This window comes from Kogia breviceps, chromosome 6, assembly GCF_026419965.1.
Source record: "Kogia breviceps isolate mKogBre1 chromosome 6, mKogBre1 haplotype 1, whole genome shotgun sequence".
In the NCBI taxonomy this organism is placed as follows: Eukaryota; Metazoa; Chordata; class Mammalia; order Artiodactyla; family Physeteridae; genus Kogia; species Kogia breviceps.
The window spans coordinates 108481545-108553633 of NC_081315.1; the positions used below are offsets into that span (position 1 = coordinate 108481545).

At 35.0% G+C, this 72089-nt stretch overlaps 1 long non-coding RNA gene across 1 annotated transcript; it reads right to left on the bottom strand.

The window, feature by feature from the left end:
* Positions 1 to 14258: 14258 nt before the first annotated feature.
* On the bottom strand, positions 14259 to 52755 carry LOC136794442 (uncharacterized). The gene is made up of 2 exons (XR_010841204.1): positions 52524 to 52755; positions 14259 to 14843 (listed from the first exon to the last, which is right to left on the bottom strand). It is a non-coding gene; the product is annotated as an uncharacterized lncRNA (long non-coding RNA).
* Positions 52756 to 72089: the final 19334 nt, after the last annotated feature.

Genomic DNA, 72089 nt, shown 5'->3' on the forward strand with positions numbered 1-72089 from the left:
TTACATGACTACCCACTAATAAAAACCCTGGTGATGAGTCTGTAATGAGCTTCCCTGGTAGACAGCATTTCACATGTGTGATCAGAACTCATTGTTTGAGAAATTGTGTGTCTGGTATGAGACCACCATGAGGAGACCCTTAGAAGCTTGCCCCTGGTTTTCTCTGGACTGTTCCATGTGCCTTCTCCCTTTGTTAACTTAGCTTTGTATCCTTTTGCTATAATAAATTATAGTCATGAGTATAATTATACACAGATTCCTGTGACTTACCCTAGCAAATCACTGAATCTGGAGGTGTTCTGGGAGACTCCTGACACAATTGTTGACCACATTAACCACTACAGATTCTGTCTGACCCTCATGGTCCCTGGAAATTATCATAATTCAGATATTTTACTTGTAATTGTTTTTATATTTTATATTTTTGTTTTTTGCCCAATTGAGGTAAAACTCTAGTATGATCCCATAAGACAATATGAATAAAATTAATACAAATAAAATAGTAGGTAAAATGTATTGACCTTATTTATTTAATTTATTGTGATAATTTATATATTTATTTTTGGGGGGGAGGGACACTATGATTAGTACTTGGAATGCATTTTCTCACTTAATCCTTACAACTTTTCCATGGGACATGTAACTCTAAAGTCATAAGTTTATAGATTGAGAAATTGAGGGACAGGGAGATAAAATACCATATCAAAATTCCACAGCTGAAAAGTGATGGAGGTGGGATTTTAACCAAGAGTTTTGAAACGTCAGAGTTTTGACACTCAACACTACATGGGCATCATTTTTCCTGTCTTTACCCTATGATCAGACCTCTTGCTTGCCTCAAATCAAAACTCATGTTTCTTGCAGGTCTCTGTTTTAGGGTGATTTTTTTCACAAAATAACTCCTAAGTCTGTCAAGTATATAAAGAACATATGATGTGTGTACCTAGCAGCAGTCCTCCAACAATCTGAGGAATATCTTGATCATACAGACAAACGAGTCTAGATTGTATCAGGGACAAATAAATCTCTAAAAAGCATTTAAAACTTTGCAATATAGTTCATTAATTTCTCAACCTGCTGCTGCTTGAGAGCAAGGGCTAGACCTCAAATAAGGTTGAATTCTTAACATGCACAGTTTGTGGCCCATACTAGGAATTTAATTGTTTTATTTATTTTTTTTTCAATGTGGGTGATGGATAAGAATATGATTACTGAGCTACAGAACTTCTTTGGAGATTTGGTCAGATGGAATGTTCTCCAGAAAGTTCAACAATGGAGGCATATTTTGGACTAGAGTTTTGAGCAAACAAGAAGTGTATTCACATTGTATTCATAGCCAAAAATGTTATAAATTCATAAAGTAAACAGGACTTAAAACCAGAGTAAGAAAAAAACTTTCATTTTCAACAGTAAGAAAAGTGGCTGAGTGCATCCATGCTGCTAATCCATTAAGAAGAACTAGGTTCCTCTTTTCTATGATGTGTTAAATTAAAAATGCAAGTTTCAGTCCTGGGAGTATGAAATGATTACAATTTCATTAAAATGCATATGTGTGCATGCATTCAAATATGTATATGTGCACACATATGTATGTGTTTTTAATGGGTACATATATTTTATATAATATTATTTTTGTATATTATATATTTCTTTTTAAAAGAAAGAAAGATGCATATCAGTTTTTCAATGAGGATTAACCTTTTGAAGGTGGGATAGAATAGATTTTGGGAAAACATTAGTTTGTATCATAAATATAAATATTACATTTCTAACCATGGTGGGACTGTGAATTTCTAATGGCTTTTAAGTATTTTTTCACCAAAATGTCTTTAACTCATAAATATTATAAGTTAGATTGATAATTCTTGTCCATAAATATATTCATGTAATGTCAAGGGAAGAAATGTATAATTACAAAGAGGTAGCTTGTTTATTAAGACTCTGCATGTATGTGTGTGTGTGATATATATGTATATATTTCTCTGGAAAGTATACCAAACTGACTTTTTGGAATATATGTAAGGCTTTTATTTTATAATTTGGTTATTTCTGTATTTTTTAAATTGTTTTCACTGAACTGGATTATTTTATAAAAGAAAGAAAAACAAACAAGCGAAAAAGACAATATCAGGACTGACAGAACCAATAATTCTGATATCATGACTGACAGGAAGTAATGCTGTCCTTTTATTTATGGAAGCAAAGGTCTTCTCTAGGTCATAAGGGATGAGGTAAAATTCAAACTTCTAAGCCTGGCATTCAGAAGGCCCCAGAATCTGGCTTCAATATAGCATTTTGACCTTAAATCCCATATCTCTCATAAATTCCATTCTATAAAACTGTTTTGTCTCATATTCTCAGAAAGCACTTTGCAGTGTCCTGTTCTTACAAATACACTCTTACCAAATTTTATTACCTGGAATGACTTTTATTTTTCTCTATACATTTTTTTAGTCCTATGTTCTATTATTATTTGAATTTTTCCTTCTCCTAAAAGCCATGACTTCTCTGAAACCCACTTTCAGCTCAGCTTGTTGAAGATAATTTATTAAACTTACAATGTTAGCTAGCATTAAGAATAGATGCTGGGATGTCTTAAGCCAAGTTCTAAGAGTAAAAGTTTTCCAAAGTTTATATACATTAAGAATACCCTAAAGTTTTATTGAGCTCTGCCCACCAGAGCAACAGTCAGCTCTACCCACCACCAGTCCCTCCCATCGGGAAACTTACACAAGCCTCTTAGATAGCCTCATCCACCAGAGAGAAGACAGCAGAAGCAAGAAGAACTACAATCCTGCAGCCTGTGGAACAAAAACCACATTCAAAGAAAGATAGACAAGATGAAAAGGCAGAGGGCTATGTACCAGATGAAGGAACAAGATAAAACCACAGAAAAACAACTAAATGAAGTGGACATCGGCAACCTTCCACAAAAAGAATTCAGAATAATGATAGTGAAGATGATCCAGGACATCGGAAAAAGAATGGAGGCAAAGATCAAGAAGATGCAAGAAATATGTAACAAAGACCCAGAAGAATTAACGAACAAACAAACAGAGATGAACAATACAATAACTGAAATGAAAACTACACTAGAAGGAATCAATAGCAGAATAACTGAGGCAGAAGAATGGATAAGTGACCTGGAAGACAGAATGGTGGAATTCACTGCTGTGGAAGAGAATAAAGAAAAAAGAATGAAAAGAAATGAAGACAGCCTAAGAGACTTCTGGGACAACATTAAATGCTACAACAGTCACATTATAGAGGTCCCAGAAGGAGGAGAGAGAGAAAGGAACTGAGAATATTTGAAGAGATTATAGTCGAAAACTTCCCTAACATGAGAAAGGAAATAGCCACTCAAGTCCAGGAAGCGCAGTGAGTCACACACAGGATAAACCCAAGGAGAAACATGCTAAGACACATAGTAATCAAATTGGCAAAAATTAATGGCAAAGAAAAATTATTAAAAGCAACAAGGGAAAAACAATAAATAATGTACAAAGGAACTCCAATAAGGTTAACAGCTGATTTCTCGGCAGAAACTCTACAAGCCAGAAAGGAGTGGCATGAAATACTTAAAGTGATGAAAGGAAAGAACCTACAACCAAGATTACTCTACCCAGCAAGGATCTCATTCAGATTCGAAGAAGAAATCAAAAGCTTTACAGACAAGCAAAAGCTAAGAGAATTCAGCACCACCAAACCAGCTCTACAACAAATGCTAAACAAACTTCTCTAAGTGGGAAACACAAGAGAAGAAAAGGACCTACAAATACAAACTCAAAACAAGAAAATGATAATAGGAACATACATATCGATAATTACCTTAAATGTGAATGGATTAAATGATCCAACCAAAAGACACAGGCTTGCTGAATGGATACAAAAACAAGACCCATATAGATGGTGTCTACAAGAAACCCACTTCAGACCTAGGAAAACATACAGACTGAAAGTGAAGGGATGGAAAAAGATATTCCATGCAAATGGAAATTAAAAGAAAGCTGGAGTAGCAATACTCATATCAGATAAAACAGAATTTAAAATAATGAATCTTACAATAGACAAAGAAGGCCACTACATAATGATCAAGGGATCAATCCAAGAAGATATAACAATTATAAATATATATGCACCCAACATAGGAGCACCTCAATACATAAGGCAACTGCTAACAGCTCTAAAAGAGGAAATTGATAGTAACACAATAATAGTGGGGGACTTTAACACCTCACTTTCACCAATGGAGAGATCATACAAAATGAAAATAAATAAGGAAACAGAAGCTTTAAATGACACAATAGACCAGATAGATTTAATTGATATTTATAGGACATTCCATCCTTAAAGAGCAGATTACACTTTCTTCTCAAGTGCGCATGAAATATTCCCCAGGAAAGATCACATCTTTGGTCACATATCAAGCCTCAGTAAATTTAAGAGAACTGAAATCATATCAAACGTTTCTAACCACAACACTATGATATTAGAAATGAATTACTGGGAAAAAACTGTAAAAACCACAAACACATGGAGGCTAAACAATACATTCCTAAATAACCAAGATATCACTGAAGAAATCAAAGAGGAAATAAAAAAATACCTAGAGACAAATGACAATGAAAACACGATGATCCAAAACCTATGGGATGCAGCAAAAGCACTTCTAAGAGGGAAGTTTATAGCTATACAAGCCTACCTCAAAAAACAAGAAAAATATCAAATAAAGAATCTAATGTTACACCTAAAGGAACTACAGAAATAAGAACAAACAAAACCCAAAGTTAGCAGAAGGAAAGAAATCATAAAGATCAGAGCAGAAATAAATGAAATAGAAACAAAGAAAACAATAGCAAAGATCAATAAAATAAAAGCTGGTTCTTTGAGAAGATAAACCAAGTTGATAAACCGTTAGCCAGAATCATCAAGAAAAAGAAGGAGAGGACTCAATCAATAAAATTAGAAATGAAAAAGAAGTTACAATTGACACTGCAGAAATACAAACATCCTAAGAGACTACTAAAAGCAACTCTAGGCCAATAAAATGGACAATCTGGAAGAAATGGACAAATTTTTAGAAAGGTATAACCTTCCAAGATTGAACCAGGAAGAAACAGAAAATATGAACAGACCAATTACAAGTAATGAAATTGAAACTGTGATTTAAAATCTTGCAGCAAACAAAAGTCCAGGACCAGATGGCTTCACAGGTAAATTCTATCAAACATTTAAGGAGAACTAACACCCATTCTTCTCAAAATCTTCCAATAATTTGTGGAGGAAGGAACACTCCCAGACTCATCCTATGAGGCCACCATCACCCTGATACCAAAACCAGACAAAGATACTACCAAAAAAAAAAAAAAATTACAGACCAATATCACTGATGAATACACATGCAAAATCCTCAGAAAATACTAGCAAACGGAATCCAACAACAATTTAAAAGGATCATACACCGTGATCAAGTGGGATTTATCCCAGGGATGCAATGATTCTTCAAATATACGCAAATCAATCAATGTGATACACCATATTAACAAATTGAAGAATAAAAACCATATGATCATCTCAGTAGATGCAGAAAAAGCTTTTGACAAAATTCCACACCCATTTATGATAAATACTCTCCAGAAAGTGGGCATTGAGGGAAACTACCTCAACATAATAAAGGCCATATATGACAAATCCACAGCCAATATCATTCTCAATGGTGAAAAACTGAAAGCATTTCCTCTAAGATCAGGAAGAAGGCAAGGATGTCCACTCTCACCACTATATTCAACATAGTTTTGGAAGTCCTAGCTATGGCAATCAGAGAAGAAAATGAAATAAAAGGAATACAAATTGGAAAAGAAGAAGTAAAACTGTCACTGTCTGTAGATGACATGACACCATATATACACTACCCAAAGCAATCTACAGATTCAATGCAATTCCGATCAAATTACCAATGGCATTTTTTACGGAACTAGAATAAAAAATGTTAAAATTTTTATGGAGACACAAAAGACCCTGAATAGCCGAGCAGTCTTGAGGGGAAAAAACGGAGCTGGAGGAATCAGACTCCCTGACTTCAGACTATACTACAAAGCTACAGATATCAAGAAAATATGGTACTAGCACAAAAACAGAAACATATGTCAACAGAACAAGATAAAAAGCCCAGAGATAAACCCACACACCTATGGTCAACTAATCTATGACAAAGGAGGCAAGGATACACAAGTGAGAAAAGACAGTCTCTTCAATAAGTGGTGCTGAGAAAACTGGAAAGGTACATGTAAAGGAATGAAATTAGAACATTCCTTAACACCATACACAAAAATAAACTCAAAATGGATTAGAGACCTAAATGTAAGAACGGACACTATAAAACTCTTACAGGAAAACATAGGAAGAACACTCTTTGACATAAATCACAGCAGGATCTTTTTTGATCCACTTCCTAGAGTAATGGAAATAAAAGTAAAAATAAACAAATGGGACCTAATGAAACTTAAAAGCTTTTGCAAAGGAAACCATAAACAAGACTAAAAGACAACCCTCAGAGTGGGAGAAAATATCTACAAATGAAACAATGGACAAAGGAATAATATCCAAAATATATAAACAGTTCATGCAACTCAATATTAAAGAAACAAACAACACAATCCAAAAATGGGCAGAAGACCTAAATAGACATTTCTCCAAAAAGACATATGGATGGCCAAGAAGCACATGAAAAGCTGCTCAAAATCATGAATTATTATAGAAATGCAAATCAAAACTACAATGAGGTATCACCTCACACCAGTTAGAATGGGCATCATCAGAAAATCTACAAACAACAAATGCTGGAGAGGGTGTGGAGAAAAGGGAACCCTGTTGCACTGTTGGTGGGAATGTAAATTGTTACAGCCACTGTGGAGAACAGTAAGGAGGTTCCTTAAAAAACTAAAAATAGAATTACCATATGATCCAGCAATCTCACTACTGGGCATATACCCAGGGAAAACCATAATTCAAAAAGACACATGTACCCCAATGTTCATTTCAGCACTATTTACAATAGCCAGATCATGGAAGCAAACTCAATGCTCATCAACAGATGAATGGATAAAGAAGATGTGGTACATATATACAATGGAATATTACTCAGCCATACAAAGGAACAAAATTGGGTCATTTGTTGAGATGTGGTTGGATCTAGAGACTGTCATACAGAGTGAAGTAAGTCAGAAAGAGAAAAACAAATATCTTATGTTAACACATGTATGTGGAACCTAGAAGAATGGTACAGCTGAACTGGTTTGCAGGGCAGAAATTGAGATACAGATTTTGAGAACAAATGTATGGACACCAAAGGGGGAAAGCCGTGGCGGGGGGGGATGGTGGTGGGATGAAATGGGCAATTGGGATTGACATGTATACACTGATGAGTATAAAATTGATGACTAATAAGAACTTGCTGTATCAAAAAATAAATAAAATAAAATTTAAAAATTAAAAAAAAAAGAATGCCCTACATCAATGTCCATCACACATGCAGACACAAAAACATGACTGTAATATCCATACTGTGACAGATACTAAAGAATATTAAAAAGAGAAGGAGAAGTAGAAGTTTGTACTATTTCACCTTAGGGAACAATTTATTTCTATTGCCATTTAAAAAAAGAAACTATTATAGTTTATTAAAATATTGTGATTTACAACTTTTTCCAATTAGCTTACTGACATTTTCCAGAGAAAGCCAACTTTTCCAACTCCCTAACTGCCAAATAAACAATGTATGTGAAAAGTCAGGAATTGGAGCACTGAAATAGGATGATATTTGGGGTTTGGAACTCAGCATCTTTGCTTACTACCTGTGTGACTCTGAACAAATTAACTAAACCTTAGTTTCTTCATGTATAAAGTAGGGGTGATAATAATACTAATTGTGTGGAGTTATTAAAATTTATATTTAATATAAGTAAAGTTGCTGTCAATGACAAATCCACATCCATTATCATTTCTGGGAATGATTATCTAACTTCCCAGTATCACATCCATTATCCCATTACATTTCCCCCAACAATGCTAAAAAAAAAAGTATTATTGTGTATTCAGAGCCTCGTAAAACAGATGAAAAATCTGTGATTTACAGAAAATAAATTATTTATTCAAAGACACAGCCAGAAAGGACCAATTAAGAGTTGTTGGACTTGATGCAGTGTTCTTTAAATTATCTTGCATCTTTAGAAGACTGACTTAAATGTTCCAGGTAGCTACTCAATAGTGGTTGAACAAGAAATCTAAAAATAGAGCTACCATATGATCCTGCAATCCCACTCCTGGGCATATACCTGAAGAAAACCATAATTTGAAAGGATAATTGCACTGCAATGTTCATAGCAGCACTATTTACAATAGTCAAGACATTGAAGCAAACTAAATATCCATTGACAGATGAATGGATAAAGAAGATGTGGTACATATACACAATGGAATATTACTAGGCCATAAAAAAGAATGTAATAATGCCATCTGCAGTGACATGGATGGACCTAGAGACCTTAGATTATCATACTAAGTGAAGTAAGCCAGACATAGAAAGACAGATATCATATTATATTGCTTATATGTGGAATCGAAAAATATGATACAAATAAACCTACCTTATCATAATAAAGACCATATATGACAAACCAACAGCAAACATTATTCTCAATGGTGAAAAACTGAAAGCATTTCCTCTAAGATAAGGAACACAACAAAGGTGTCCACTCTTGCCACTATTATTCAACATAGTTTTGGAAGTCCTAGCCATGGCAATCAGGGAAGAAAAAGAAATAAAAGGAATCCAAATTGGAAAAAAAGAACTAAAACTGTTACTGTTTGCAGATGACATGATACTATTCATAGAAAATCCTAAAGATTCTACCAGAAATCTACGGGTGCTAATCAGTGAATGTGGTAAAGTCACAGGATACAAAATTAATACACAGAAATCTCTTGCATTCCTATACACTAACAATGAAAGATCAGAAAGAGAAATTAAGGAAACATTCCCATTTACTACTGCAACAAAAAGGATAAAATACCTAGGAATAAACCTACCTAAAGAGGCAAAAGATCTTTACTCAGACAACTATAACATACTGATGAAAGAAATCAAAGGTAACACAAACAGATGGAGAGGTATATGATGTTCTTGGATCAGAAGAATCAATACTGTGAAAATTACTATACTACCCACAGTAATCTACAGAGTCAATGAAATACCTATCAAATTACCAATGGCATTTTTCACAGAATTAGAACAAAAATTTTTACAATTTTTATGGAAAAACAAAAGACCTCGAATACCAAAGCAATCTTGAGAAAGAAAAACAGAACTGGAGAAATCAGGCAACCCGACTTCAGACAATACTACAAAGCTACAGTAATCAAGACAGTATGGTACTGGCACAAAAACAAAAATATAGATCAATGGAACAGGATAGAAAACCCAGAGATAAACCCATGCACATATGTTCATCTCATCTATGACAAAGGGGGCAAGAATATACAATGGAGAAAAGACAGCCTCTTCAATAATGGTGCTGGGAGAACTAGACAGCTACATGTAAAAGAATGAAATTAGAACACTCCCTAACACCATACACAAAAATAAACTCAAAATGGATTAAAGACCTAAATATAAGGCCAGACACTATAAAACTCTTAGAGCAAAACATAGGCAGAACACTCTTTGACATAAATCGCAGCAAGATCTTTTTTGATGCATCTCCTAGAGTAATGAAAATAAAGACAAAAATAAACAAATGGGACCTAATTAAACTTAAAAGCTTTTGCACAGCAAAGGAAAACATAAACAAGATGAAAAGAAAACCCTCAGATTTGGAGAAAATAGTTGTAAACGAAGCACCTGACAAGGGATTAATCTCCAAAATATACAAATAGCTCATGCAGTTCAATATTAAAAACAAAAACAAAAAACCAATCAAAAAATGGGCAGAAGACCTAAATAGACATTTCTCCAAAGAAGACATACAGATGGCCAACAAACATATGAAAAGTTGCTCAACATCACTAATTATTAGAGAAATGCAAATCAATAACTGCTGGAGAAAGTGTGGAGAAAAGTGAACCCTTCTACACTGTTGGTGGGAATATAAATTGGTACAGCCACTATGGAGAACAGTGTGTAGGTTCCTTAAAAAACTAAATATGGAACCAACATATGACCCAGCAATCTCACTACTGGGCATATACCCAGAGAAAATCAAAATTCAAAAAGACATATGCACCCCAATGTTCATCGCAGAACTATTCACAATAGCCAGGACATGGAAGCAACCTAAATGTCCATCAACAGAGGAATGGATAAAGAAAATGGGGTACATATAGACAATGGAATATTACTCAGACATAAAAAGGAATGAAATTGGGTTATTTGTAGAGATGTGGATGGACCTAAAGACTGTCATACTGAGTGAAGTGAGTCAGAAAGAGAAAAACATATATTGTATATTAATGCATATATGTGGAATCTAGAAAAATGGTATAGATTATCTTATTTGCAAAGCAGAAATAGAGACACAAACCTAAAGAACAATCATATGGATACCAAAGTGGAAAGGGGGTTGGAAGAATTGGGAGATTGGGATTGACATATCTGCACTAATGATATAATGTATAAAATACACAACTAATGAGAACCTACTGCATAGCACAGGGGACTCTACTCAGCGCTCTGTGGTGATCTAAATGGGAAGGAAATCCGAAAAAGAGGAGATATAAGTATACATATAACTGATTCACTTTGCTGTACATTAGAAACTAACACAACTTTGTAAAGTAGCTACACTCCAATAAAAATTAATAAAAAATTTAAAAATCTAAGTTTTTAAACACAAATAGATTTAATTAACTTTAACCTCTATGATCTTGATCCTTAAATTCAGGTTAGGCACACCTCCCATATTCTTCCATAACATCAGGCAAGATTTTAACAACAGATTAGTTTCCATCAGACTATTTCTTTCTTGCCTGTTACCTTGTGGTTATCCACTTCTAGATGCCATGTGCTATAAGGACAGTGACTTATAGTTAGTTTGTGCACTGTGGCACCACAATTGTCTGGAACAGTGCCTGGTACTGGAGTAGGGGTTTTCTAAATATTTGTTGAATGTAGCACAGACTAACCTTCCTGGACATGTGCTGTTTTTCTTGTATAGAAGTACTGATTTATGAATGTGGTGTTTTTTGTTTTTTGTTTTTTTTAAGCGGTATGAGGCCTTCTCACTGTTGTGGCCTCTCCCGTTGCGGAGCACAGGCTCCGGACGCGCAGGCTCAGTGGCCATGGTTCACGGGCCCAGCCGCTCTGCGGCATGTGGGATCCTCCCGGACTGGGGCACAAACCCGTGTCCCCTGCATCGGCAGGCGGACTTTCAACCACTGCGCCACCAGGGAAGCCCTATGAATGTGTTTTTAAAAATAGTTCTTGGCTTCCTGGCATGTATCTGCTGGAATGCCTACAGCCATTGTAAACCAAATGAGGTTAAGGATCAGAGAATTGTTTTCTATGAAGAAAATTATTCCTGGTAATGTGAGGTCAATGAGACTGTGTGATGTAGATAAAGACTCTGGCTGGGATACCAGGATAAATTCCCACTTTGCATTTTGGTACAGGGAAATTTTGAAAAGTTACAAAATGTATGTGTCTCATTTTCATCTTCTGTAAAATGGAAATATTGATTGTGTGACAATTCTCATTAGGAAAAAAAGTATATGAAATGATTTCATGTTATAAGCATTCAACAAATGGGCATTCTCTGATCTTGGTATTTTACTTTGCCCTGTTTGATTTTTTCTTCATACTATTTATAAAACAGCACATGCATTTATTAATGTATTTATTGTCTGTCTCTCCCCAGTCAGAATGGAAATTCTCTGAGAGCAGAGCCTATTGTACACACTGCTATATTCCCACTTAGGACAATGATTTGAACAGAATAGATGATTAATTACTATATGCTGAATGAAGGAATGTCACTATTTCATAAGTCGATGGTTCTTTTGGCATTCTCACTCTAAATCAACACACGTATCTACAATTTGAAGATGTCACTATGTTTTACCCACCTGGGTCAGACCTCATTCCACAAAAATTCAGAGGATTTCAGGTTTCTTGGGTGATGAATGAGCATCAGATTGACTTATCTTCTGATTAATCTCAAAGTGCAAAACTAATTAACAATATAACTTGATTCAAATAAAGGTCCCTTAATTTTCCACCTCCTACTCTGCCCAACGAAATTTCAATCAATAACAGTATGTTAAAAAAGAAAAAGTGTGTCAACCATTAGCATTTCATGTACTCTGGGAATCTGTGTGGATACAACTCTCAAGGTAACTTTCTCTTTCCCACTTTCCCTGTTTTCTCCCTTTCTTTTGATCAGCATTTGGTTTGTTTAATTTTATCCCTTTGCATATTTCCTGTTTTTTTCAGTGTTACCTTAAATGACAAATTTTCATCTTTACAGAAAATCTTTTCTCCAGGTGAACAGAACTATCTTGATAAGCACCCACTCAGCAAAAATAAGTTTACTATACATGCTTAAAATGAATATTAAAAATCATGGATAGAACATGTGCAAACCCAAATTAAGTGATTTATGTCCATGTTTATGTGGTTCAAACATACACAGTAAATAGAAAGAAAGTATAATTTTTCACTATGACTGTGGCAACCATATTGAGACACATCATTATGATTTGAAAATCAGAATGTTTACTTTCGGAACAGATATCTGAAAAGTATGTTCGCCTCTGATAAAAGTATTTCCATTCTAAAAGCCCCATTCACTTATAAATATTCTATATTTTCTCCTTTAACTTTGCCAAATTTTTTTTAACGACATGAAAATCTCATTTACATGAGAAAAAAGGCAGCTGTGTTCCTAATAGAGAACTGAAACATAACTGCTTTAAAAGTGGGCCCTGAAACATTAATTCAAACTTTTCCCATCTTCAGTTGTTAGACATGCAGTGAAAAGGCAGTGATGGGTTATGGAAAATGTAAGGAGCACTAAAAATAAATTTTTCACATAACCTCACTATTTTCTTTAAAAAGAAATGAAAACAGTGAGTAGTTTTCTCTACTTGGTCATTTATATTTTCCCTATCCTTCTTCTGATTTGTATTCCTACCAAAGAATTTTTACACCAGTTGAGATTTTCATCCTCTTTCACAGACTTAAATAGGACCATCTTAACCAAGAATACCAGGAACATTGAATTTTAGAGGTTAAATTTATTATAGACTGAAACAGGACATTCCAATTAAAATGAAGACTTTTCAAAGGGATCATAATTTCCCAAGTGACCCATTTCTTTCTGTCCCTTTTTCTCTTCCATACTACATGTGTTATGGATGCTTTAAAGCAGTAACTCAAATTAATACATCTCTGTACCCATACTTGGCAGTGCTAATCATTCTTCAACAGTAAGTTAGAAATAGCACTTAGACAACATTGAATAAAACTCATTAATTTTGCAAATGGAGAAACTTAGGACCAGAGAGGGAAAATGGATTTTTATATGGTACCTTCAATTTTGGGAATTTTAGAGTTATGATGATGTTGAGGGTGAGGATGATGATATTATGCTCAAATGAATGTGATCCAAGATAACCAATTAAGAATAACTAAGTGAATGTACTATTTACTGGTGTACTTATTCATCTAGGGTCTGCTTCATGGGTGATGCATATCAAGCAAATTATGCAGGGGATAAATTATTTTCCTGCTCTTAGTACCATAGGTACAGCACTAGACTGACTATTTGATCCCTTATGATGGTCAAAACTGTTTATGTTTATTGTTGTGCCAGTATTTTTTTAAATAAAACTAAAATACAGACTTTTCTGATTTCACCAGTTTTTTCATTAATGTCCTTTTTTTCTATTCCAGAATTTAATCTAGGACACTAATTGCATTTAGTTGTCATATCTCCCCAGCTTCCTCTATCTGTGACAGTTTCTCAGTCTTTCCTTGTCTTTCATGACCTTGAGATGCTTTAAAGAATATTGGTCAGTTTTTCTATAGAATACCCCTCAATATGGATTTGCTCAAACTCTTCTAATGAGTAAATTGAAGATATGCATTACTGGGGATGATGTGCCTTTCTCAGAGAAGACTAGTTTGCAAACATTAAATCGTGTTACATATAGACACCATCATTACAATATTATGGCATTGTTTCTTGCAGCCACCATTCAAAGAGTTCCAGTGCATCATTCTTTATTGTTTTCTTAGTACCCTGTTATATTATCTCTTTCAGTTGCTTGAAGAGATTAGTTTCAATTACATACTAGGAAATTAAAGCCCAAGAAGATGGTATGACTTAATAGTCATGCAACTAATTAGCAGACAATTTATGCCTTAAATTTTTGCCTTCAGAGCCTAGAGCACAGATTTCCCAACCAAGTTCACCGTGAAAACTTAGGAGCCTCATGACCTCAGGGTGTCTTGAAAAGATTCTTGTGAACTCCACATTTTCTTTCATTTCTAGTCACAAGGTCCTAATTAGACATGTCACTTTTCAGTTTCCTATGTAAGATTCATGAAGAATGTTTCCTCAGAAGTTCATCGGTACATTGGCCTTCCATCCTCTTTCTTCCTCCATTCCTGTAGTAATCCCATCTCTGCATGGCCATGAGGGAAATGAGTGCTTCTTACTTCCCCTAATTGGAGAGAGGTATGCCACTGCTCAGAGTTGAGAATCCTTGGTGTGCCCTCGAAATAAATCTGACTCCTGAATAATGATTTGGCTCTGCAAAAGCCAGTGCCTTGGAATCCTGCTGAGGTGCTGCCATCAAAACAGAAAAAAATCAAATTTTACTCTGAATGGAGTCTTAATAACAGTTGGAAATTTCAGCCTCCTGCCTATAATTTATTTACAAGAATCTTTTTGAAGGGAGCTGTCTTGGAGAATTCTGTACCACTTTGATGTTTGCAAAAGTAACCCTGTAAAGATAGAAGGAAGATATATATATATATATATATATATATATATATATATATATATATATATATATATATCTTCAGATAGAAAATAAGACAAATTAAAACCAGAAATCTATGTCCAGTAAGTCATATATGATCTTTTGATACTTCCATTTTTCCTATGACAAGACCCCTGCCCCTAGCTTAGTAATTGTTTTAAGCATTTATGGGCAATGTTTTAATTTAGTTTTTTCACAAACATTTTTAGACAATGTTTTAATGAAAGTAGTTTTTGTTTTGTTTTGCTTGTGGGAAGAGCTTGGGGGTCAGAGTGTGATACAGGGAAAGTAAGACAGCTATTAAAGGGTGAGTTTCAGACTGAATTGAGTACTCGCAAAATTCACAGGTCAAACCCCTAACACCAATGTGACTATATGTGGAGATAGAGCCTTTAAGGGTATAATTAAGGTTAAACAAAGTCATAAGAGTGAGGCCGTAATCTGATAAGACTAGTGTCCTTATAAGAAGAGGAAGAGACACCAGATTCTCTCTCTCTCTCTCTCTCTCTCTCTCTCTCTGTGCAATGACAAAGGAAAAGCTATTTAAGGACATAGTAAGAAGGTGGCTGTCTGCGAGCCAAGAAGAGAGTTCTCACCAGAAACCAAATCTCCTGGCACTTTGATCTTGGACTTCTTGCCTCCAGAACAGTAGGAAAATAAATGTCAGTTGTTTAAGCCACTCCATCGCTGGTATTTTGTTATGGCAACCTGAGCTGACCATTAAAGGGTGCATCATTCATTAGCTATCACAGTGAGTAACTGAAGAATGATTTTAAGAATTGGTGCACCTAAGATTTATCTCCTCCCAAGGGACTAAGTAGCTGGAGTACCTGAATATCAACTCATAAAAGGAATTGGCTGATGACTATTCCTATGGTTTATCAATTCCTCCAGACATCATCTACATGCAGAATGGCTTCCTGAAATTTAGGAAGAAAAGAAAAAAAAAAAAAAAAAAAGGCCTCAGAAATGCATGCAGATCCTGGCAGTTGGAAGTTAGCATGAACATAATGAAGACAGAATGAATACAAGTATGGCTCCAACAGCATCTACTGCATCCAAAAAACAGACCCAGTCCAATTCTAGAAGAGCTCATATTTCTTAGTTTTCCCTGCAAGGAAACTGATGCTAGAATCTGTAATGTGTGTACATCTATGTATGCATATGTGAAATGTGTGCATATGTGATGTGTGTGTTATGAATGTATATATAGGTGATATCTGTGATATAGTCACACAATGTACATGATTAGTGAAAAAACGAGGTCTCATCACCACTTATAACCCTGATCAGGCTAGCTACGAAGTTCACCTGCCTATATTATATCCACCCCCAGTCACGTCATCTCCCTTCGTGGCAAGTCCACAGAGAGGCTCACAAATGCTCACAAGAATGTTTTCTCAGTATTACAAGGAATCATTCATGCTATTCTTTGGCAGACTTGGTCCCATTGGTGAGAATTTTGACTGAGGTCTGATGCTTTTGAAGTTGTATATAATACACTTACTCTAAAGCAGTTTCAGAAGCTGTCCAGGGAATTTGATGTTATTCAAATCAATCTCCATCTCCATCTGCATCTTGCTTCCTTCCCGACCCTTTCACGTAAGCAGTGATTTTTCACCTAAATAATCTGTCACTGGGATATGAAATAGTGTTCTGTTCTTGAATCACACCAAAGTTATAACACTAAGTTACTACAAAAATCCTTAATACAAACTTTGAAAATTAAATACATATCAACTATACTTCAATAAGTTAAAAACAGAAGATCAAATACAGGACTGTAAAAGTAAAGACACTTCCTTTTTTTAAAGCTTTAAGCTCAACTATTTAGATCTTTAAGCTATATATAGTAAAAAAAAATCAACATGATATAATACATATAATATAATATGTAGTTATCATAATAATTATAATAATATGTGAATATTTTAAAAGTTTTCATTTATAATAGTAAAAGATAGTTGTGTAGCGTCTATGTAAATAAATCTTTAATGTCTCTGAAGGACACAAAAATATATTTCAGAAGAATAGAAGGGCAAACTATGTTTTTGAATACAGAAACAGCATTCTAAAGATGTCAACTCTCATTAAAAATTATGCATTTCTGTAACCTGAGACAAATACTAACAAGATTTTATTGAAGCTATATAAAACTGTTCTTAAGTTCAAATGTAAAAATTAAATAGTTATGTATAATCAGGAAAATATTTAAGAAGAAAAATAATAAAGGAATATCTAGTTGTAATAAAACTACAGAAATACATAGTCTATTGCTGTAATAAAACTACAGAAATACATAGTTTATTGTTGTCACATGAATAGACAGAGATCAATGAAATGTTAGAAAATGTCCAGGAACAGATCTAATATTTATGAAAATTTAGTGTATCAAAATGGTGCCATTTCAAATTAGTGGAGAAAAAAATAGATTATTCAAAAATTGTTGTTGAGGGCTTCCCTGGTGGTGCAGTCGTTGAGAGTCCACCTGCCGATATAGGGGACATGGGTTCGTGCCCCAATCCGGGAAGATCCCACATGCCGCGGAGTGGCTAGGCCCATGAGCCATGGCCGCTAAGCCTGCGCGTCCAGAGCCTGTGCTCTGCAACAGGAGAGGCCACAACAGTGAGAGGCCTGAGTACGGCAAAAAAAAAAAAAAAAAAATTGTTCTTTAGACAATTGGGTAGCCATCTGAAAGTTTTTAAAATAGATTGTATACCTTGTACCTCATGCAAACTATTTAAATTAGAAAAAAAAACATGAAACCATAAATATTCTTTAAAAAATCACATTAAAAATATATTTGAAGAAGAAAAAATTTCTAACATAAATCCTAAAGGTCATGGAAGAGAAACTGTAAACTCAACTATATATAAAGTAAAACAAAACATTTTGCATCACAGTAAACCCCCCAAAACAAAATTTTAAAACTCAAATGATAAACTGAGAAAAAAAAAAAAGAACAATCACTCTTGGATAGTTGAATTTAATTACAGACCAATTTATTTAATTTAATATGTAATGAGGACTCACAAAGAAATAAGACAAAGTTCAACACCCAGTGGAAAAGAAAAAAATGGGCAAAAAATATAAACAGTGAACAGAAAAAGAGTGATTTTTTAAACTTGTGAAAACATTTTCAACATCAGTGATAAGGAGAAAACTATGAGTTGTAATTTTTATGATCAGTTTGGCAGTGTTAAAATATTTGAAATTAATGTGTTGAGAGTGGGCAGAAACACATTCTTGATGGCATTGTAAATTTCCTAAATTACTTTGTTTTCTACAAATGAAGATCCTAAATGTCAATAACTTTAGCCTGAATTATATTCCAGGAATGCACCATATTGATATCTACATGTATGCAAGAGCAACCAGTTAGAAGGAGAAAAAAAATCAAATAAACAGTCTTCAACTGGGAGTTAGTTAAATAAAGTAAGGCACACACCTGTGATGCACAGCTTTAAGGGAAGTTGGCAAATTTTTTTAAGTTTAGATAAGAAAAATCTCCCAAGATCCTGCCTCAAGTAGGAAAAACAAAGAATGGACAATGAATAAAATGCTAACATTTGTGTAAAAACATGCAAGCATGTATTTGCTTGTATATTCCTGGAAAAGAGGAATAGGAGCAAGAAGTACTTTTCAGTATATAAATTTATGCATAACTTGTACATGTATTACAAGTTAAAATATTTTTTAAAAGTAACAGTTTTGGTCTTGTTGATCTCTATTATGTTTTTGTTTTCTATTTAATTAATTCCTCTTTTACTTTTTATTGTGTACTTTCTTATATTTCTTTTTATTACTTTTTAATATTTTTTTATACTTTTCTGCTTTTAACTTTTTGAATTTACCAGTTTATATGGTTATCCTTCCTTTATGAATTTCGGTTTTCCTTTTGGATTCAGTTGCCTTTTTCCTTAGGCAGTTCCTTAAAAAGTTACCTCAATGAGAGTCTGAGAAGGAGTTACCAAGTACTGGCATTTCACAGATGTTTTTTACATTCATGGATCCCATTTAGAACTCTTGTTTAACCATTTTCTTTTACTGGAAGTTCATTGGGTACCTGCTGTAAGATCACCCTTTTCTTTTATGTTTGGATTATGGCTTACTTTTAAAAAATTAACATTAAAAGTTAAACTTAAACAATAATAGAATACAAGTATAGTAAATTCCACCCCTCCCATTACCCAGATTCAATTTTTATCAAGGTTTTGAAATATTTTCCTAACTTATTCTTTTTTCTCTTGTTGTGTTTGAAAAACTTTAAATTCCAGATCTCATGTCATTTTACCCAATATATTCAGGATGTATCTTTAAAAAGCATAAGGCTTTTCTTCTATAACCACAGTGACATGCACCACAACTAACAAAAGTAATATTTTTTTCTTAAAATTATCTAGTATATTCAACGTTAAATCTTTCTAAAAATTATTAATTAATTAATTTCAGATGTTAATTGTCTGAAAAAAATCCTTTATAAAGTCTTTTTGTATGTAACAATGTATGTACACTGCATTGGATTTAAGCTTTCTATATTCTTATATTGAATGTGTTTTTCTTGTCACAATAATTATTGGTGTTTAATCAGAGCATTTAATTTGTTTATTTTAATGTAAGTAAGAGGTAGTTGAGTTAAACAACATTCTTCTGTCTGTTCTCTATTTGTTGCACAAGCTTTGATTTCTTTATTTAAACATGCTTGTCTATTTTTAGATTAAATGGTTGTGTTATTTCATTTCTTCCCTAAATTTACTAGTTTGTTTTTCATCTTCCTTTAGAAGTTACCTGAAAAATTATTATATGCATCCCTGGCTTATGAAAGTTTGATTACAATACCACTTCGCAAGAAATACAAGAGACTTAAAACACTTTAACTTCATTAATTACTCTGAATCATACATGCTATCAAGTATTTTAATTCCATAAAGAGATATGAAAGATCATAGTTGTTATTATTATTATTAATTGATTATCAGTCAGTATTCATTTAGATGTGCACACCCTTCTTCTCTTTGTACTCAATATCTTCCTGCATCTCCAATCTTCTGTTTAAGATCATCTTGACTTTGCCTAAAGGGTATCTATCCTTTGCTATTTTTTTCAGTGTAAGTCTGATGGCAACAAATTCTCTTAGTAACTTTTTGGCTGAAAATATTATCATTTCTTCTTCATTTATTTATTTTTAAGATATTTTTATTGGCTACGGATTACCAGGTTAGTAATAATTTCTTTTCAGCAGCTCATAATTCATTGCTTTCCAGTTTCTTTGTATCTGAAGAAAATTCAGTTGTCAGTCTTACCTTTGTTCCTTTCAAGCTAATAAATATGTCTTTTTCTTTGGTTGGTTATTTTCTAGCTGCCTTTAAATTTTTTCTGTTTTTGGTTTTGACAGTTTTACTATGATATGCTTAAATGGGGATTTTTTTTTAACTTGTTTGAATATCCTGCTCAGGTATTTTGCTATTTCCTCACAAATCTGGGATATTTGCTATCTTTCATCAATTCCAGAAAATTTAGAGCAAAATTATTTTTTAAATTGATATAATTTACATTTAATATTATATTATTTTCAGGTGTACAGCAAAATGATTCAATTCTGTATATATTGCAAAATGATCACCACAATAAGTCTAGTTAATATTCATCACCACACAAAATTATAATTTGTATTACACAGCCAAGACATGGAAGTAACCTAAGTGTCCATTGGTTGATGAATGGATAAAATAAATATGGTATATATATATATATATAAATATATATATATACCATATTTATTATATATATGTATGTATACTTATGTATATATATGTATATATACACACACATATATACCATGTATATAATGGAATATTATTTAGCCATAAAAATGAAGGAAATCTTGCCATTTGCAACAATATGGATAGACCCTGAGGGCATTATGTTAAATGAAATAAGTCAGACAGAGAAAGATAAATATCATATGATCTCATTTATATGTGGAATCTACCCCCCCAAAAATTAAAATGATAAAAAATTAAAACAGAGCTCATAGATACAGAGAATAGATTGGTGGTTGCCAGAGTTGGGGTGGGGGGGAATGAAATGGGTGAAGGTCACCAAAAGTTAGAAATTTCCAGTTGCAAATTATTTTAATAGAGCTTCTCCCCATTCCATCTTGCTCTTCCTTCTGAGACATCATATCATATACTTTAGTAATGCCCCCCATATTCTATATATTTTATGATATTTCTTGTACTTTAATTTTTTGTTTCTACTCTATAGTCTAGATATTTTCTTTGACTTACAGTCCACCCTCAGTTATATATTTAACCTTCAACTCTGTCTAATTTTAGTCTAATCATTGTCTAATCTGTTATGAAATCAATCATTTGAGCTAATGAGTGGATTTGAGTGTGGGCTGGATTTCATTACTTGCTTCTAATCAATGTTTCAGCAAATGATGGGATATCACATTGGTGATTATATTATTGAAGACTGCAACTTCAGTCTTACTGACAGACTCTCTCTACTGCCTTCTTGGCTTGCATGCTTGGGTGAAGCAAGCTGTTATGTTGGAGAGGCTTGAGTGGAAAGGACCTGAGGATGGTCTCCAGCCAACAGCCAAAGAAGAATTTCATTTTTCAGTTCTTCAGCTCATTAAAAACTCAGAACTTCAATCTTACAACCCATGAGGAAATGAAGGCTACCAAAAATCATGTATAAATTTGGAAGTAGAACCTTTCCCATTCTAAACTTTAGATGAAACCCCAGTCTTGAGCAACATCTTAATTTCAGGCCTGTGAGAAACCCTTAAGCAGAAGACTCAGCTAAGCCACACCCATTTTCCTGATGCACAAAAACTGTGTTGTTTTAAGCCACTATTTGTTTTAATTTGTTACATAGCAGTAGATGACTAGTACATTGCCTATACAGTATCAGAGGCTATTTTATTTTCTGTGGGTAGATTCTTCTCTGGATACAAGGCTTGGGTATAGGGCCTTCTACCATCTTGCCTGTCCTTTCTCTGGGTAAGAAAAATATCCCAAGCTAGTAGACTAGATTTTGGAAACCTCTTGACAAACTACCAAGAGGACAGCAACTTTTTGCCTATTTTTCTAGACCTCTGAATATTCCTCTTAGATTTGCCAAACTCTGTACCATTTAAAACATCTGATTAAACCATATTCAAAGATAGTTTGATATAGTGGAAAGTGCATGGAAACCAAATATGTCAAGGTTTGAGTATTCTTTCTACTATTTACTTTCTGATTCTGTTTCTTCATTGACAAATGAGTGTAGTAATATAAATCATTATGTGAATTAAAATAATATATATTTATATAATTACATAACAATATGTACTATATTTCTCCTGCTACATAGTAGATCCTCAGTTAATATTAGCAATTATTAATTTTATACTTATTGTTGCATATACTTTAAGATCATACTTAAATTAACTATTCCTATGTTCTTCAAATATCTCATTTCTGCTTTCCTGGCTGAAATTTCAGCCAGCGATTACAGCTGGGAAATTTATTTACCTACTCTTTTAAGCATGCACTGTATGTCAGGAGTTTTCTCTTTTTTTATTTTTAAACATGTCATTAATATCCCATGGCACTGAGACATGGGAAGTTATTAATATCTTCATTCTTGGAGGAAAAAATTGGGAGCTAAGATTCTCAACAGCATGGTGATGATTAGAATCCATATTCTGCCTCAAAGTAGAACATTATCAGGATAAGTTCACATTTGCATCTATTCACCATTAACTTTAGAGCTTTAAGAGGTATATACCCTCAAAAATGTATTGTGGTAAGCAGGATTCTAAATGGATTCCAAGATTTCTTCACTGGTGTTTAGTTTTGAATACTCCCCTGAGTAGGGGAAGAAGCTATGAATTTTATGAATGTCATCTTATAATTAAGTTTCTTTATATGGCAAAGGTGAAGATGTTTTGCAGATGAAATTAAGGCCCCTGAACAGTTGATTTTAACTTAACCAAAAAGGATGTTATCCTGTAAAGGAGGATCAGGAAATAAGAGATGGAAGAAGAGAGATTTGAAGCAAGATACATGTTCTCTTGTAGGTCGTAATGAAGAAAGGGTCACATTGTGGAGAAAGACATATGGCAGGGAATAGCTATAGTATTCTTTTAAGCTAAGGTCCTCAGTCATACAGTCAAAAGGACTTGAACCTTGCCAATAACCATTGAACCTAGAAGAACCTCAGCAGATACTCTGATTTCAGCCTGGTGAGACCCTGAGCAGAAGACCCAGCTAATAGGTGCCCAGAATATTGACTATGGAAACTGTGAGATAATTTGTGTTGTTTTAAGCTGCAAAGTTCATGTAAATTTCTGTGGAGCAACAATAATAGAGAATAATGTTTAATTTTCCCAGAATAATGCCTTATGTAATAAATGTTTCTTTCTTTAATAACTTGAATCATTAAACTTGTGTCATTATCCAGCTTAAAATGTTTCTTGTCATCTAACCCCAATTCTGCCAAGTCCATCTGAACCAGACCAAGTAACAAGCATTTGTTCCATCCAGTTCAATTTATGTCCTTATTTGGGGCTGACCAAGTTTAAAACTGGTCAGCAATTAACAAGTAATTTGCCTGAGTCATCATTCTTGAGTGTTCATTTCTGAAAGGAGGATTTGTCAAAATGTCAATCTTTGTATTCTGCTGTGCCTATAATCTGGTGGCTTTCCAGTTCTTGCTGAATAAGGAGCTAAATATGCATTTCTATTTTTGCTACTAATTAAATGTGCATGACATAGTAGAGTTGAGAAGAGCAGAGCTTACCAGTGTTCTTGTCCCTTTTGTGGTGTATGCAGTAAACTAGAAGTAGAGTGAGACTAGCTTCATTGCATCCCAGCAGTTCATTTTAAATATTAACAATACATTCTGAGAACCAAGTAGGATAACATTCACATAATTGGATTTTATTGCACATGTGATCTTCATGGCCAAGAGAGAAGCAACAGACAATGTAGGAAAAGGACACAGTAGCTTTGGGAGTAAGAAAGCTTAAGAAAAATAAGTTATAATTCTTTTTTTTTTTTTTTTTTTTGCGGTACGCGGGCCTCTCTCCGCCGTGGCCTCTCCCATTGCGGAGCACAGGCTCCGGACGCGCAGGCTCAGCGGCCATGGCTCACGGGCCCAACCGCTCAGTGGCATGTGGGATCCTCCCCGACGGGGGCACGAACACGTGTCCTCTGCATCGGCAGGCGGACTCTCAACCACTGCACCACCAGGGAAGCCCCAGTTATAATTCTTATAAGATATCTGACCTTGGAAAATATATTTAACCCATCTGAGCTTCAAGTTCCTCATCTGCACTGAATAAATCCCTTTGCTCCTTCTCTTCATATCAGAAATCCCTTGAATAAATGAGTGCCTCTATTATTCTCCACAATGCCACTTTTATCCATCCCATTCTCTTTATCTCCACTTCTCTTTAATATCTTCTGGCCAAAATAATTTCAACTGGTTTATTGAAGCAGTCTCACTTTCTGCACTTTTTATCCTTCCAATTTTTCTTTCATACTGATGCCAGAATTATCCCTCCCACCTACATTTGTCTAGGTGATGAATCTCTCTTCCTCAAACTAACCCCCTCCCATTGTTCTCCAGGTCCTCATTTTCTATGAGATTAATTAATTAGTACAATCCCTTAGTGTATGACACGGGGTGAATGATGACATATCTTTGCCAGACTTAAAATCAAATGCATCCTATGTTCAAGCAACAGAAGATCACTGATCATTTCTTTTCTAAAATTTTTATTTTATACTGGAGTTGATTAATAATGTTGTGTTAGTTTCAGGTGTACAGCAAAGTGATTCAGTTATGCATATACATGTATCTGTTCTTTTTCAAGTTCTTTTCTCATTTAGATTATTACAGAGTGTTGAGTAGAGTTCCCTGGGCTATACAGTATGTCCTTGTTGGTTATCTATTTAAATATAGAAATGTGTACATGTCAATCCCAAACTCCCAATCTGTCCCCCCTCACCCTTCCCCCCTGGTAACCATAAGTTCCTTCCCTAAGTCTGTAAGTCTGTTTCTGTTTTGTAAATAAGTTTTTTTGCATCATTTTGTTTAGATTCTGCATATAAACAATATCATGTGATATTTGTCTGTTTCTGTCTAACTTACTTCACCTAGTATGATAATCTCCAGGTCCATCCATGTTGCTGTAAATGGTATTATTTCATTCTTTTTAATGGCTGAATCCATTGTATATATGTACAACATCTTCTTTATCCATTCATCTGTCAATGGACATTTAGGTTACTTCCATGTCCTGGTTATTGTAAACAGTGCTGCAATGAACATTGGGGTGTATGTATCCTTTCGAACCATGTTTTTCTCCGGATATATGTCCAGGAGTGGGATTGCTGGATCACATGATAATTTCAAAATAGTTACCCTCTCAATGCCTTTTTTCATGCTGTCTTCCTCTACTCATCTCTCAAAGACCTTCTCTTCAAAGAAAAGCCTTCTCCCTTACATGTTAGATGAAATAAACACTTTTTCCCCTGTGCTCCCATGGCACTTTACTTATACACCCACCATGACACCAGTGCAGTGGATTTTAAGCACAGCTGCCTCTTATGCTGAACTGGGAGCACCAGGAAAACAAACTGTTTATTTTGCTACTCTTCTATATTTTCATTGAACCTTCTGTGTTCACCGTAAGTTCAGTAAGTGTTCGTTAATGAACAACAGTTGAATGAATGTGTGGATGAGGTAATAATAAATAACTGTTATTGATTATTTACTAATTGTTGCTGTGCTAAGAGCTTTATATAGATTAAGCCATTTGATTCCTACCCTTTTTCTTTATGGTAGAGATCATTATATTCTCCATGATGTAGAGAGTTAAACCTAAGTTTACTGAGGTAAGTGTTTCCTCTAAGGGCAAACATCTAGTAAGAGGAATGAATTAAGTGAATGCCTCGGGGCTTGTTGCATATTTTAAATGTCTTTATTTTTTCTTGCACTATCAGAAGGCAGATTATACCAACAAGTATTGTAGTATGTGCTCATTCTGGTACATTGCAATTCTCAAAGGAGATCATCCTAAATAGTAATTTTCATTGTAGAACATTTTGAATGCCAGAAAGGTAGGATATTTGGAGTGAGTCGGTAGTTATTGGAAGGTGCTTTTGAAAGAAAGGGATTCTAAATGCATGACACAAATTCATGTTCTTATATTTTAAGATTTGACAGCTATAAAATGAGTACTTCTAAAATTATAGAATCTTTAGGGTTTTCATTCTAACCTTACTGCATTTATTATAAACTCTTCCAACATAAAATGCAGTAATATTTAACAAATTCATGCACAATACTTTCTTCAAAGGCTAGCTGATTTAGGAGAGTTGAAAGATAGCTATAAATTATACCATCTAGTGTTTCATACCAGTTAACACCTTTGTAAAATATTGTCTAAAATTTAAAAATCTCAAGTTCAACAAATTATGTGTGCAGATATTGAAGATTTTGGATGTCCTTTAACCATATTATGTCATCCTATATATTTTATATTATGGAGTTTCTTGACATTTGTCAACAGGCCCTGCACATTTGAATTTTTCCAAGCCTGCCACACCTTGTCCTTTTGTATTCCTTATGTTCAAGACATAACAGAGTGCAGACCATTAAAATGGAAGGAAGGAAAACAGACCGATGTATTCATGACTAAATCCACTTTTTTGCCTCCCAAGCACCATATTTTTAACCAGATGAGCTAAGTTGTTATGAATGTCTCTTATTCTTAGCAATCCCTGAGAAATCTGGCATCTGAATTTGCTTTCCTGAGAATATCTATTTTAGAAATTATGTTCTTTCCTTTGTGTTTTTTTGAAAAAAAAAAAATAGAAAGAAAGACAACTAAAATATAAAAGGGAGAAGGAAGATAAAGTTGAGAGCAAAAAAGTTGCTGGTCAAAGAAATTGCTTTTTAAAAAAGTACTTTATTTTATTTTAAGAGGGAAAAATGTTGAGATTGAGTGAAAATTCTATTAAAACTAGGATGGTCTTTTTCTACATTCTGGACTATAGCTAAAAAGGGCAAAGCTAAAGTTGTTTAACTCTGTTAAACTGTTAAACTGCTAAAGCTGTTTAACACTGTGCATTGGGGAGTGAGTTAGCAAGACAAGTCTTGGTATACCCAATGAATTTCTCCAAGATTTGTACACGTCACAAACTACTTTTTGTGCATGAATCATTCAAGTCTCTCTGAGATCCTGGAGCTGTGATAAGATTGGAAGGCGAGCTATGTGAATTACCACTTCCTGAGGTATTAAATCTCTCTCACCATGATTAATGTCATTGTGTATACTTCTTTGAATAGTGGAAGGGCCTGTCTCTAGAGATGGACCATGATAGAAGCCTGGGATTCTATCATTGAAAGGGGAGCTGACCCAGGCTAGAGAAAGCCCAGCAATGGGACAGAAATAAAATCATGATGCTCCAAAGGGAATCAGGAAAACAGGTTGAGAAGGAACTACCAGCTGAGGGAGCAGTGCGGGCAAAGGCCCAGGTGGGGGATAGCAGCACTTTATTCAAAAAGAGGAGGAAGAAGATAATGCTGAAAAGATATAAAGGCCAGATTAAGGGACCCATAGAATACCAAGCCCTGCATAAACACTGATCTTGGCAACACCAGTAACAGGCTAAAAATTAATGAATGCCCACTATGTATTTCATACAAAGATTTACAAAAGTGTTCCTAAAAAAAGGGAGCGATAAGGACATTTTCTGTAGTTACCTTGACATGAATAAACAGCCTTTCCTTCCTTGAAGACAGAATTCATCGCAGACACACAGAGGACAGAATTCAACAGTCTGTCTTTGAACCACCCATGCTAGCTTCTTTTGGAAACTAAACAAAGCTTCTCCCTAGGAATAAGTGATAATTTTTAAGGCTTTTAACTTTGGCAGGAAAGTCAAACAATTCATAATGCTAGAATGGCTTCGCTACCACAAACACTTGATTTTGCCCAAACGTTTACCCGTTAGAAGCACAAAGTGTAAACATAGTTTCCTAACAAAGATTTGTGGAGCCGAATGATGCTTTGTGGGCAAATAATAACGGTGATATATGTTTAAACAGAGAATCTAAAAGCATGAGGAATCCAAAGATCTCAGTTAACCTAACCTAACAAATGATAATGAAATTGCATTAACCCCCAAATGCCACTTGCTGAGTTGTCAACTACATTTTGCTTGAATATTCTACTTTGAATAAGTTATAGTTTTCCTGGTCTATCCTTTCCATTTTTGTGGAATATGCAATGGTGATAAAAATATACTAAGCAAAGTTAGTGTATTTTCCCCAACTCCATCTGAAATTTCTATCCTTAAGGCAAATAAAATTTCTTTCCTGTGTAACAACTATTCCAATAGTCTGGGAGTTATTTTTACTTATCTCCACTTAACAGATTCATTGGATTAACTGATGATCTTCCCTCCTTCTGGAATTTACTGGCTGATGCCCAATGCATGCTGAATTCTCCTCGCACTCTGCCCATATGCTTGTAATGCCATCATTTGAGCTTTAATCCTACCAAGAGCCAAGTTTTTATTTTGAAACTTGTTGATATTAGGTGTACTTCTTGTTGTAATTATGTAATTTAATTATTAACTAGTATGTAAAATCATGCAGAAATAGAGTTGAATTGTTTGGAAAGACTAAACAAAGATGAGCTACTACAAAGAAATAGTAAATTATGTGTGGGTGAAATAGCTTTAAAAATGGGGAATTTCTCTAAACTCTTGCTCCTCTTAAGGAAAATAAACTGACAGTCAAGTTGGATGTGATTGTGTAAAAGACATGGAGCCAAGCCCCTTGGTTCCCCACCCACAGTCCCTGGGCACTTGCTATCTTTATACACACTAGAGAAATTTTCTGGTGCTGCATTTGCACTTCTTGGTATAAAGCCTTTTGCTTCCAGAGCCCTTTCTGTCCACCAGCCTAAGAGGCCAGCATTTGCTCAGAATTAACATCCCAGGGAACAGTTCTAAACAAATGATTGATGGAAGTCGGTATAAAAATACCCCAGTCCATAGTGCCATGGGAGGAACATCTCTGAAATGCCTGTTCTATATTGATGCCTAGATTTCCCCAATTCCTCAAATTCCACAGAGATAACTTGCCCCCGTAACAAACCCTTTTCTGTCTGCCTTCTCTTACCTGTCTCTTGTCTGTACTTTCCTACAACTGTTTTCTAGGATCACTTCCCAATAAACTATATATATATATATATATATATATATTCAAATTCTTGTCTCTGCATTTGTTCCTGGTGGTGTCTTAGTAAGCTCGAGCTGCCTAACAAAATGCTATAGATTGGGGAACTTAAGCAATAGAAATTTGTTTTCTCACAGTTCTGAAGCCTGGGAGTCTGAGATCAGGGTGCTGGCATGGTTGGTTTCTGAAGCTCTCTTTCTGTCTTGTAGATGGTTGCCTTCTCCCTTTGTTCTCACATAGCAGAGAGGGACAGAGCTCTGATCTTTTTTCCCCCTATAAAGCCACAAATCTTATCTTGATGGCCCAAGCCTCATGAACATCTTTAACCCTAATTACCTCCCAAAAGGCTCCATCTCCAAACCCATCACATTGCTGGGTTAGAGTTTCCACATATGAATTTGAGGGCAGGGACACAGGATTCATTCTACAGATGGTGAGAACCAAAACTAAGACAAAACATTATATGGAATTACAATCTGTAGACATGTGTTCAAAAAAACAAAGCAAAACAAAAACATTGCCCCAAATAAAAAGATTGATAAATAACTGGATATTTATGCCCTTTTAGTTAAAATAAACTTTAGGGTATGTGTGGAGCCCAAATGACTTGTAATCTCAACTGTAATTTGAAAAGTCATCACATTATGACCAAAGCTTCTGATTCCTTATTTAAAAATAGACATTTTTCCATATTTTTAGGCACCATTTTTGGGTCACTTATATGTGCCATTTTGTCACTCTGCAATATGACTAGATTTTTTTAAAAGTGAAACATTTTAAATATAAAAAAGTATTGAATTAATGTAATGGACAGAGGCACACCAATAAAGCAAAACTTTTAAACATTTGCTTCAATATTACTTTAAATGAATAAAATATTACATATCCATCTAAAGCTTTGACCCTCATTCTTTCCCTTCCTATGCCTCCCTCCCCATAGGAAACCATTCTCCTGAAGTTCATGTTCATCATTCCCTAGCATGCGCCTGAACAGTACTTAGTGTAGCTATGAATGATGGCACAATAGATGCTATGGTGTTACATTCAAGTCCCCTCCTCAGGTCAAATGTACCCATTCTTTAACTGCTGATATCAGCTGCTGATAGCCCACAGCTGTGCCCCAGACTGGACACTGCCTTCAGTTATGGAGAACTGCCCACCCCTGGTGTGACAAAAAGCTGACTGATGCAGGGATATACATATCCAGCTCCCTTGCCTCAATATGAAGTATCTCTGAACAGCCATCTGAGTTCCAGAACTCCATTTAGGGTGGGCTGAGAGCTCAGTTACAACCATACTGTGACTTGGCTTCATGGTCTGCCCTATTCTGCCTTTCTCTCATCCCTAAATCTTCCTAGGGCAATATTCTGTATATTTTCTGCACACAACTCTCCATCATAAGAGTGTGCTTCCAGGAAACTCAACCGAAAAGAAAAAACATAAATATATTTATTGTTTTGTGTGATTTAAAATTTATGTAAATGGAATCATACTGCATTATGCACTCTTTTATGATTTTGAGACATACCCATATTGATACATATTAATATAATTCATCTTAACTGTTATATAGAATATTATTATATGAATAAACCATGATTTATTAATTTATTCCCTTACTGAGCAAGAGTTCACTCCACTGTGGCTATTACAATCACTGTAACATTCTTTTATTTTGCATATATGTGAGTGTTTTTCATAATAGACATCAAGATGCATATTACTCACTGAGAGATTATATGATGCTATAAGTTACCAGCCACTTTCCAATAGCTCTCTAAAGTGGTTGTACAATTTTCATCCCCACCAATAAAATGAGTTCTCATTTCTCTACATCTTTGCCAAAACATCTTGTTAAAAGTATTAACACTATAATTTTTGCAAATTTGTTACTGTGAGATGGTATCTTATTTATTTAAAATCTGAATTTTGCTGATTGCAAGTGAAAATATGCATCTTTTCATATTTTTTATTTTCATTCATATTTACTCTTCTATAAATTGCCCATACATGCCATTTTTCTATTAGGATATTTGTTTCTTATTTTGATATATATGTTTATCATACTTAATAGTTATCTTATAATATCTTTATATTATTAGATTCAATCCTTTTTTGGTTGCATGTCACATCTAGGGTGTGACTTTCCACTGTATTTATTGTGTCTTTTGTTGTATAAATCTTTTTAAATTTAATGTATTTAATGTATTAATCCTGGTTTTGTGTTTTGCTTTCCATGTTCTGTTTAAGTAATTATCCCCTATGCCTAGGTTATAAAAATATGTTTTATGCTAAACTTTTTATAGTTTTCTTTTCACATTTATGTTTTTAATCAAGCTGAGATTAACTTGTGTATGGAATAATGAGGGATCTAATTACATTTATTTTCCCTTAGGGAGAATCTGTTATTCTAGTGGCATTTATGTAATGATGTATGTTTCCTGGATAATTTGTTTTGTCATTTCTGTCATTGTGTAGCTCCTGTCATAGGTGTGGTTCCTTTTATTTTTATTTATTATTTATTTTGCCTTGCTCTGTTTCTGGGCTTGTCATTTTATTCCATAGATCTGTTTCTGAGATTTTTGCATGCAAATCCTGTGATATTTATATGTGCTAAGGTACAAGATTTTTACCATTTTTTAACTTGTTTTTGATTTAATTTAGTTTTGATGGATAATTATTTATTTACTGATATTAGCTTGTAAATAGATTAACAATCTGTTCTGTTTGAGTTTTCTTATTTTTCAGTCAAGTTTGATGAGGTGTTTTTCTAGATCCCTTGGATCTAAATTTTCCAAAGCATTATACAATTATTTATAATTTTACAAATATTTTGTAATATATATCAATTTTGTCTTTATGTTTGTTATTGATGAATTTTCATTTTGGATGATCAAGCTTGCTAAGGAACTAGCTATAATGACTTATTGATTCTTTTTTTATTACTTTAAAAAATTTCCATTAATTTTTTCTCATATACAGTCTTTTTCCTTAGATTATCTATATTTTACTTATTATGCTATTAATATTTGTTTCACTATTATGCTATGAATATTTTAAGTGGATTTCTTAAATTATTAATTTTCAACATTTTCTCTTTTCTAAAATTTTCATTAGAACTACAAGTTTCTGCCTTTGTGTCCATACGTTTGTTCTCTACATCTGTGTCTCTATTTCTGCCTTGCAAACTGGTTCATCTGTACCATTTTCAAGATTCCACATATATGCGTTAATATATGATATTTGTTTTTCTCTTTCTGACTTACTTCACTCTGTATGACAGTCTCTAGATCGATCTATGTCTCTACAAATGACCCAATTTCATTCCCTTTTATGGTTGAATAATATTCCATTGTATATATGTACCACTTCTTCTTTATCCATTCATCTGTCAATGGGAATTTAGGTTGCTTCCATGACCTAGCTATTGTAATAATGCTGAATGAACATTGGGGTGCATGTGTCTTTTTGAGTTATGGTTTTCTCAGGGTATATGCCCAGTAGTGGGATTGCTGGGTCATATGGTAGTTCTATTTTTAGGTTTTTAAGGCACCTCCATGCTGTTCTCCATAGTGGCTGTATCAATTTACATTCCCACCAACAGCACAAGAGGGTTCACTTTTCTCCACACTTTCTCCAGCGTTTGTTGTTTGTAAATTTTCTGATGATGGCCATTCTAACCCGTGTGAGGTGATATCTCATTGTAGTTTTGATTTGCATTTCTCTAATAATTAGTGATGTTGAGCAGCTTTTCATGTGCCTCTGGGCCATCTGTATGTCTTCTTTGGAGAGATATCTGTTTAGGTCTTCTGCCCATTTTTTGATTGGGTTGTTTGTTTTCTTAAAATTGAGCTGCAAGAGTTGTTTATATATTTTGGAGCTTAATCCTTTATCTGTTGATTCATTTGCAAATATTTTCTCCCATTCTGAGGTCTGTCTTTCCATCTTGTTTGTAGTTTCCTTTTCTGTGCAAAAGATTTTAAGTTTCATTAGGTCCCAATTGTTTATTTTTGTTTTTATTTCCATTACTCTAGGAGGTGGATCAAAAAAGATCTTGCTGTGATTTATGTCAAAGAGTGTTCTTCCTATGTTTTTCTCTAAGAGTTTTATAGTGTCTGGACTTACATTTAGGTCTTTAATCAATTTTGAGGGTTTTTTTGTGTATGGTGTTAGGGAGTGTTTTAATTTCATTCCTTTACATGTAGCTGTCCAGTTTTCCCAGCACCACTTATTGAAGAGACTGTCTTTTCTCCATTGTATATCTTTGCCTCCTTTGTCATAGATTAATTGACCATAGGTGCGTGTATTTAGTTTTAAACATTCTAATTTTTATGACAATATATTATTTCACACATAATTCTTTTAAAGTTAAGTTCTTCTGATGTTTGTTTTAAATTTACAAACTTACCAATTTATTATTTTTTTGAGTGAACTCAATATTCTACTTGGCAAGATTACTCTCAAGGAAGTAAATGTATTCTTCAAGTTTGTTCAGCTTAACTTAGTCTAGAATAACATCAACAGTATCACTTCCTTTGTTCTACATGCCACAACATCTTTTTAAGTGAATGATTGATTAATCAATATAATTTACTCCTGTAATCTTTCTAATCTATGGGCTAAGTTTTTAGATTTTATTGCAGTTAAGCCTTCCTTACTAAGTACTTTCTGTAAAGTATGAAGAAAATCATACATTTTTCTTACACTTAACCTTTGTCACAGTTATTTCAAAATCATATGAATTTTTAGTTAAACACATAGGGAATTGAAATAGTGATATTAAAACATTCAACAATTTGCAACTTGCAAGTCTCTGGAAACTCCTACTGCCCTTACTCCTTAACAGTTATCAGTGAATTAAATTGAATATTTAATTTTAAAATAACTTTAATATTTGGTTTGAAGAGTATTTAAGAGTGGTGAAACAATCTAGTTTAAGTTTGTAACGTTTAAAAAATAAATGGGAAAATTAAATAGAGTAGAATCTTTTAAAAATGAGCTTTTTTGTAAGGTAGCTATCCCATTGCCTATCTCAAAACACTCACCCATATACATAAATGATGTGATCCTTTTTGGGTACCCAGTGAAAATCCTGGATACACAAACATTTCAATCAAAAATTAAACGAAATGATCTAGTTAGCTGCATGGTGAAGACGGTAAGTAGAATTACGACTCAGAATTATTTAGTTAATGTTTGCAATATGTCTATTCCTAATTTAGGTATTGTAATTTCCAAAATGTAAAGATAAATCAAACATGGTTCCTTTACTTCATTCAACAGGTTAATGCTGGTGGGGAAGAAAGAAAAAGAAAGCATCAGTAAACAGTGTTCCCAGTTCAGGGATGCTATGAAAATGCAGAAGAGAACAAGTTAACTGTTTTCAAGTTGCCTCTGAGGTGGAAGTAAAAAATAAGGGCAGGGCCTTTTTTGAGAAGGTATTAAACAATTAACTTTAAAAAAATGAGTGGTATTGTTCTAGTGAAAATGAAGATGGTTTGTACTCAGGTAGGTTCTCTGATAAGCCAACTTTGGGGGAATTTTCCTAGAGAAAATATGTTTCTGAGTCCTCTCAGGAGCTACACCTGTCAGGGAGGGAGGGATTGGGAAAAAAGATTTGGGCAGAGAAAGGAGTTGGATTCAAATACAGTTTACCAGAGAGCTTGGCTGATTCTGTGGGGCTTCTGGAGCTAGAATTTCCGGGAATGTCTTTCTCAAGGACCTGGGAGCCATCCCTTTAAAATATAATCATCAAGAAACTCAGTACCCCTATTTCCCAGTCTCTGTGAGAGGGTAGGAACCTAGCTTTGGTAAGAGACAATTAGTAAACACAGATGGCTCAGACACGTTGACCAATCTAACATTCTGCCCTGCTTTTTCATTACCCCATCCAGTGCTTAAACAATCTCCTATCTTTTGTTTAGTGGGATTAAGTTCAATCTCCCTCCTTTATTACAGTAGTTTTGAATAAAGTCTTTTATATTATAGTATTGAATAAAATATTGAATAAAGTCTTGAATAAAGCCTGTTTAACTTGCTTGGTGCAATATTTTTGACACCCATTATTGTGGACAGGCTAATCAGGGCGAGGGATCTGGTCATAAGCAAAGCAGTTCCCTTCTGTAATGGATAATTTCCAGGAACAGACTCAGCTGCGATCTGTCATCAGCCCACACTCCCAGCAGGTGGGGAATGAGTGCCACTGTCCTGAGGTGTGAGGTCTGGGCAACACAGCATGGCCTCCACTCTATGGATATTCAAAGAAGATCTTTAAATCAAAGTCAAATGCCTTGAATTTTACAGAGACCTGCATATTGACAGAAAGAGATCCAGTAACACTTTCCTGTGTAATACTTTATATTTAAAAAATCATGAAGATATGTGTCACCTTACAGAGCACTAAATTTTCTCCATAAGATGACTGCTCATCTTTGCAATTTATTTCATCTTCATGTATTTTATGACTATGCTCCCAAAGTTATATTCTTTCTATACCAGTCAAAAAGTAACTTGTTACTCCTCTGAGATTCTAGACCAAACTTCTTACTAGCTGTCCAATTAAAATCAAAACTCAAACCTAAATACATTCTATCAGTATTCTTCTTGAGGACCAAGTAAGTTTAGAACAGTGCTACTCAAATGTTTAACATTGTCACACTCTTTACCATCTTATAGCAAAATCTCTGAGAGCCAACATAGGACTACTATTTTATTGATTCTTCCTTGACTGCAGATTCCATAGACAAGAATTTGGTTGGGGTTAAACTGTATGAGTTTAATACAAATCTCCAGTTTACTGATGTTTGTATGAATCAGAATCTTAATACCACCTTGAGAGCCAGGGTCTGCAGAGTAAGTTTTCAGGTAACCCAGAAAACTATGGCAAAATGATGAAAGAGAAATGTGTAATGAGTGGCTTTCTTCTTTTGTTAATTTGAATATTAAAACTTTTAAACATTTGAGATATTTTTTATTTAAGAATAACATGCATTGAGAGACGTTCACAAATCAGTGGTATACAGTTCCACAAATTATCAAGAAATGAACACATCCATAAAATATTATACATGTCAATAAATAGTATATTACTAACACCTCCAGAAATATCCTTTTGCTCCTTCTCATTTATTAACTTTATTTCTTTCCCAAAATGTAACTACTATTCTGATTTTTCACAGCATAGATTGTTTTGCCAATTTTTAAATTTATATAATTAGAATAATACAGTATGATATAAATTCTGTCTTCTTTTGCTCAAAATTATGTTTATGTTTAAAATTATGTTTGATCCATATTGTTGTGTTTATTTTTAATTAATTTGTTTTCATGGGTGTGTAGTATTCTAGTCTATGAATAATCATGAATTTGCTTACCCATTCAATTGTTGATGGAATTTTGGGTTGATTCCAGAATTTGGTTGCTATGAATAATGTTATGAACCATGATGTATTTTTTGACACATTTGTGTAAACATGCCTGCTGGATATACACCTTTGAATGTCATTGCTGTATTGTACAGTATATATTGTATTATATGCTGGTATGTAGGTTTAGCTTTAGTAAATTCTGCCAGACTGTTTTCAAAAGTAGTTATACCCATACCCTCTTGCAGAGTTTGAGAATTCCACTTGATCCATATCCTGTCAGTACTTGCTTACTGCTTTTTAAAATGGCAATTCAGGGTATTGTGTAGTGATGCTGATATTTCATTATAATTTTATAGTTTTGATTTGCATTTTACTTATGATTAATGAAGTTGAACACTTTTCAAGTGATTTATTTAGATATCCTCTTTGATGAAGAGCCTGATAAATATTTTGTCCACCTTTCTACCATTGTTTTCCTTTTATAAGTCATTGGTAGAAATCTTTACATAATCTGAAAACAGGAACTATGTCAGTTATTGTTGCTGGGAAATTCATTTTCCAACTCTGTGGCTTGCTTTTTCACTCTCCTTATAGTGTATTTTCAAACTGAAAATTCCTTATATACCAATTTCCTAAATTTGCCTTACTCATCTTCCCTTCTATGGTCACTGTTACTCTTTAAATTTCATTTTCTAAGTGTCCATTGCTAACCTATAGGAATACGACTGAATATTGTATTTTGACTTTAGTAAATTTAGCAAGATTTATTTATTGTTTATAATTCTCTATCAGTTGTTTCAATTTCTATTAATTAGTTTAGTATTTTGATCATTGGTATTTTAAAATCGATTTCTGAAAACAGATTCTCTGTTCTCAATGTTATCTATTGTCTCCTTTGGTTTTCTGTTACATCTTTTCTCCCTGTGGTCCTGGTCATTTTGATAATCTCTGCATGATGGTCTCTTCCTCCAGAAAGGCTTAAGCTTCTGAAAGTAAAATAGGAAAAGGCACAAGTAGCTTTAGGTCACATTAGTCATATCAAAAATTGAGGTCATTCGGAGTGGGCTTTGATCTCTGTGAATGCTGGTGTATTTCTGGTTCATGTTTACTCTTTGAGGCTAGGTCTGCTGAGTTTCAACCCAGACCTGAGCTTTTACCAGGACTTTCCTCCATGTTGAACCCTGAATTCTATTTTTTTTTCTTCCAGTTTTGTGAGAGTCTCAAAAGCTTTTCTTAGTTCCTTTTAGAAATCAGCAATAGCTCAATTGGAAAAGGAAAGCTAAATACGCTTGCTTCCTTCTTGGACTCTGGTCCCACACATCCTCATTGTATTGATAGCTCCCCAGTCCCTCCAAACCCATTGTAGTACGAATTCTGTGAAAATTTTTTTGTTCTTTACCATGAGAGAATTTGTATGAAACACATCTTCAGCAATTGTTTGTTTTCTATTTTTTAAAGTGAAATACAACAAAATGTTTAATTGTTAAAATATAACCTCTTAAAGTCTTGAAGTTCTTGTTGGAATTTGAAAGAATCTATTAAATAATATCTTAGCTTTGACCTAAAGATTGAAAGTAACTGAGAGACGCAAGAGTCAAGAAGGTGGAGACCATGTATCAGACCATGAATAAAACCTGGTTTGAGAATTCTGGCCTGCATGAGTGGTAACAATGTACTTCCAAATGACAACCCTAGAATTCTGCCTATTTGACACCCTGTAACAGGTTGATAAAGAAACAATGATCTCAGAAAATCTCTCTCTCAACTGCCTCCAGGTTTGCAGAGGCAAAACTTACACACTTAAGCTTATTTCATGTCTGAGACCAGAGAAAATCACAACTGTGTGTTTGTCTAGCAGGAGAGTTCCTCCATTTCTTCCCCAACGAAGTGGAGCTGAGTTAGTTGTGTACAGGTATCTAGCAGAAATACAACAATCAGATAATTTTCTTTTCTCCTCCCAAAGAATATCAGTAGCAGATAAAATCATGTCTACTGCTAATAAAGCATACTTTTTGCATACAAGAGACATAATTTTATTGTCCTAAATAAGGACGAGATCAGAAAGACTTGTTATTAACATGTATTCAGGATGCATAGCTGATGATCATCCACTCTGATAAAAATCACAATTTGTGGTAGACACTCTACCACCTCAACAATTGGTCAACTCACAGGTTCTCTTCCAGCACATTTTGCAACCAGATTTTTTTTCTTTTTAAGATGAAAATAATATTCTGAGAATTCATATTAAGTATTTGATGTATGTTGTGCTATTTCTTATTTGTTTGTTTACTCACCCGCTGGCCTTAGTCAATATTTTCTTGGATCATTCTTCATTGAAATATTTTGTTCTTGTCTTGGAGCTGACCCAGAACTGATTCCTGAGTGAAAATCTGGACCTGTTGACCTCTGGACCATGCTGACCCTCAGGAAAATGTGTGATAACTATTGCTTTGGCACAAAATTCTTGTTTATCAGTTTTTATGAGTATGCTGTCCCTGTCCTTTACCCAGTTGATTGCCAAAGAATATGGCTCTGTATTATATCAATAAAATAGAAGAATATTCTGACTTCACATTCTTAACAGATTATATTACCCTGAACACCTTGCTGCCATCACACATCAAAACATTGGTGATGGGCTTCCCTGGTGGTGCAGTGGTTGAGAATCCGCCTGCAGATGCAGGGGACACGGGTTCATGCCCCGGTCCGGGAAGATCCCACATGCCGCGGAGCAGCTGGGCCCGTGAGCCATGGCCACTGAGCCTGTGTGTCCGGAGCCTGTGCTCCGCAACGGGAGAGGCCACAACAGTGAGAGGCCCGCGTACCACAAAAAAAAAAAAAAAAAAAAAATTGGTGATAAGAAATAATCATCATAAAACCAGATATCCAAGTCATTTATCTGAAAATTTGCCTTACATTTTGGAAGCAATTAAGACCATGAATAACACAATATAAAACAGCCTGTAAGAGAGTGGGCTCTGGAGCTAAATCACTTACACGCTATGTGAAGTAGTTACTTCTCTGTACGTATGTTTCATCTTTTGTAAAACCCTAATAGTGTTGTTTTAAGGATTAAATTAATAAAAACACATAAAACACTTCAAATAATTCCTGGAACATATGGAGTTCAATGTATTTGGCTGCTGTTATTTAGATTTTTACATTTAAATTCTTATCCCAGCTAGTTTTAAAGCTCTTATATTGATTGTGCAGATCTTCTGTTTGTTCACTTATATTCCTTAAACTTCATAAAATAGTTATTCAATAAATATTTGTTAACCAGATTACTTTTTCTTGGACCCCAGATTTTGTCATTTGATATGTCATTATCAGCTTTCTTTGATATAATAAATAGTTATTAAATTTTGATATTATTTATATGGGGCACTATGTCAAGAAAAATATTTGTAAAATTACACAGCACCTACATTATGAGCTCATGGGAAAAGTCCCGGATAGATCTCAATTATTGGAAGATGTTATCCTTCTTCTTGAGGAGAACTGAGCTAGCTGCTACTGGGGATGCAGAAATCCAGAGATGAACAAAACAACTTTTGGCCCTAAGGAGCTTCCAGTATTGTGGATACTGAGGCAATCTAGAGATGGAAAATATATTCTGAATCTGGACATGGAAAGAAAAGTGCATATTTAAAGCACTGGTGCTGACTGATGGGTGTACTATAAGGAGACAAGGAGAACAGTTAAATAAAACACACACACACATACACACACCCTCATGCTTGTGATTCTAATTACCTTCTAATTTGTTGTTCAGAAAAAAAGAAAAGTTTTATAATTGCTTTTGCAGTAATACTGGATTAAACATGCTATAAAATCTAGCATCTAGCAAATTCAAATCTGTAATTAATGCTAATGCCAATTGTACATTTTCGGCATACACTGCACCCGCACACACATTTCCAATGACAAGCACCATATATTACCTTCAAATCAGCAAGGACTTGTTCCAAGCTTGGAACTGATTTAACATATATTAACTCCCAGTGTAAATATGTGTTGCAAGCTAATGCCAAAACATCTTGAAACACCACATTTTAAAAACAATACAGGAAGTAAATTGCACTTAAAAAAAATTGAAGTCTGTTGCTGAGGGCTTCAGTAAGATATGTTGGATTCTATGATCATGAAGATCCTGTATGGGTTGTATATATATATTGTTTCATAACCACTGCCTTTTTGATTCTCAGTGTGAGAGATGACTAAGAGAAACACACAGGCACATATTTAGAAAATTATTAAATATCCAAGTCCTGGCCTAATGAAATATTGATATAAAGGGTGAAAATATTATCTAAATGTCCATTGACAGAAAAAAGGATAAAGAAGATGTGATATATATATATATATATATATATATATATATATATATATATATATATACAATGGAATATTACTCAGCCATAAAAAAGAATGAAATCATGTTATTTGCAGCAACATGGCTGGACCTAGAGATTATCATTCTAAGTGAAGAAAGTCAGACAAAGATAAATGTCATATGATATCACCTATATGTGGAATTTTAAAAAATGAAACAAATGAAATTTTTTACAAAACAGAAATAGACTCACTGACATACAAAACAACTTTATGGTTACCAAAGGGGAAGGAGGGGAGTGATAAATTAGGAGTTTGGGATTAATATATACATACTACTATACATAAAATAGATAACAAACAAGGACCTACTGTATAGCACAGGGAACTATATTCAATATTTTGTAATAACCTATAGGGGAAAAGAATCTTAAAAAGTGTACATATATATAAAACTGAATCTCTTTGCTGTACTCTTGAAACTAGCACAACATTTTAAATCAACTATACTTCAATTTTAAAAAAACATGATTTGATCCTGGTCTTTTGTCTCCATTGTACCCCATCTTTCACAGAGGGGGCTCCTGAGGATGCTATTTGTTACAAATTTTCAGTAGAGGATTACAGATTGGTCTTTCTTTGACTACCTGAATTATCATAGACAAGGCTCATATTGAGCTCTTCAGTATCTTTCGTTGTTACTGAACTCTTATTAGTGGTGGAGATGTTGATGTTGTTAACATTGTTTTGAGATAAACAGGCGTGAGTCAAAGTCAGAAGTTTTTCTTATCCCCAATATAAATAAAGAGACCAAATACAAATAAATGAAGATGCATTCAAGCAGGAGGCCCACCAGTAACAGAGTTTGAGAACATTTGGCCACCTAAGACTGGTACAAATTTTCTCAGTTAGCAATTAGTCCAGTGTGTACAAAACTTGAGCAAGCTGCTTATCTAATAAAAGAGGGCTACGGAAAGTGAATTTGTCACTGACCTCTGCTCTCAAATAGCAAATCAATAAAATAAGAATCACTCCAACCAGTTATTTAATTATATAATTTATATCTATAAATCTCCTTTCTGTTTACAATGCTCGGATACATGAAATAACCTAGTTAGACCGAGGGAAGAAAGGATTCCTTTTAGGATCCTATTACTTAGTGCAAGGATCAACATATTACAGCCCATGGGCCAAATTTGGACTGCTGTGGTCCAAACCATGAAATACTGATTTAATTTGTCTGCATACATTTTATGGCTGCTTTTGCATTTCAAAGGTAGTGTTGAATAGCTTCAAAATAGATCATATGACCCACAAAAACAAAAGCATTTACTATTTGATACTTTACAGAAAAAAAAAAATAATCGACTTGATTTATATGCTCACTCACATCACAAAACTGTGTGTGCACACACACACACAGACTATATATATGTGTGTATATATATTCCATAAAATATACAACAGGGAAAAATGACCTCTTCAATAAATGGTGATAGCAAAACTGGACAGCTACTTGCTAAAGAATCGGGCTGGACTACTTTCTCACGCCATATACAAAAATAAACTCAAAATGGAATAAAGACTTAAATGTAAGACCTCAAACCATAAAACTTGCAGAAGTAAACATAAGCATATGTTCTTTGACACTGGTATTAGCAAGACTTTTAAAAATGTTTCCACAAACAAAGGAAAATAAAGCAATTATAAGCAAATGGACCTGAATCAAACTAAAAATGTTTTGCACAATGAAGGAAACTAGCAACAAAACAAACAGGTTGCCTACTGAATGAGAGAAGATATTTGCAAATGATATATTCAACAAGGGGTTAATAACCAAACTATACAAATAATTCATACCCTTTGACATAAAAAGTAAAACAACCAACCTGATTAAAAAATGGACAGAGGACCTGAATAAACATTTTTCCAAAGAGGAAATACAGATGGTCAACAGGCACATGAAAAGATGTTCACCATCGGTAATCATCAGGTAAAGCAAATCAAAACCACATGAGATATCACCTCACAACTGTTAGAATGGCTATTATCAAAAAGCAACAAGTAACAAGTGTTGGCAAGGATGTGAAAAAAAAGGGAACCCTCATGTACTGTCGGTGGGAATGAAAATTTGGTGCAGCCAGTATAGAAAACAGTATGGAGGTTCCTCAAAAAATTAAAAATAGATCTACCATATGATTCAGCAATTCCACTCCTGGATATTTAAAAAATAAACACTAATTGGAAAAGATATATGCAGCCTTATGTTCATTGCAACATTATTTATGATAGCCAAGATATGGAAACAACCTAAGTGCCCACTGATAGACGAATGGATAAAGATGTGAGATTTTATATATATTACATATATATATAATATATATATAATGGGATATTACTCAGCCATAAAAAAAGAATGAAATCTAATCATTTGTGACAGCATGGATGGACATGGAGGTTATTATGCTAAGTGAAATAAGTCAGACTGAGAAAGAAAAATACTGTATGATTTCACTTACAAGTGGAATCTAAAAACAAAGCAAATGAACAAAAGTAACTAACAGAAACCGTCATAGATACAGAGAAGAAGCAGGTGGTTGCCAGAGGAGAAGGGGTTGTGTGGAGGAGAGAGAAAGATGAGGGAGATAAAGAGGCAGAAACTTTTCAGTTACTAAATAAATGAATCACAGTTATGAAGTGTACAATGTGGGAGTATACTCAATAATTATGTAATATCTTTGTATAGCGACAAGCAGGCCTATCACGGTGATCATTTTGGAATGTATAGAAATATCAAATTTCTGTGCTGTGTACCAGGAACTAACATAGTGTTGTAGTTCAATTACACTTCAAAAACGAACAAACTCATAGAAAAAGTGATCAGATTTGTGATTACCAGAGGCAGGGTTCGGGGAGAGGGGGAATTACATGAAGGTAGTCAAAAGTCACAAACTTCCAGTTATAAGATATATAAGTGTTACGGATGCATGTGCAACATGATAAATATGATTAACACTGCTGAACATTATATGTGAAAGTTGTTAAGAGAGTAAGTCCCTAAGATTTCTCATCAAGAACCTATTTTTTCCTGTTTCTTTAATATTGTATCCATATGAGATAATGGATGTTCAATAAACTTATTATGGTAATCATTTCATGAGGTATATAAGTCAGATCATTATTCAGTGCACTTTAAACTGACAATTTTATTTGTCAATTATATCTCAATAAAACTGGAAGAAAAATTAATTAATTAATACCTGAGAAGGAAAAAGAATACTAACTTTATTAGAATAATCTTGAAATAAGAATAATATTCATTATTTAAATATTCATTTTATCTTAGTTTTGTTGGTCAGTTTGACTATTTAAAAAGAAAAAATGCTATTTGATAACTGACATAAATAATTCTGATGTTTACATTTTACATATGTTGAAATATACATTTCAGATGAAAAATTATTAACATTTACTAACCTTTAGATAAATTTACATTTTATTTTTAGATAGAAAATTACTGTCAAAATTTAAAAATATGTAAAAATCTTGATTATACAGCATGGTGATGTCACTGGAATAAAGGTAATTAAAATAAATTATTAAATAAATATATAATAATTTATTAATTATGTTTATCCTTATTTAATCAAATCATCCAAACATTATCATTACATCAATACAACACCCAGACATAAAAAAATAATAATTAAATTTGGTCTTTTGATATTTTGGGACTTCTGTTGACTTCCAATTATATAAAACCTATAAGTATGTTTTTCTTTTGAAGGTATCTCTGTCAATACAGGAGTACATAGCATATGTGTTCATTATGTTTGATTTATGACGGTCAACCATTTAAATATATACTAAGTGGGTAAAGGCCTTTTCACTTGAATGGGTTGAGACCCAGGTCAGAATATCAGCAGTACCATGTGTTCCTGGCTGTTTGGGCTCAAATAATTAAATCTAATCTTCTGTATCCAATTTTCTTTTCTTCACAGTTGAGCATCAATCATCAGCTACATCATAAGGTTTCTGTGCTGATTATGTGAGTCAATGTGTACAAAAGTGTCCAGCATAATACTTGGTTTATGGTTCTTTCTACACTTAAACATTTTGTATGACCTGAGCCCCAAAACAATGAGATTGATTTTATTAAGTTCTACTTATATTCCTCTTCAATAGATGATTAAACAGAGGTTCATAGGAGATGGTATCTACTGACCATCACAAAGTTAGTGAATGAAGAATCTGGGGTCATCATGCATGACATAACAGAAAAATGGGGGAAAAAAAGGATGTATGGTCTTTGGGGTCAGAGATCCAGTTTTAAATCCTATCTTGACCTCTTACTGACTATGCGACCTTGAACAACTGTCAATTGGGGTTGGCAGTAGCTGTCTAAAATTTGTGAGGATTAAATAAAGTAGCATAAAATATCACATAGATGTATGTGATTTATTTGGTTTCAAATCTTACGTCTCTAACTTTACTTTTCTTGCATTCAAAACATACTTTTTAGAATTGAGAATATTTCTTTCAAATAACATTTCATGTGGAACCCCAATAATATTAATATATGACACATGAAGAACAGCTTTGGGTGAAAGAGAGCAAAGGGGCCCAGTGTATTGGAATGCCACTTCTTTCCCTTATTCTCTATAAGCATGGCAGCTCCTAAGGTACTTTCTTTAAACTTTAGGGCCCCAGGAAACAAGGTTTGAAATAAATGCCCTAAAACCATCTAACTGCTTACATCACTGCATATATCTACATAAGAAAGCATCTGCAGTGCTAGCTTTTTGCACGAAGCAGTTCCGCAGCCCAAGTGGAGAATTTTCCATCTGCCTCTGTTGGCTGACGTTGCCACTTCTGAGCACTATGAAAACATCTCCCCACAATGCCTCCCACTTGTCTTTCCTCTCCCTGTCTTGTTTCAAGGCTGGGCCAGGAGAGCAGGCATCACCGTGACCTTGACTTACCTTGACTCAATCTCTCATTCACAGGGAAACCTTCTGAGACTCTTCATAGGTCAAACGGATGGCGAGATGCACGCCAGCCTTTTAAATGACAGCTGGAGTTACTTGAATTTGCTAACACTAGGGTTGCATTTTACACACCCGCAGTTTTCCTGCAGTTTTTAGACAAGCCTAGATTTTGCCAGTGCTGGCATTTTTCAATAACAATGTATTTCTCTGACAGTCCCATAGAAAGCCAGTGGAGCTTAGCACCTTTCAACTCTGATATTCCCTTTGCCTCTCACACAGATGTCTGTCATTGCAGCTTCTATGCTGGGAGTTCAGGAAATGTACAAGGTTTGGAAGACTGCACTGTCAGTCATCTACATAAATCAGATCATGACACTCTGCTGCTTATACTCCCCGATGGTCTCCCATCATACATCAGAACTCTTCATCCTGCCTTAAAAAAACCCTGCCTGAGCTTAACCCTCCCGACTTCTACAAAATCTAATAACATGGTTCTCCTCTCTAATTCTGCTCGATCCTCAAATGACCCACTTTCTGTCCTGTTACCACCCAGAGCTTATTTCTGCAGCAAAGATTTTGGGCTAACTTTTCTCTGTTAGAATCTTCCTCCTCCTGACTTCACTTGGTTATTCCTTCATGCGATTCAGATTTCTGTTTAAATAACACCTCCTCAAAGAAATCTTCAGACTACCTAATCTAAATTAGCTACTGAAAAACTCTCTATCACATAATGTTATGATAATTTTCTGCAAGCATTTAGCCATACCTCTTCAATTTTAAAAATCATTACATCATAGTTTGTGTGTATGTGTATTTATCTCTCATTTTGGAATGCAAATTCCATGACTGTAGAAAAATTCTATGCTTTGTTCACCACTGAATCTCCACCATGTAAAGCAGAGCTTGGCACATAGTAAATACTCAATAAAGTTTTGTTTAATTGTTGTTTAATTTCCTGCTTAGCCTCCCAACTCTTCAGTGACCTTATTCCCATAAAGTCATATCTTTTACTTCAATATTAAATTGGACAGAGGAGACACAATGCAACATGAGTTCACCCAATCTCCTTTGATGTTCTTTCTGTCTGGCCACACAAGATAAACAATACCAATCAGATCTTTGTGGTTAGGCAGAGTTCTATGACGTGTTCTGGCTAATGCAAAGTGAGTGGAAATGACCTGCATCAAAATGGGTTAAGGCATTTTGGTAAGTTCCTTACCATTTTCCTATCTGTTTCTTTAATTTGGGCTTTGACCAGAGGCTGTGTGCCCAGATGGTGGTCATGCAAGATGGAAGCAACCTGCATCTGTGAGTCATCACACAGAATGTAGCTACCATGGAGGTTAATCCACCAGGACTTAGTATGAATGAAATATAAGCTTTACTGTGTTCAGTTTGTTATTCCAGCAGAAGCCCAGCCTATCCTGAGTAATGTGTCAGTGCAGAATGGAAGGAGCATGGGCTCAAGAGCTACCAGAATTAAAACCAGTTAAGTCACTTGATCTTTTTAAGCCTCTATGAAATGGAGATAGAACGTCTAATTTACATGAGTGCTATTAGGTAAAAATACACATAAGTACTTGGGACATGTAAGAATTCATTAAATTTTAGCTTAGAATTAAGTTGTCCAGAAATAGACATTTGCCTGTTCTCTCAGTCTGAAGGACTCTCCTCCTTCGATCCTAGCCTGGGCATGATGAAGAACACCTATTCTATTGATATTCATCACCCATGCAATCTTACAGGTAAGGTTGGCCATACTTTCAGGTGTCAAGAATTGTTCTAGGAATAAAAGTGTTAATAAAACACCTTTTCCATCCAAAACAGTTCTTACTTCAATAATGATGATGGACATATACATAAATAAGTTTGATGAGTTATGACAAAAATAATAAACATTATGACAAAAGACTCCATCCAAAGGGAGGAGGTAAAATTCAAGCTGCATCTTGAAGTGTAAGGAGAAATTTGTGAGAGGTTTTGCTGCCGCTGCCCTTCTAATCCAAACTCCCTCTCCCCTTGCTTTGGCTGATTAGCTCTTTTGAAGAACACTGTAATTCTACAGACATCACTCCAGAGGCAGTGACTTCAAACTCACTTAAGATGAGGAAGCTGTCTTGGGAATCTGTACACTAGCCCTTTCTAATGCTCATTCTCATTGGTCACAGGGGCTAAGACAAGTCCTTCTCAACAGACTAAAACCCAAGCTCAAAACTACCCTCTACTCTCACACTATGGTCTGGCCACTTCTTTTTCAAAGATAATAACCTGCTCAGGGTAAATTCCCTGAAATTCTCTCTCCTGATCATACACTAAGAACCCTTTGTCCTGACTTCAGAGGACTACATGAGGTAATCCCCTCTTACCACCTTCCTCCACGCTCAACAGGTCCCATCTCCCAGAGATGTGACATAGGTTCACAAAGGGAATGTGAACTTTGTAATTACTCAGAAGTAGATCTGAATATCAGCTGCATGATTTGAAGCTTTTTGTCTTCATTTTTCAGTTTACACACTAATGAAATAAGGAAAATAGTACCTGGAATTTTGGAATTTATATTTATATTTATATTTATTGAGAAAATATTTGTCACAGAGTAAGTATTTCATTCTGTGAAACTTTTTCATGGATACTCTCACTTATTTTACTCTTGATTCAAATTTTAAAAAAAAATTCTTTGGTCTCTTGATTCAGTGATTAATCTCTCCCCTTTTTGACATTATTTTTTTTCCTAACTCATTCCACTCAAGCTTACAATATTCTATTAAAAATATAAAGTCAAACTCCAATTGAATCAAAACAAACAAGCAAAGAGATATCCTTCTACAGATGCTGCCTGTCATCAAGCACCACTTTTAAATTTTTTGAAGATGTATGCCCTCAAGTCTCCTTGTATTTACCTTGCTTTAATTCATTAATTCATTAATTAATGCTGTCCCTAAACAAATATTAACCATCTGCTGTCTGCCAGTCACTGTAGTAGGTCTTGGAGGGTACAAGCATGATTGCTGTCCACTAAATGCTGGGCATTTAGTTAACAAAAAAGTCTAACTATACTCTGTGATATAATAGAGGTATATATAATTGCTATAGAAGTAGAGAATAGGAGTCATCAACTCTTCTGGAATGTCAAGGAAGGCTTCCTTGATGAGATGATATTTGAAGTGAGTCATAAAGATAATGAAGAGAGGTTTCTTAGGCAGGAGGAAGAGAGGATATTTCAAGAGGAGGAAAAAAGACTTTGATTAGAGCTCTTGGCTATAAGAAATGGACTTAGATTGTAATAGTAAAAAATGAATAGATTTGGGAAATATTTAGCAGGCTAATTAACCTGACTTTAAATAAGTTGGTAGGAGACAAGGAGCTATGAAGGATTACTCCTAGATTTCTGCTCTGGTAGAGTTATGTTCTGAGATAAGAAAACACTGGAAGAAGAATATGTTTTTTGGGGGGACTACTCTAAGTTCAATTATAGACATGTTGACTTTGAGGAGTCTTTCATCCAAGTGGATAATTCAAGTAGAACATTGGATATACAGAGTTCAGATGAAAAGTTTGGACTGATAACATACATTTGGGAATCATCACCAAAAACAATTTCAAATTAAAACCGTTAGGGGAAGAATATTTCCAAGTAAAGACTATGGCATGAGAAATGGGTCTAATGTCAGCACTAAGGAAGTTCCTCATCTAATATATGAAGGAGAATAAACCAGGAAAGAAGATTACAAAGTAATTGGTAAACATAGGAGAGAAACCATTTGGTTTCAAAACTAGAGAAAGACAGGGTTCATGAAGGAATGTCTGTCACATGCTGAAAATCACTAAGAACCTGAGTTAAATGAGAAGCAATGAGGTTCCTTAGATTAGTGGTATGGGGATTATTACAGGATTGACATGGGAGGTTGAGTAGAGAAGGTAGAAGCCAAATTTGATTGAGAGGAGAAGTGAAAAGGGAGACCTAGAAACAGAAAATGTAGGGTGTGGAATGTAGTATAAGAGATTTGGAGGCAAGAACAAAGTTGAGAAAAAATGGACCCATGGTAGAAATTGTCCCAGATGCACATGCCATGTGTGACTGCTCTCTTCTCTGGGTCTGGCTTTGCACCTGTTTGGCTCTTCCCAGTTAGAAGTTTTCTCCAGAACCCCTTTTGCCACTTATCTGACCAGCCTGTTGGAACTGAACATATATGAATCACAAAGGTCAGGACAGAGGATTTTATCTCCTTCACTCCTTTCAATTTAAAACTTCACCCCAGTACAGAGCTCTTCTGTGATATTGAGGGTTTTTTTTTTTTTTTTTGGTTCTTAATCCATTTGGGAACAATCCTTCTCACTACGGCCATTGTGAAGAAAACAATTTTGAACTTCTCCAGGGAAATCCGAGTTTGTGACCTACACATGTTAGGTCTCTCAAATCTCAGAATTAAGTAAATTGATAAGTAATACTATTTTATTCGGTCCCTTCAAAAAAAAGGTCATGTGTCTACAAACAGTTATTATCAAGGACTTTGATCCCTTAAAGAAAACTTCTAAGTAAAAGCTAGTGAAAAAATCTTTCCTCATTAGTAAAGTTTAGATAGTAAGTGTCCATTGAGTACTTCTAGATGGATATTTAATACTCCTTATTTATAAGGTTGATTCTGTGACTCCCTTATGGAGAGATTTTGGGTAAATCACTCTGCCTAGAGACCTCGTTTTCATCTGCAAATGGAGTTAGGTTAAATTATTTTCCCAGCAGTAAAGTTTTACAGCGTATTACTTGTACACTTTACAGTTAGAACAGATGCAAAGTCTTCATTCTATGTTTCCAATTTTGTTCCTTAATAAAATAGAATTACCAGATTAAGAGAGTTACAGGTTTGTGTTAAGTACATTCCCCAAGGAAGCTATAAAAGGGTTAAACAGATAGTTACTTGTGGCACTAATGCAGTAACCGTGCTTTGCTCTGATTCTGAAATGGAAGGAAGCCATGAGTATCCAAAAAAGAAGAGGAGAAAATAACTCCCTCCTGAAGGCAGCTATTCTGGGAACCTGGTGAGCTCACATCAGGCATCATCCTGACCCTCCAATCAAGAGAGGACTTCAAAGAAGGTAGGTCAGCTACCACCCACCTGACTGCAGTCTCTGAGGGAGTCAGGAGCTAACTCAAGGAGAATGTACTAATGAGTGTAATCTGTCCTGACTCTGCAGGAGGCTGAAATGATCGCTTCCTGGGAGTGAAGGTTACATAACAGTACAGCTGCATTGATGAGACTAGAGGAGAGACAGCACTTCCAACTTGCTAAGGAGTTGGGTAATATTGATCAAAAATAGTAGGTGTTAATGACATAAATAATTCCAATATTGATTCCTGACTCTAACTAAAAAAAAAAGTCGTTGCTTTATTCTTCTTGTTTGATTTGGTATAGCAACACAATGACCATAGCAGCATGATACCAGCCATAGAGGAAACAGGATGAGTCTACTTTGGAGATTAAGAGTAAGTTAGCTTGAGTTCAAAGGCAGTCTCCATCTCTGAAGAAGTGGAAGATTCACTAACTTTTTGCTAACCTTCCTAGTGTTAGTTTCCTCATCTGCAAAAAGGACCATGATAGTAACTAATTCTTATGTTATTATAAGAATAAATAAGAATTTTAAAAAGCAAATGTAAAGAAGTTGTACTGTACCTAACATATCCTATATTAGCTATTATTGTTATCTCTCCATTTAGAATATCTGCCAAAGTCTTCATTTACTTTTAAAATGTTCATTTCCAAAAGGCTGTATAATTTGTTAAGTAACAAAGTTGAGTTAATGTCTATATAAAATAGACAGACCCCAAAACCTAAGAGTTATCATTGGCTATAACAATAGAACCCTTAATGAAGGGGAAGCCACTGAGACAAATGTTCCTATTTGTTTCCAACACTGCCCAGGACAGAAAATCTCACATCTTATGAAAATAAGTAGTCCCTCTATGGCAGCAAGTCTGTCCATGTGGTAGAAATAGACACAGTAATCCATTGCATTTTAGTAACATCCACAGTTTAATCTATCCCATCTCAATAACATCCAACTAATGAATGATCCAACTAATTGGCTCTGCTCTGGCTCAAGGCTCATTTAAAAAAAAAACTTTTCTGATTATAAATTTATCTCTGATATGGATTTGTCAACAGAGAGCAAACACATTGACCAGCAAACAGTATTTGATAACTTACCTGTTACAGTCTATTTCTCATAATAATTTAGTAAATTCATATTCTGGTTTACATATGAGTGTCTTGTAAGAAACTAAAATGAGGTGTTTCTGCGAAGCCCATTCATTTTCAGGTAAACTACTGACATTTTTAGCCCACATAGTTAATAAGGATTCCCTGGAAATCAATGACATTTCCAAATTACATCATTGGCACCTCTCCCTGATGACTAGCCATACTTCTCCAGGCAATGTCCTACTGTAAGAGTCCTTCCAAATTAGAAGAAAAGTCTCTAGTAATAGCATGTATTAAGTAACACTACAGTAGCCATTTGGTGACCCAAAAAAACTTACTTTTAGGATCTGAATGCAACCATTCTCGAAAACAAATGTTGTTGCTTGATAAAACTTCTGCCTTCACACTTTCTTTCCTTCTCCACTCTTCTGAAAACTTCTCTTTTCTCCTGCTCTATCCTCAGAGTTGAGTTCCCTCATGGGAAATGCAACTACAAAACCATAAGATGGCTTGAGTTAGAATGGACAAGAATGATGAAGCCAGAGCCCAGCTTCCTACTCTGATCCACTCCTTCTTGGAGCTGTAATGGCACAATGTCAGAATGGAGCATGCCTAATGATTGGGCTTCCTTTCATCTTCTCTCCAGTGCTATTTTAATGCACATTTCACTCTGCTCTGAATTTCCCAGCTAAAAAAACATCAGGACAAAGAGCAATTTCCAAATGAGATTATGTGACATCAAACATATACTAAACTGGTCCGTGTGACTCTGACGGAGCATATTCACTTGTTCGTGTAGTTTGCATTTTTGCTTGCATGTCTGTTAGTATGGACAGTGTGAGTATGAGTTTTGGAAGGTATAATTATTTATCTTCAAATAGCATAAATATTATTCAACAGCAATTTTCATACTACCTTTTCTACATATCTTCACTTTCTCATTTATAAATTGGTAATACTAACAGCAATGTCTGCCTGGGTTTGTTAGGAGAATTAAGTGAGATAATATATCTAAAGTGCTTAGAACAGTGTTAGGCAGGTATGAACACCCTTCTGCAAAATGCCAGTTTAGGAGTTATAGCATTTAGTATCATTTGCCTTTTTATCTAGTACCATTTATGTTATAGCATTTAGTACCATTTGCCTTTTCTTTTCATTATGACATGACACCTGATACTCACAGTCACTTCTTGTCACTCCCTACGGTCCATAATTTACCACATTTTTCTTCATTGCACTTATCATCCTCTAAGGTGCTTTATAACTCAATTTTTAATTTCCTTCCTTACCCACTAGATTACAGGCTTTAATCGGGTGGAACCCTTGGTCTTCACTGTTCACTGCTATACCTCCAGTGTAGGACAGTGTCTGGTCCATCATAGATACCCAATAACTATTACTTGGATGAATGACAAAGGACCAGGTGAGCACCATGAAGTAGGCGGAGCAGAGCTTATTTTCTCCATTTTGCAGCAGAAGAAGGTGAATCCCTAAGAGGTACTATTTACCCAAAACTACACAGTTAGTTAAAAATTCCTGGAGCCATTTGTAGAAATTTTGTTAATGTATTTCAGCAAAGACTCTGAAGGAAGAAAACATCTTTTATCATCGGTAGGATTCTGAGATTGGTCAGAATCTAGAGTAAAATGGACAAGGAGGAGAGAAGCAGTTTAGGGAGAGAAAATTCCCTTGAAAGACTGAGGCTAGGACAGGTGGCAGAGAATATTGACTTGCAGTCTGGAAGGCTTGAAATGTATCAAAGAGGAAACCAGAACTCTTAAATGTATAGGAAGATGTCAATTGCATAGTCAGGTCAAGCTTTATGATTTCTATTAAAATTATTTTATCTATCCTCTGCCAGTGTACTTATAACAATGTGATTAGGGGGGAAGAACTTTAAGGGTTTATACAAATACATATTATGGGATCTATAATGATCTCACAACTCTGACCTTCTTCCACCACATGACACACTAAAAAGAATGTGTTCCTGACATGTGACCTGGGCACAGCAAGTCCTAGACCCTTCTAGTAGCTGAGCATGAGATCCTTAGGCAGTTGATATTCCGGCCACCGTTAGGACTTCTATTTGAAAAACCCCAAACTTCTTCCTGAGGAATGTAATGTAATTTATGATCTGGCTGCTTCCTGCTTCCAAAGCTTGTCTATCATTGTACCAAGCCCCTGCACACATGAACACCTGCACCCATCAGAGTGAATTAATGACAGTTTCTGAGATACCTGAATTCTCTTATCACCACCCTGACTTTTTCCCTGTTTCTATGGAGCCCAAAACACACAAAATATTTAACTTAGTGGATAAATCACAACGAGTGCTGAAAAAATTAGATACTACATTGTATTATATTTTATCATATATAAATATATAGCACAAATATATATATATGCATATTTCAGAAGTCTCATTGTTTCTTGGCCAGTCTCCCTGCCCTCATCTCTGTGTCCTGAACCCACTGTCATAGATTTCATTCCCACTACCTGGGATATTTTTCATGTTTTGTATCTGTGCTTCTCTCCCACAATGTTCTCCCTGGGTACTGGCTCTATCTCCTTCATCTCCGTATCTCCAATCTCCACCAGCACTTGTCATGCAGTCAATGTTCAAATGTAATTATACACTAAGGAATACATACAAATAAATGCGAAGCCAAAAGGACCTCTGTCTTTAGAAGTGTCCAGAGGTTTTCTTTATGAGACCTTCAAACCATGGAGTTTTCTTCAGGCTTTGTAATGTATTTCATTATAAATCATTTGAGGGGCCTATTAAAATCTATCCATGAAATCTTCTTTCTTTTTGAAAAAAAAAAGCAGAGCCAGTTCTGACACTTTAAAAAATCTGTACAGTGCTGGCAATCAGACTTCTTCAGCCTCTTTGCTTTGTGGCCAACAGACAACTATTTTCCTTTCTCAGAGCTTGGCTTGACATATTCATCACATAGAGAGAATGCATACTCCTCAGAAATATTGAAATGACTTTAAATTGTTCTTGGAATTTGCACAATTGCATCTTCTGTGTTGCTCATAAAATGAAGTCTTCTTAAATTGCATTAATGTTCAACAGAAACCTCACTGCTTGTGTCAATTCATCCTCCCTCAAGAGCTGAGCCATACTTCTAGGCTACTTCACACCTCTGAGATATCTCATTTCAGTTACCAGAGTCGGTCCCACCTCAGAACTTCTGGGAAAAATCAGCATCCAACATATCATCTCCAATAAATTCTTAGAGCATGTAATATAAGGTTATGAGATGGCATTAAATTGCCTGGAAACACACACACATACAAGAACCCCTTGTGCAGTTCTTTACCAGAAAACTTGAGAGAACATATATATATATATTTTTGTCTCTTCCTCTTCTTCCTACTCCGTCTATGTGGCCCTTTGGAAGAACATGCCTCTTTTATGGTTCTTCTAATCCCCTCTTAACGAAAAGCAGAAAGCAGATTGTAGTTATTCATCAATCATACTACTCTGACAACTAGAGCTGGCCAAAGATAGAAAGTCACCTCTGCAGGATGTCTCCCAGCAACCTCAACTTTTCTATTCCACTCCATGTATAATTCAGTTGTCTTTTGATCACTCTTCTGCAATTTCACTAATGTTATTGGACCAGCTATTGATGGAGGTGAGAGAATAAACTAGGATGTATTGAATATCAGCTAATTTCCAGACCAGGTGCTGGATGTATGTATGCAAATAAGCATACATAGTATCACTTCATTTCATAATGAGCATTTTAAAAGTCATATTGTTATCATCTTCGTATTTCATATGGGAAAACGGGGCTTAAAGAGATCCAGAGATTTCCCTGAGCCTAAGGACTGACAGTTAGTAAATGGTAAAACTAAAATTACAAGCCCTGAGCCATATGACTCAGGAGCCTGTGCTCTTTCACGAAACACTTTTCTCCATCCTACTCACACCTCATTTATACTTATAGATTCCCCAGTGGCCAGCACATGGTGTGCTCTTGTCAAATATTTGTTTACTGAATTAAATTATACTAAAGATAGCATAACTATGACAAACTGAACATTATTGTTCCAGTTTGCTGGAGACTGAGGGGTTTCCTGGGCTTGGGACTTTCAGAACTAAAAGCAGGAATGTTGGTTACCATAACTAACATTGATATAGGTAGAACATGATATACTGCTTTACTCAAAAACACATTTATACCCATTATAGTTCTATCAATGTCTTATTTCACAATAGGTATGATAAAAGTAATGGAACATAATAGATTAGTGGATGTCAAGTGCTTGCCTTAAAAGTAAAAAGTTTCACTCTAGTTTTAACAACTTAGAAAATTATCTTTCTTTCTATGATTTGCAATTCTGTTTAAGAATATGATACATCTATCTATTTGTCTACCTACCTAGGCATATATTACATATATACTTTTTTCAAACTGTCTTCTGTTAATCACAATTTATGGTATGATCAGAAATAATCTGTACAAGAGGTCACAAAAAAAGAAAACTACAAGCCAATATCACTGATGAACATAGATGCAAAAATCCTCAAGAAAATACTAGCAAAGAGAATCCAGCAACATATTAAAAGGAGCATACACCATGATCAAGTGGGGTTTACCCCAGGAATGCAAGGATTCTTTAATATCTGTGAATCAATCAATGAGGTACACCATATTAATAAACTGAAGAAAAAAAAACATTTGATCATTTCAATAGATGCAGAAAAAGCTTTAAACAAAATTCAACACCCATTTATGATAAAAACTCTGCAGAAAGTAGGCATAGAGGAAACTTATCTCAAGATAATAAAGGTCATATATGACAAAACCATAACCAACATAGTTCTCAGTGGTGAAAAAGTGAAACCATTTCCTCCAAGACCAGGAACAAGACAAGGTTGCTCACTCTCACCACTATGATTCAACATAGTTTTGGAAGTTTCAGCCACAACAATCAGAGAAAAAAAAGAACCCAAATTGGAAAAGCAAAAGTAAAACTGTCACTGTTTGCAGATGACATGATACTCTACATATAGAATCCTACGAGAGCTAATCAATGAATGTGGTAAAGCAGCAGGATAGAAAGTTAAAGAAGTTAAAGATGATACACACATCTATTTATATGGAGAGATATACCATGTTCTTGGATTGGAAGAAACAACATTGTGAGAATGGCTATACTACCCAAAGCAATTTACAAATTCAATGCAATCCCTATGAAACTACCAATGGCATTTTTCACAATACTAGAACAAAAAAGTTCACAATTTGTATGGAAACACAAAAGACCCCAAATAGCCAAAGCAATCTTGAGAAAGAAAAACTGAGCTGGAAGAATCAGGCTCCCTGACTTCAGACTATACTACAAAGTTACAGTAATCAAGACACTGTGGTACTGGCACAAAAACAGACATATAGATCAATGGAACAGGATAGAAAGCCCAGAGATAAACCCACACACATATGGTCACCTTAGCTTTGGTAAAGGAGGAAAGAATATACAATGGAGAAAAGACATCCTCTTCAATAAGTGGTGCTGGGAATATTGGACAGCTACATGTAAAAGAATGAAATTAGAACACTCCCTAACACCATACATAAAAATAAACTCAAAGTGGATTAAAGACCTAAATGTAAGGTCAGACACTACAAAACTCTTAGAGGAAAACATAGGCAGAACACTCTATGACATAAATCACAGCAAGATCCTTTTTGACCCATCTCCTAGAGAAATGGAAATAAAACCAAAAATAAACAAATGGGACTTAAGGAAACTTAAAAGCTTTTGCACATCAAAGGAAAACATAAACAAGACAAAAAGACAACCCTCATAATGGGAGAAAATATTTGCAAATGAAGCAACTGATAAAAGATTACTCTCCAAGATATAGAAGCAGCTCATGCACCTCAGTATCAAAAACAAACACCTCAATCCAAAAATGGGCAGAAGACCTAAATAGACATTTCTCCAAAGAAGATACACAGATGGCCAACAAACATATGAAAGAATGTTCATCATCCCTAATCATTAGAGAAATGCAAATCAAAACTACAATGAGGTATCACCTCACACTGATCAGAATGGCCATCATCAAAAAATCTACACACAATAAATGCTGGAGAGAGTGTCAAGAAAAGGGAACTCTCTTGCACTGTTGGTAGGAATGTAAATTGATACAGCCACTATGGAAACCAGTATGGAGGTTCCTTAAAAAACTAAAAATAGAACTACCACATGATCCATAAATCCCAGTACTGGGCGTATACCTGAAAAAAACATAATTCAAAAAGAGTCATGTACCACAATGTTCATTGCAGCACTATTTACAATAGCCAGGACATGGAAGCACCTAAATGCCCATCAACAGATGAATGGATAAAGAAGATGTGGCACATATATACAATGGAATATTACTCAGTCATAAAAAGAAATGAAACGGAATTATTTATAGTGAAAGAGATGGATCTAGAGTCTGTCATACAGAGTAAGTCAGAAAGAGAAAAACAAATACCATATGCTAACACATATATATGGAATCTAGAAAAAAAATGGTTCTGAAGAACCTAGGGGCAGGACAGGAATAAAGATGCAGACATAGAGAATGGACTCAAGGACACAGGGAAGGGGAAGTGTAAGCTGGGACGAAGTGATAGAATGGCATGGACATATATACACTACCATATGTAAAATAGATAGCTAGTGGGAAGCAGCAGCATAGCACAGGGAGATCAGCTTGGTGCTTTGTGACCACCTAGAGGGGTGGAATAGGGAAGGAGACACAAGAGGGAGGAGATAAGGGGGTATATGAGTACCTATAGCTGATTCACTTTGTTATACATCAGCAACTAACGTACACTATAAAGCAATTATATTCCAATATACACAAAAAACAAACAAAAAAAACCCATGGAAAACTCAAAAGAAAAAAAAAAAAAAGAAAAGAAATAATCTGTACTTCCAGCAGAACAAAACTATTTACAAGCTCTTCAGACACATTGTATTACTTTACATACAAATTAACAACTCTGAGCTGATGATGGCAGTGCATGCAGAGTTTGTTATATTCTAAAAGCACTTTCATATATAGCATTGTATTAGCTCCCCAAAACAAGTATGGCCTTAACCCATATCTCATTTTATATATAAAATAAGTATTTTATATATAAAATAAGTTTTAAATAAGTATAAAATATATAAATTAAGTTTTCACAAAGAACACCTCAATTTTCTGATAAAGAAACTGGAACTACAGAGATCAACAGATTTCATCATGATCACTTGTACTTGAAGTGGCAGGGCCAGGACCAACAGAGGGTGTCTGTTCTTTGCTCAACGCCAAGCTTCCTCTAGTTAATGGAAAAGTGAGAATAGAGCTGATGTTCAGTTCTTTGCAACTTATTCCACATCATTCAACCTTCGTCTTCCTACATTTTACATTGTCTTCTTACAATGGAACTCTGATGATATTCTCCATGGAGGCAGCAACACCAACCCTCCCCAATGTCAAATTGTCCCACAGTATTGCCTAGCAATTCTTCTATTTCCCTTTTTTTCTCTTTCAATTTCTCCATGTTATGTAATTAAACACTGCTTTACTTTGCTCAAGTTTCTGATCCTATGAAAAACCCCCTCCTTCTTAGCAGATGACCTAACCACAAAATCTACAGAGGGTATGAGAAATGATTGGATGACAACTCAGTCAACCTGTTGACAAGGAGATGGAGGGGTTACTTCTTCTTCCCTCCAGTCTTCATTCCATGTCCTTCTTTTGGGAAAGCTGACTCCTTACTATCCATTTCAATTCTGTATCTTTACACTCTCACTTTCTCCTAGTTCCTTTACTTCTATAATTAAATCACTCAACTTGCTTCTATCTTTTAAAAGACCAAAAGAAACAAGCCAATAAGGCAACAACAAAATCTGCTATAACAACAAGTACAACATATTCTTACTCCAGGAATCCACTTAGGGGATTTATTGTACACATGAACTTGTGAGAAATGATGCATGAAGAAGGAGCAAGTTGAGTCTCCTTCATTAGAGAATAGGTTGAATAACTGAGGTGCAAGGAGAGAACATGAGCTGTGGAAAAGAACAAGGAAGCTCTTTATGACCTGACATTGGAAAGATTCTCAAGATATACTGGAAAGTGAAAAAAACAAGGAATGGAATTGTATAAATAATAACTTCTGTTTAGATAAGGGTGAAAAGATAAGACCGCATATTTTGATTTGTTTATTTATATATAAGCAAACTCATGAGAGAATGTAAGAAACATAATAGTGAACATGGTGGTGGGGTTAGGATGGGAACTGGACAGGAGTAGAGGGGGCCATGGGCAGAGACTTCTCATTATATTAGCTTGTATACTATTTGGTTTAGGAACCATATGGATGCATTACCTAATTTTAAATTAAACTAAAATACCTTTGTTTCCACATCTTACTCCAATTATCAAACTCTCCCTTCTTTCTCTTTCATATCCAAATTTCTTGAAATCCATCCACATCGTTGCATATGTTTTCATCTCCATTTTGATCTGTTCTCTATTGTTTTCCAATGTCTGCTTCCATCATGACAATGAAACTTATCTCACTGAACTTTTGCTTGTTAAATCCTATGGCCACATCTCAATTAGTCTAAATTAAACTGTGTGCAGTATTCAACATATTTACCTCTTTAAAATACTCCCTTCTTTGACTGCATGGTGCATTATTTTCCTGGATTCCCCCTTTCCTCTCTAGAATGACTTCTCAGTCTGCTTGGGAGATTTGAGACAGAATTACCAGAATCTCAGATAAGCATGGGAGTCAGTGTTTAGTGCATGAGGGATCAGACACAAGATCTTGCTCCTCTTCTGTGTTAATTCAAACATTCATTGATTTCTAGTCCATGTCATTAGATGCAAGCTATATGCTAATGACTAATAAATTAATATTCCCAGCTCCAGTGTCTCTTCTGAATTCTAAATTCTTATATCCAATGTTCTATTTGCCATTGATTTTTGGATATGACTTTGAGCATCTCAACCTTAACATGTCTCAAAATGAATGCTTGATTTCTCCTCTTTGCACTCTCTCTTTCTCGTAGCCTCCCTCTTTGAGACTCCACTCCTCCCTCCTTTCTTCCAATTGCTCCAGTCAACATCCTTGGTGAAATGTACACATCATCTTTTTTCCTTAACTCCCTCATCAATCAATCTGAAAATCCAATTGTCTTTAACTTCTGAAATAATCCAACTACTTCATGCATCTTTAATCCATACCACCACAATCAAAGCCACCATCCATCCATCTCTCTCCTGCACTATTGCAGTGGCCTCCCACTGACTATCCTGCATGCCTTCAGCCCATTCCCTTCAAGGTAGCCCAAACTAGCTTCTAAACCAAAGGCAGACCATGCCACACCCCTATGCAAAGTGCTCCCCTTCTGTGATTACCTTCTGTATTGTGTTCTTTTTAAAATTTTTAATACAATTTTTAAGGGTACTTTCCATTTACAGGCATTACAAAATATTGGCTATATCCCATGTTGTAAAATACATCCTTGAGCCTATCTTACACCCAATATCTTGTACCTCCTATTCCCTCATTCCTATATTGCCCCTCCACCCCCACTGGAAACCACTACTAGTAACCACTAGTTTGTTCTCTATATCTGTGAGTCTGCTTCTTTCTGTTATATTCACTAGTTTGTTGTATTTTTTAGATTCCACATATAAGTGATACCACTCAATATTTATCTTTCTTTGCCTGATTTATTTCACTTAACATAATGCTCACGAAGTCCATCCTTTGTTGCTGCAAATGGAAAAATTTTGTTCTTTTTTATGGCTAAGTAAAATTCCATTTTATATATATAATATATATATTTAATGATACATCATTTTATATATATATATATATATATATATATATATATATATATATATATCACATCCTCTTTATCCATTCATCTGTCGATGGGCACTTAGGTTGTTTCCATGTCTTGATTATTGTAAATAATGCTGTGTATTAGTGTTCTTTTGAGCCATAAAAATTACCACAAGCTCATACTTAAAACAGCCCCCATTGATTAACTCGTAACTCTGTAGATTAGAAGTCCAGGAACAGCAAGGCTGGGATCTCTAGGTGAGAAAGCTCATGAGCTATGATGAGGATCTTGGCCAGGACTGTGCTTCCTTCTGAGGCTCAGGGTCCGCTTCCAAGCACATTCAAGTTGTTGGCAGAATTCACCTCCTTACATGTGTAGAGCTCATAGCAGCTTCCATCTTCTTCCAGGCCTGCAGAGACACATTTCTCACTTCAAATCTCAGGGGAGGCCAACTGAGGCTAATCTCCCTTTCTAAAATGTTATCTATTCATGGTAGTGACTATCCATCATATTCAGTGTTAACATTCACATCTTAGGGGAGGATTATATGGAGCATCTACAGCAGAAGGAAAGGATCTTGTTATCTTGGGGGTCTTCAAAGATTTCTGCCTACCATACCTTCTCAGTCAGAATAAAATCCAAATCCTCACTCTGCTCTGCCTACCTCTCCAGTCCCATTTCTCACTTCCTTCCCTCTTATTCATTTTGTTTCAGCTATCCTGTGTTTGTTTATTTGTTTGTCTGCTGTTCCTCAAACTTGACAAACCAGCATCTGTCAAGGTTTTTGTATTTTCTATTTTCTCTACAGAAATATTTGGTTATATATCCTCAGAGGTAATCCTTTCTACTCAAATGACATTTCATCAAAGAGGACCCCCCCACACCCTATAATCAAAGAGCACTCAAGCATGAGTATCTCTCTCTTATCCAGATTTCCCTTTCCTTCACAACACATTAACACCCTCAGTGCCACATATTTACTTGTTGTATGTGTGTGTGTATGTATGTGTGTGTGTATGTGCGTGTGTGTGTGTTCCCAGAAGAAATGTAAGTTCCACATGTTTGCTATAGACTGGATGTCCCAGCATTTAGAGGGGTGTCTAGCACATAGCTGGTATCAGTAAATATGAATTAAACGTGTTGCCCTCACAGAGTGTAAGTTTGCATGGGCAGGTAATAAATAACTATACTGTAAGGCCTATTCGGGTCATCTTCAACCAGCTTCCTCAGCTTCTATTTTGTGATAGTTGCAAACTGCCTGAAAAGTGTCCTGGGGAATTTATTTTAAGCATCGATTTCAGTTCAGTCAGTGATTTTATGTATCCTGTTCTTTGAATAGCCAACTCTCTGGGGAAGGCCTGGATCGCCCATATCTTCCTTCTAGTAAATAATTAAAGAAACTCAGCATAGAACAATTATTAGGCTGCTTTTCCCAGGCCTGGCCTCCTGCCCTCCACAGAACAACATGGGTTTCTTTTGACAAATGTCATTGGTCCCCAAAGCATGCTTTTTCCTGGTAGTCAGTTTAATGATCTTAAGATTGCAGATCATGTCCCCTTGTAATGTTAAGCATTTATAGAAAATACCTCCTACATCCTGCAATTACAGCACCATCTTTAAAATAATTAGTCACAAAGAAAGAATGTCAGACACTTTTAGGGGTAAGCAGGATGACATTAATTTCACCAGTAATTATTCAGGCAGACCAAGACCTTTTCAGAAAGATACTCAAATAAATAATTTCTATGCTACCAAATTTAAATGCACGTTTCATTGTTTCAAAACAGCTAAAGATAAGTGGCAAGGTGAGTGATACCAAATAGTTGCATATTGAGAGAAATATGAGGGGCAATGCCGTTTTTAAGAGGTAGTCTAATATAGTGGGAAAATTACGTGCTTCGGAGTCATTTACAGCTAGTTAAAAGTCTTCATTCTGTCACTTACCTTGACCTGGTAAGGTAATCTTGCCCTGCTTATTATCCACATCTGCAATAATGGAGGAAGTAACACCTAACTCCCAGGGTTATTGAAAGGGTTCCAGAAGCTGATATACAGATATGCCTGCCACAGGGATGCAAAATGGATAAAAGAGATACAAATTCATGGCAATGACAACAAAGATGCTGAAAAGCAAGTAATTGAAAAATGTAAGACGTGGCATGGATTCAGAGGCTGGATGGAAATCCCTTATTGCAGAGATAAAGAGATTGAATATGATGCTGTATCAAAGTCTTGGGGCTTTATCCAGAAAGTTTTTCTGAAAAAACTTTGAGCATAATCCATGCCTTACGATGCAAATGTAGTGTTTATTCACTCCACCCATCTCTTCCTCTTCATTCTTAGGTACTTTAAAAACACATTCAAAAAGCTTTGTAACTTATGTCATAGATACTTTCATTAAAAGATTTTATATCATTAGGAAGCAATAGGATGTAAAATTAGGCAAGGAATCATTGAACCCACCATTGTTCAGTTAATAGAGAACAATAATATTAATAACTTAAATTGCAAATATGCATATACACATAAATAAACTTATTATAAATTGAGATTAAAGTGGTGCATTTAGAATCTTCTAGTTTTTCCAGTGCTGCAGACTAATGGAAGCCAGATGCATGGAGTGGAAACAGTTTTTAAGGAGATTATGCTCAGAATTGTAGTGGCTTTATTCTTATCTCAGATTTTGTTTCTCACTTACAAAAAAAGAGTATGGATTGGTCTCGCTTAGCTTGTTTGCTCATCCAAAGTGAAGTCTGTTTGGAAATGGTTAATTAATGCAGCACACCTCCCTTTCAGAATGCGCCAGTTTTGGGTAATCAGGTTTCCATCATTTCAGGAGCCAATTTTTCTTTTCTCTTTCCTCATTTGTCCTTCCCCAGCAGACCCTGCTGCAGAGTAGTCAGCAGAGGGGGTTTGAATAACACCAGTACTTTACATGTAAATAAGGCCTTTCATCCAAGTATCTCACAGCTCTTTGTAAACACTACCTGGCTGAATACAGACTATGAGCATCCTTTTAAAGCTAAGAAAATGTGTACCACGCAGGTAAGTGACTTGCCTAAGGGCACACACTAAGACTGGTGTTGTTCAGACAATGCTCCTGATGATTTGAGGATTTAATCATCCTACTCGCCCAGGCAAAGAAATCTATCTGCATTACAACCCAAAGTTCCTGTATATCCCCACTTGAGCATCACCCATTATATTCATATAGCCCACAGAGACAGCCTCTTCATTCCATCAGGTGTTTCTCCCCATAATCTGTTTTACAGCTTTCTGTCAATGTTGATAATCCCCATACTGTCACAGATCACTCTAATCCTTGAGGTTAAAGACAGCAGTTATGACTTTCCCTCGTTGAGTTTTAATTTCCACATTTGAAAACCTGGCTCAATGGAACATAGTGCAGCATGTGAAAAACATAGTTTAGAATGAAGAGAGAATCCACAATTCTTTTTGCAAATCTAATCTGCAAGATAAATGAAATGCAAAGGTTGATGGTAATGGAACCTTGAGGTTGCCAAGTGGAAGATTTTAAAACCTGGAAATGAAAAAGCCATTTTCACTGAATTATACAAGTGTGGTACTTGTGTTTGACTTCCTGAGGACCAAGCTAGGCTCTTTCTTACACAATGTATATTGTAGAATAATATATTTTAGAAGAAAAATCTCAATGTTTCCATGATTAAGATGTCAATTTGTCATGAAAGCACAAACAAAATGTTAAAAAACATGGATGGTTATAAGGCACCCAGGACCCTGTAGGATCTCCATGGTGCTTGGTGTTTCTCTCCTTCTTTGCTCACTTAAGAGTAGGTATAATACTCTCACAGGGTTCAGAGAAGGGAACAATGCAGTGCTATACTGGCTTTGGTTCCTGTCCTGTTGTCAGTTCTCTGCGTGGCCTTTGTAGTCATGCATCCTCTCTTGAGCACAATTCCTGCACCTAAAAATGAAATGTTTAGATCAAATGACCTCTCCAGTTTCTCCCAGATCTAAAATGTTATGAGTGTTCTATGATCTGAGCCTATCATGATTACCTATGAGAGTTTTAAACCATGATACCAACTCTAGAATATCTTGCTCCAGATACCCCTAATTTCTCAAGCTGTTTTCATTACTCTGTATCTGTGCCATCTAATACAGAATCCAATAGCCACATTTGGCTATGAAACAACTGAAGTGTCTGGTCCAAACTGAGATGTGCTGTGGGTATAAAATGCACACCGTGTTTTAAAGACATTTAAAAACTGTCTAAAATATCATTGTACATTTTGCTTCAATTGCATATTGAAACTTTATATTTTGATAAATACACTATTAAAATAACTTTGTTTCCTTTCATTGTTTTAAATATAGCTTGTAGAAAACTTTAAATTATATAGTCTATTTCCACTTCTATTGGACAGCATTACCCTAGATAACAAGAAAAATATGTACATATGTGCTTATATATGCAGTAATGGGTGTAATACCTGCAAAATCAAACTGTAGGTTTTTACCTTGAATATACCTTAGAACACCATCCAACCCAGTTTCCTGACCTCAGCCCAGTTACATATTATTATTCCTATTTCATGAAAAAGGCTCCAATAGATCAACTGAATGGCCCCAAAACAGAGAGCCTGTAAAAGTTGGTATGGTGCCTATAGCTCAGTGTACTTTTTAAATGTCACTGTATAAATTCACTTTAAAAATACTATTATATAACAGATTCTGCCATTTTCTACTCATTTTGGGAAAATGACATCTTATGCTTAAAATATTTTTTGTCAATTTTAAAGAATATTTTTTTGAACCTAGCATTCTTGAATTTGAATCAGAAAACTACTATCAGTTGAGGAAAATGTTGGGTTCAGAGGCTGCACTATAAATGACACTACGTTTTCTTTCTGAAATTCTGAAAAATGGAGGCATGAAACAAAGGAACAGCAAAGAGAAGAGAGCAAGAGATGCCCTTCATCACCAAGAAGACCTGGCTTGCTGGACTGCTGGACGCAGTTTTTTTATCCTTGGACAATTAACAGAAGAATGACACCCACTGCTCCTTTACTATCCCCTTTCTGAACCCCTACTCTGTAGTTTACATTTTGCCCCCAAAAGGCTCTCAATTATGTCAGACAGGATATTAATTACATGAATCCCACTGTCACTTTACATTCTTTATTCCTTATTCATTCCTTATTCTATTTCCCAGCCCAACTTACATCCAGCCAAATTGTTCAACACAGTATATCAACAGTTCTGCATGAAATAAAATTGTTTTAAAAAATATTAAGATTCAAAAATAAAAATGCGTAGTGACACTCAGATAATAAAATGCAAAAAAATGGACATATCCCAAATTTAAATGTAAACTGCCTCTAATTATAAAATTCTCAAGGAAAAAATAAAGTTTAAAGATTATTTCCCATTGTACTTTAAGGTCAAATATGTTAAAGTTGGAAGGTATTCAAGTCCAAAATAAAATTGTCTTGCCCTTGTGAGTTAAAATTTAAAGAAGTTAAAGTCTAAAATAAATTGTCTTTAACTTTTTATTCTCAGTCTCAGCTAGAGGGTTGTCAGTATCTAGGTAGACTGGGGTTCCTTTAGCAACTACCAAGTAGGCTCTTTAGGGATAACATTCCTATGGCTGTTATTAATTTAACATGAAACTCAGGAATCTCACTTTTAAGAAGCCCTAAGACTGAAGTAAGCATCCATGAGTATCAAAGTATTGGTTCTATATACACTGAATTTAGAGGTCAATACCCAACTCTTAAAAATGCTACCCAGGGACAATTGTGTTCCTAGACTGTGTATTTAGCCTTGATAAAGATTGAAGTTTAAAACAGTAAGGGCTGTATTCAGAATGAGTCTTACACCTATGGTTTAATCATAGTCAATCACAGCAGGGGCTCAGTGGTATCTGAATAAAGGAAGATAGATGGAGGACAAAAGAAAACAAAACAAAAATAAGTTTTCTTGCTTTTGTCCTAGTAAGGGATATTAGTGTATACCAGTTGTCCAAAGCCCACAACAAATACGCTTGAACTGAGCTTAAATAAATCTTCAACTGGTGATTAATTTTGGTTCTATCCATTAGCCATATTTCTCAGGGAAGGAGATTTGTTGGGGAGGTGTCCACATATGCATAATATTTTAAATTCCATTTTCTCTTTTAAGTCTCACATTTTTGGTACATCAGCACTAAAATGAGTACAAGCTATTTGTAATTATGTAATGTGCCACTTTAATAAGTCCAGACATTTCCAGTGTTAATGGAATTGTCATTCACTGCCTACCTAAGCCTGGCCTGGACACTTTAAGCTATGACTTTATTAGCTCATTTTTATACACTCAGAACTCAGCTGCCTTGAAGTTTAAAACACCAACACCTGTCTGTAGAAAGCTTCTTACCCTTATGATTGTATTATTTCCTTTTCTATGATGCTTAGGAAAAGTTTTTCCTTTACAGTAAGCCTTGATGCTATAAGGCATTATAGGGTCCCTCCCAATCTTGCTGACCTCTTATCCTTATTGAGGATCCCACTGTCTCTCCAAGTAAGCTAAATGTAGTTTGTATTTTCAGTGGAAAGAACTCTGACATCATCTTCTCTGAGTCACCTACATCTTTGCTGAAGCCAGAGAGGCCACCATTCCTTATCTAGAATGTTGTGTCTGCTGGGACCAATTATGAAGCTCAGTGGCTTTACTGAGGCCTGAACATCCCCATAGCCGTGTCTGCCTATTTTCTTTGGACAAAGCTGCCTAAAGCTGCAGTCATCCACCAAGGTCAACATATCCTATGGTTAGCTAGATCATTTTGGCTAAGCTTCAGCAGTTAAAAGACCATCACACAAATATAACAACCTGCTCAGTCTAACATATGTCTCTACAAACCACCATGGTTAAAATGCATGACCCATGTACTGAAGTCCAAAGTCCAGAGATGAAGCAAACCAGCCCAGTCAGCCACTCCTTGGGTGTCTTGCTCCATGATATTTTCCCCTTATCTCATTTCATGATTGTCATGACCCATTCACCCACTGTAGGGATCTTTAGGTGGCCCAATGAATAGCACCTTGCTTCTCTGCCCAGAAAAAATATAACAAAGAAATGGAAAATAAAAATAACATTATCATCTTTACTACTAATAAAATCTAGGTAGAAAACACAACTTATGGTGGTCATATCTGTGAGCAAGTCAGCTTACACTCAGTAGACCTCAGAATTAGCTGGGCTCACTCTTCTAGTCAAAAGCAACATTTCATGAGATACACCTCCACAGGTAGGGTACCTGCCCAGGTAAGGGTGGGCCATGAACAATCTTTTCACTGAGGCAAGGCATACTGAATTACTAGTACAGGATTTACTACACTCTTTCTGCTTTATTAGTGATGTTTGCCCCCATATTTGTTTGTCTTTCACAAACTAGTTTTAAGTTCTCAAAGAACAGGGATCATGCTGTTCATCACCTCTGAATGTTCACAGTGTTTCTATGATTCACTCTGCTTTGTAAGACTCTAATAATGCATTTTGAGTTAAATTACTTGTCCCAATCATTGGAATTTATAGAAGAGAGATGGTGGGCTGCAAGAAAATGGCACTAGCTTAGCCATCTATACTAGTCAGTATACTTCTGTTCCAAGGGAAGGAAACCAAGATCAAACTGGTTTAAGCAAAAGAGGACTATGTTGACTTATATAATTGGGGAGCATTTAGTTTGAAGCCATTTCAGGCAGAGTTGTATTCATGTTTTCAAACATTGATGTGAAGTCTCCATCTTTCTCTCTTTCTTGACTCCATTTGCTTTTGCCTTATTTTTACACAGTTTTTAAATGTTTATTTTATATTGGAGTACAGTTTAACAATGTTGTGTTAGTTTCAGGTGTAGAGCAAAGTGATTCAGTTATACAGATTATCTTCACACATTTTTTAATGAATCATGTTAAGAAAGCTTTACTCAGCTCCAAACCCACCTTAAAATTTTAGCTCATAATTCCAGTGAAAACAAGGGCATTATTTCCCTAATTGTCCAGGAGAGAACTCAGATTCATTTCCCTCACCTTGAACCATACACTATTACCAGGAGGCTGAAACATTTCCTCTGGATTTAGAGGGGTTAGGATCAGTTCCACTTGGACTTCTCTGAACCGATGTTATTATTAAGAATGCGGTGTGTGGGGGGGTGGTTCTCAAAGAAAGACTTGCCATGTTTAAAAAATAGCATATGCCCATTAAAGAATTAGACAGAACTACAATCAATCCCAGTACTGCCATGCACTAGCTATTTGAAATTGTGCTAGGTATTAATCTTTTTTTAAACTCTTCATAAGATTTTTGTGAGAATGAAATGAGACACTAAATAAAGTGCCTAAGATACACAACATATTCGATAAACGTTAATACACTTAAGATACTTCCTATACATATTTCTTAGTGTCATTCATATATAAAATAAAGATGTCCTTAAAAAAGTTAATAGAAAATAGAAGAAGCAGGGGAAGGTGATGAATGGATGTAGAAAGACCTACTGAAACACAGTGATTTGAATGTCAGAGACAATGTACATATATAATTGCATTTAAATCTCTTTGGAGGAAAATATATTGTTGTGTGACTACAGTTGATAATGGCAAGTGCCAGAGCTACCTTAATTGTGTCCTTTGTTACTGTGAAACCCATTGAAGCCAAGTACCTTTCACTTATTTGTCAAAACTCATGTGTCTAAGATATTTCAAGAGAAATTTTACACATAAAAGACATTGGATGTATTAGCATTCAAATAATACATCACCTTCCCATTTTTACCTTATAATTCTTATATCCATGATACCACAAATCACCCTTCAAACTGAAGAAGGTTAAATATTTTAACAAAGAGCTTATTGTGCTCACATTGTATAAACAGCTGCCACTACTGTGTAAAGGGAGTTTGATATTTCTGCAAGATATCCCTTGAGGAGTGGTGACAATGACCAAAAATATTTTTTAAATATGTGAACTCATCTAGGAAACCACACAATAAGGACAGAACTGTTCTGAATTAATTCCAGATCACAACTTATTTGGCTGCCATGAGCTACTGCTCTTTATAACCATCAACCTTGGATTTTTAACTACATGCGTCCCATCCTCAATTCAGCTCTGACATACAACTCCAGCTATCTTCATTATATAATCTTCCGGGCTAACTTTTCTGATTCCTATCAGAAAATTGAGTTGATTGTTAAGTTTGAAGAAATGTTAGAGTCTCTTGTTAAGCACAGTCTCCATTAAATTCTAAATTATACATACTTATAATTAAGTAAATTACATTAAAAATGCAATTAGTCAATTTATAAAACTCATCACTTTCCAATTATTTTAATTCATTGAAAGTCTATATAGTCTACAAAGCACTATATTCAAGATACAGGATGGATAATATGTATATAATATCTGCCCTGAAAAGGTTTAGATTCTATAGTCTAGTGATATTTTTCAAACTGTGGCTTGGTGCACACCAGAAATGTCATACATTAATAAGTGATAAGGCCGAAAGGGATCCTATGGTCAAACATATTTGCGGATCACTGTATTATATGAAGTAAAATATATTATGTTACTGTAGGACTTATCTGAAATGTTTATATGCCAATGTGCTTTGGATTGCTCCAAAACAAGTGCAATCATCAGGCTTTTAAAGTATTAGAACAATTTTTGGAGGGATGTACCTTCTAGAGCTAAGGTTCCATAGGATTTGAAGGTTCCATAAGTTACACTACTGGGTAATACTTGTATTCTTTTTGGCTACACATCTTTTGTCATTTGCTCTTCAATTTCATGCTCTATAATGGCAAATAAGGGACCAAGTCATTCCTGCCCACTCTTCTTACCTTTCTTCTTGGTCAAGTCAGCTTCCTGCTAATAGAGGAAAATTGAACAGACTCCAAAACACTAGCAAACATGCATCAACCCAGCAGAGCAAGTGACATCTACATGTAGAGAACTGTTTAAAATAGACTCTTGTAAGTAACCATCCAACACTTTCTTGTGAGGCAACAATTCAT